The following is a 72,089-nucleotide window of genomic DNA, read 5'->3' on the forward strand; positions in this document are numbered from 1 at the left end:
CATCAAGGAAACTCTGAAAGACATGGTGTAGGTACAGACATCTTAGAAAAGACCCTAAAAGCAAAAATAGAAAAATAAGATTACATCAAACTAAGAAACATCTGTATGAAAAAGGAAATAGTCAACAAAGTGGGAACTGACAGAATGAGAGAAAATATTGCATTTTATGAAACTGATAAAGGATTCATATCTAGAATATATAATGAGTTCCAGAAACTCAACAAGAAAACAAACAACTCAGTTAAGAAATAAGAAAAAGACATGAACAGGCAATTTTCAAAAGATGAAGTACAAATGGTCAACAGACCGATGAAAAAATTTTCAGGATCACTAGCCATCAGAGAAATGCAAATCAAAACCACAATGAAGTTTCACCTCATCCAATTAGAATGGCTATCATCCAAAACTCAAAAAACAATAAATGCTGGCAAGAATGTTGGGGAAGGGCACTCTAATCCACTGTTCATGGGAATGTAAAATAGAAAAAGTATAGAAATGAAATGGTCACTTTGAGGTTTGACTGTAAATTTCAGCCTTTGTCTACACTCCTTTGGAACTGCAGTCTTCCTATTTTTTACTTCCTTACTATCATGACTAGGAGTGAATTTAGCATGTGAAATAGAGTGTATTAAAATTATGCCTTGCAAAAACTGATGAAGAAAGGGTAGGAAGGGAGGTAATTTGCCAGGGTGCAGGGGAGTAAAAGAAGTGTGGTTGTCTTCTTGGAACTATATTTATGCAATGCATAAAATCTATTTTCTCTCTATTAATAAAATTAGTTCTCATTATTTTCCCTGCTGCTTAATGTCTCAGTTTCAGGTCAACAGAGAGCAATAAAAAAAAATAACCAGCAAACTAAGCAAAAATAAATATGTCTTGGTGTCTAATGAATTAGACTATATTTTCAACAGATGGCATTGTGAATCCTAATACTTGCTGGTTAGCTTCTGTGTCCTATTTTAAAGGGTAAGACAGAAAAAGGAAGCTCTCTGTGATTATTTCTACATTTCCCAATAGCATCAGCAGGAGTGTGAAAAAATTCTTTCTTTCAGTCTGTTCGACTTTGACTTGATTAGTCTATTATTCCATATAAAGAGCCTGGGGAAAAAACATACCTCAAGTGGTGTCTGTCATGTCTCAGACTGGAAAAGGGTAACTCAACTGTTGCACACAGAGGTAGTTTTGCCCTTTGTGTTAATTAACAGTTGGAAGATTGCAACATATAAAAAAAGAGGGTGACAGAAAATAAATGCATGTTCACCTGCAGCCAGCGTTGTCTTAAATTGTCTTATTTTGAACCTGCTGTGGTATTGTTAGAAAAGGAACAATCTGATTTCAAAATGTAAGAGAGAATGCATGAATTGGGAATATAGTGCCTATAAATGTATGAAGATCTTTCCAGGTGCCACCTAACCATTCTTTACTCTGTCTATTCTTTTTTCATCTGTAGTCTCAGCTTTACTGTATAATTACACAGTTTATTTTTTTTAAATAAAATAGTTACTACCTTGAGTTTTAAAAACCACAAAGCACTGCAAAATATAGTTTTAAAATTATTACTGCTATTGATATCTGTGTCTAGAATTAGACTACAGTCTTTGATATCCTAAAGATTAGTGGAATGATGATACCAAGCCATTTATGTGCTGTACACTGAGACTTAATGCTATAACAAGTACTCAAACAGTATATTTCACTTTGTGTTTCTTTGGGGGTGCAAACTGTTGAAATCTTTACTTAATGTATACTAAACTGATCTTCTGTAAAAAAAAAAAAAAAGAAGAAGAAGAAATTATCAATTCCCAACTTGACTCTCACTGGGATTAAACATGACAATAGATCTGATCTGATTTCATCATCAATTAAAAAATCATCTATTATTTTTCACTATATGTTTCTGTGTGGGAGCAAACTGTTGAAATCTTTACTTAATGTATGCTAAACTGATCTGTATATAAAGAGAATCGAAAATGAATCCTCATGTGAATGGAAGGGGAGAGAGAGTGGGAAAGGGGAGGGTTGCGGGTGGGAGGGACGGTATGGAGGGGAAGCCATTGTAATCCATAAGCTGTACTTTGGAAATTTATATTCATTAAATAAAAGTTTAAAAAAATGCAAAAAGCATCATTTAATATTCAAATGACATTCATTGAGCACCTCTCCTATGGCAGGACTGTACTTGACTTCTCTAAGTAGAGTTTCCAGATTTAACCACAACAAACAAAAACCAAACTGAAGCCAAAACACAAAATACCCAGCTATAGCTGAATTTCAGATTAATATGGAACTATCTTTTTTAGAATAAGTATGTCCCAAATATTGTGCAGACATATTAATAATAAAATATGTTTTGTGTTTACCTGAAATTGATATTTAACTAAATATCCTCTATTCTATTTGGCAATCATATTTAAAAGATGGAAAGACCCTGATCACTGATTCAGGAAGTTTCTGTAGTAAGAACATCAATATGCAACTTACACTAATCAGAGTTGCAGTAGAGTAGAGCAAAATGTGTTATGAGCACCACGGAAGGTGTAAGCTTACTTGGTTAGCACAGTGCTTTTTCTTTTGCTCATGAGAAAGTGCCTGTAGGCTGTTTAAACATTTAGCTATGTGTTGAGGTCCTTCAATTCTGAGACTGGTTGATCTTTTCTCCCCTAAATCTACTCTTTCCAAAGTCATAGTCTCAAAAATGACACAGAATTGGAAATAAGTAAATAACTGACTTCATCTAATCTGTCTAAGCCTATCTGAATTTTCCCTTGGTAGGTGTATTTTCTCTTGGGAAGGTTTTGAGACACATAGCACAAAAAGCAAAAATGTTTAACTGATTTAGAAGTTGCATCCATTCATATACTATACTTCTTATCTACGAGAAATAGATGCTACCATTGAATTACACGTCTGTTTCCTGTCAGCATTTACATGCCCCAGCTGTTTTCTTATCCACATGCTGAATATATTCTGTACTCACGATTGCCAGATTATTGCCCCTCAGATAGACAAGTGGAGCTAGAAACCTGTTGTTTGACTTGTGTACTTTCTTTTTCTAGTCCTACAAGATATAGAACTCTAAATCCAAAGAAGAAAATAGAGAAGTTCCACTTTTGCCCTAACTTGAAGATCTGTCAGCATTAACATTTCCTTTCATTAGGCATAACTGGGATGCTTCGGATATATACCCATATATGTTGGCTCTTCTTACATTTTTCTAGTTTTCTCTATGGAATTTGTTTGTAATTCACTCCAAAGTAGCCCCTCTTTAACCAGACCATATAGATGCCTGAAGAAAAACACATGACCAGCAACTACAGATGTGGGGTCACAGTCATCTGGTACGACCCTGAGTTTCAGAAAGGTAGGCTCAGTAAGAATAGTTGCCCGCACTGCTAACTTTCCAGTCATCTACAATTTTATTCCCAAAGACAGCAGAGGAAAAGTACTGAGATTTCAGTCACTCTGGCATGTAGCAGGATTTTAATGAGTTAGACAGGAAAATAACAGATGGTATATTGAGAGTAAATATGTGAAAATACCCTTGGAACTAAACAGAAGGCTGGCACTCCCAGGGGAGCCAAGCAAAAACAGAAGACTCCCCCACTAACTCTAAAGCTCTTCTAATCTTTGTCTCACTTCTCAAGGAATAGACCATGTCTACAGACTCAAGCATCTTAAATACTCTCACCTCATCATTCCCAAATTGTGATCCTCATGGAGGTCCCCCCTCTGATCTCTATCCCATCTCATCTCCTTATTTCTGTTTAGATTCACTTCCTATGTTCCTTCTCTTTCATTTTAGCTATTTTTAAAATAGTTTTTCATTTCAGTGGCAGAGAAACAGAGGAAAAGAGACAGAGAGAGAGCACTTCATCCACTGGTTCATTCACCAAACACCTCAAATGGCCAGGCCAGCAGCAGAAGACAGGAATGAAATCCAGGTCTCCCATGAAGTGAGAGAACACCATTTGAGCCACTGCTGCTGCCTCTCAGGGTCTACATTAGCAGAAAGCTGGCTAGATTCAGGAGCAGAGCCAAGAATAGAACCCAGGCATTCATGGGCTGTCTTAACCACTAGACCATTCACTCAGTCACTCCTAGCTACTTCTTTAGGCTCTTTGAAGGTACATTCCTTTCTCACTTCCTTGTCTCTGGATCTTCCTATTAGTACTATTTCATCAAAGCTGAGGCTTTGCTCTATTTCATCACTTTCATTTCATTTCTCTTTTTCTTATTTCATTATAATTGAGCAGTTTCCCCACCACCACCTGCTCCTCAATTTGGAAAGCCTTCTGGTATTGTTTTAATGTTGAGATCTTTCCATTTAGATTTACCAAGATTTCCACTTCCCCTATTAAAGGCTGCTGCCAATGCTGTCAACATTTAATATGCATTTGGCATAATGATTTTGGTATAACAATTACCCAAAGTAACATGGAAACATATGAACCATTATATTTTAAGTCACTTGAGCATTGCTTTTTCTTCCACACAGTTCTACATTTCCCTAGAGAGTAAAAATCTATAGCTTCTATTGGATTGGGTTTTAACAGTCTGCAAATAAAATTGTGGAGTATGAGGTTGTATTATAGTTTCCCAGATACATGGAATGAATAGCATATATAGATGTGTATTTATATACACAGTCATGTGCTGTATAACATTTTGATCAACAACCAAGTGCATATATGAGGATGGTCTCATAAGATTATAGTGCCTGAAGAGGTCTTAGTCATCTTAGTTGCTGAGAGTTCTCTATGAGACTCACACAGTGACCAAGTGTGAGTGATTCATTTCTCAGACTATATCCCTGTCATTAAGTGATGCCTGACTGTGTATATACAGGAAGGTTGAAAGGGGTTGATTGTTAGAAACTGCCTTATACGACTTTGGGAACTGGCAACTCCAAAATCTGTGAGGTGGGTTAGGAGGATGGAAACTCAGGTAAGAACTGATGTTACAGGACAAGAGTTGTAGTGCAGCAGGTTAAGCCACCTGTGATGCTGGAATTCCCAATCAGAGCGCCTGTTCGAGTCCCAGCTGCTCCACTTCTCATCTAGCTCCCTGATAATGCACCTGGAAAGGCAGTGGGAATGACCCATAAATGACCCAAGTAATTGGGTCCCTGCCACCCACTGGGAGACCTGGATGAAGTTCCTGGTTTCTGGGTTCAGCCTGGTCCAGCCCTGGATATTGCAGCCATTTGGGGAATAAACCAGCAGGCAGAAGATCTCTTTCTCTGTCTCTCCCTTTCCCTCTGTCACTCTGTCTTTCAAATAAATAAAATAAACATTATGGGAAAAAAGGAGAACTGATGTCACAGCCTTGAGTTCAAATTCTTTAGGGAAGTACACTAGACACTCATCATCATTTCTACGTGACACACTTGAGAAAAATTACTTCAGATTTGAGAATCCTCTATCTTTGCCCTCAAGGGCTTGAATTAATTGAATATGACCTGCTGAGTGAAGTAAGCCAGTCCCAAAGGGACAAATACCATATGTTCTCCCTGATCGGTGACAACTGACTGAACACCAAAAAGGAAACCTCCTTAAGTGAAATGGACACTATGAGAAATGGTGACTTGATCAGCATAGCCCTGACTGTTAATGGACAACTTAATACATTATCCCTCATAGTATTTTTTTTTTGTCTGTTCTACTTAATATGACTGGTTTAATTCTGTAATTATCACACAGTTATTCTTAAGTGTTGAAAATTAACTGAAATGTGATCCCTGTTAAACATAAGAGTGGGAATAAGAGAGGGAAGAGATGTATAATTTGGGGCATGCTCGGGCTGACTTGCCCCAATTGGTAGAGTTGGAAACATACCAGGGGATTCCAATTCAATCCCATCAAGGTGGCATGTGCCAATGCCATCTCACTACTCCAAGTGATCAATTTCAGTTCACAATTGATCATAATGAAAGGACTAAGAGTCAAAGGGAGCACATAAACAAGTCTAGTATCTGCTAACACCAACCGATAGAATAAATAAAGGGGAGAGTGATCCAACATGGGAAGTGAGATACTCAGCAGACTCATAGAATGGCGGATGTCCTAAATAGCACTCTGGCCTCAGAATCAGCCCTAAAGGCACTCGGATCTGGCTGAAAAGCCCATGAGAGTATTTCAGGCATGGAAAGCCAAGACACTCTGGCAAAAAGATCTCTGTGAGTGAGATCCCAGTGGAAAGAACAGGTCTTCAAAGAGGGAGGTGCCTTTCTCTGAAGGGAGGAGAGAACCTCCACTTTGACTATGACCTTGTCTAAACAAGATAAGAGTCGGAGAACTCAAGGGGCTTCCATAGCCTTGGAAACTCATAACTGGTGCATAGGGAGATTACTGAGGCCATAAACAGGAGTGTCAATTGGTAAAGTCAACAACAGGAGTCACTGTGCACTTACTCCTCATGTAGGATCTCTGTCCTTAACGTGCTGTACACTGAGGCTTAATGCTATAACGAGTACTCAAACAGTATATTTCACTTTGTGTTTCTATGGGGGTGCAAATGACTGAAATCTTTACTTAATGTACACTAAACTGATCTTCTGTAAAAAAAAAAAAAAAAAAAAAAAAAAAAAAAAAAGAAAGAAATTATCAATTCCCAACTTGACTCTCACTGGGATTAAACATGACAATAGGTCTGATCTGATTTCATCATCATTTAAAAAAAATCATCTATTATTTTTCACTTTATGTTTCTGTGTGGGAGCAAACTGTTGAAATCCTTACTTAAGGTATACTAAGCTGATCTTCTGTATATTAAGATAATCGAAAATGAATCTTGATGTGAATGGAAGGGGAGAGGGAGTGGTAAAGGGGAGGGTTGTGGGTGGGAGGGACGGTATGGGGGGGGAAGCCATTGTAACACATGAGTCGTACTTTGGAAATTTATATTCATTAAATAAAAGATTAAAAAAAAAATTGAATATGACCCACTTATATTATGGAGGGTTCTATGATTTACATGAAGCTAACTGACTGGAAATAATAACATCTAAAAATATTTTTAAGTAACATTTGAACTAATATTTGTTCAAACAACTGGCTCATAGGCTAGCCAAGTTGACACATAACAATAACCTCACAGTGATGTTTCTCAATCTGTCAGCTGAGAAAGGACCAATATAATGAATAGAATGTCTTCAAATGTAAATACAGTCAGCCCTCCATTTCTGTAAGTTCCATGTGCATTGATTCAATGAGTTAGTGTAAAGTACTGAGAAAAAATAACTGAATCTATACTGAACATGCACAGAAGAATTTTTTCTTGTCATTATTCCATAAATAATATAATACACCAACTACATGCATGGCATTGACATTTTATTAGGTATTACAACTGATACACAAATGATTTGAAGATTACAATATGATATTATAGTGTGTTCACAAATATATACCATTGTATATAAGGTACTTGAGCATTCACACATTTTAGTATCCATAGAGAGTCCAGGAATCAAGAGCCCATCAGTACCAGGGGATAAGGAACAGCTAAAATGGAAAATTCTATGTTGCATTTTTAAAGATTTATTTATTTATTTGAAAGTCAGAGTTACAGAGAGGCAGAGGCAGAGGCAGAGAGAGAGATCTTCCACCTGCTAATTCACTCCCCAAATGGCTGCAATGGCCAGAGCTGGGCCGATTTGAAGCTAGCAGCCGGGAGCTTCCTCTGGGTCTCCGGTGTGGATGTGGGGGTCCAAACACTTGGGCCATCCTCTACTACTTTCCTAGGCCATAGTAGAGAGCTGGATAGAAAGTGGAGCAGCTGGGTCTCAAATTAGTGCCCATATGAGATCCTGGCACCGCTGGTGGCAGCTTCACCCACCACGTCTCAGTGCTAGCTCTGTAGTATATTTTTATAACAAAATTTTTTACTTAAATTACAGAACAAATGTAATCAGTAGATTCAGAAGTATTCAATGAGACCAATGCTCACTCATAATTTTTTTTTTTTTTTGACAGGCAGAGTGAACAGTGAGAGAGAGAGAGACAGAGAGAAAGGTCTTCCTTTTGCCATTGGTTCACCCTCCAATGGCTGCCACAGCCGGCGCATCGTGCTGATCCGAAGCCAGGAGCCAGGTGCTTCTCCTGGTCTCCCATGGGGTGCAGGGACCAAGCACTTGGCCCATCCTCCACTGCACTCCCGGGCCACAGCAGAGAGCTGGCCTGGAAGAGCGCCCCAACTGGGACTAGAACCCAGTGTGCCAGCGCCACAAGGCGGAGGATTAGCCTATTGAGCCATGGCGCCGGACTCATAATTTTTTTTAAATTAGCACAAAATATAAGGATTATGTATCGCAAGTCTATAAAGATCCCTTAAAACAAAACAATACATTAAGCCAAAACACATGGTCTATTCTGAAAAACAACTATTAAAATTATAAAAGTAATAGCCAAGGAGATTCCAAGATGGTGAAATAGCAACATGGAAGTCTGCTTTAGGATAGGTGAAAATAAAAAAAAAATTTTAATGATTTTTTCCTAAATTTTTTTAAAAAACTGGAGAAAGTGCATTCTCAGGGGAGAATTGGAAAAAAAAACTGCAGTGGAGATACTGTGGAAGGAGGAGAGAAGCTGTGGATCTCTGTGGAAGGTGCAGACATGCAGCAACGACCACAGATTCAACAACCCCAGCAGACTTAAGCCAGAGAAGCACCAGCTTTGGAGAGCAAGGTGAGATCAGACTGCAGCAACCCATGCCACTGGTGACATAACTGGAGGGAGAGCCTAGGGCACTACAGTGTCTTTGGGTCTGGCCCAAAGACCTGAGGGGAACAGAATGCCCAAAACTCAGAGAAAAAGAAAAGGGGCATGTTTGTCTCCATTCCCCCAACAATGGAAGCCAGAAACTTGCTGAGAGATGGTGGGAGCCATTTGGAGCATAATAGGCAGCAGCTGTGCACCCAGCACACAACCAGCAACTGGTGGGGACATACACCATCTGGTCAGCAGAGGCAACAGCAGCAGCTCAGGTGTGCACCCAGCAACAGGCAGGGAGAAGGAACCATTAGGACATTAGTACAGGGTACAGAAATTTGTACATGCCCAGCACAATTGTGAAACAAGTAGGACTGCAGCTAGCGGGTATTGTGGATGTGTGTGACCCACAGATTTTTACAAGAGGGAAAAAATCCACATTCCCCAATGACTCTGAGTCAGGCTGGGAATACTGACAGGGGCTTGGGCACCCACATATGTATGTGAGTTGTCCCCAGCTTCTCATATATCACAGGCTCCAGGGCTCCAGGGTTCACACTGCCTCGTCGGAGCATATACAAGCAGCTGGCTCTGGGAAAGTGCCAGCCTCTCTGTGCATGGGAGAGGCTAGCAGGGTGGACTGGATCCTCTGAACTCCATGACTTTGGGAGCCCCGAGTGCTCGTACTGTGGGAACTGTGATTGCATGAAGGCCACACAGTGCTGCTGGGACTGTATGCAATCACTGTGTGCAGCTGCACACACTAAGAGCTCCCTGATTGCCTGGGTTGAGTCATTGCAGTGGGATCCATGCTCACACTGAGGAGTGCACAGATCCTTTGTGCAGTTCATGCAGAAGCACAGATGAGTATTGCATCCACTGAGGACTAACACCCAGACACTGATCACCTTGGAAGAGAGGAGATCACTCTTTTTTTTTTTAATTAAGATTTATTCATTTATTTATTTGAATGGCAGAGTTACAGAGAAGCAGAGAGAGAGAGAGAGTATTAAGCAACCTTAAAATAGCTCTTTATGTACCTTTCTCTGAAGGGAGGAGAGAACCTCCACTTTGACTATGACCTTGTCTAAACAAGATAAGAGTCGGTGAACTCAAAAGGCTTCCATAGCCCTGGAAACTCATGACTGGTGCATAGGGAGATTACTGATGCCATAAACAGGAGTGTCAATTTGTAAAGTCAACAACAGGAGTCACTGTGCACTTACTCCTCTGTAGGATCTCTGTCCTTAATGTGCTGTACATTGAGACTTAATGCTATAATGAGTACTCAAACAGTATATTTCGCTTTGTGTTTCTATGGGGGTGCAAACTGTTGAAATCTTTACTTAATGTATACTAAACTGATCTTCTGTAAAAAAAAAAAAAAAAGAAGAAGAAGAAATTAGCAATTCCCAACTTGACTCTCACTGGGATTAAACATGACAATAGGTCTGATCTGATTTCATCATCATTTAAAAAATCATCTATTATTTTTCACTTTATGTTTGTGTGGGAGCAAACTGTTGAAATCTTTACTTAATGTATGCTAAACTGATCTTCTGTATATAAAGAGAATCGAAAATGAATCCTCATGTGAATGGAAGGGGAGAGGGAGTGGGAAAGGGGAGGGATGCGGGTGGGAGAGACGATATGGGGGGGAAGCCATTGTAATCCATAAGCTGTACTTTGGAAATTTATATTCATTAAATAAAAGTTAAAAAAAATAGCTCTTTATACAGATTAATGCCGGCGCCGCGGCTCACTAGGCTAATCCTCTGCCTACGGCGCCGGCACACCGGGTTCTAGTCCCGGTCGGGGCGCCGGATTCTGTCCCGGTTGCTCCTCTTCCAGGCCAGCTCTCTGCTGTGGCCAGGGAGTGCAGTGGAGGATGGCCCAAGTGCTTGGGCCCTGCACCCCATGGGAGACCAGGAGAAGCACCTGGCTCCTGGTTTTGGATCAGCGCAGCTCACCGGCTGTAGCGGCCATTTGGGGAGTGAACCAATGGAAGGAAGACCTTTCTCTCTGTTTCTCTCTCACTGTCTAACTCTGCCTGTCAAAAAAAAAAAATCTGTATATATGAAATACCTGAAACATGTATAATTTAAAGAAAATTTTTTTAAAAGTTTAGCCAAAAAAAATTAAACATCTGAAAAGAAAAACAAACAATACAGTTAAGAAATGGAAAAATAATTGAACTGGCATTCTTTAAAAGAGGAAATCAAATGGCCAACAGACACATGAAGAAATGTTCAGGATGAATAACTATCAGGAAAATGCAAATCAAAACCACAATAAGCTTTCACCTCAGCCCAGTTAGAATGGCTCTCATACAGAAATTAACTAACAATAAATGCTGGCGAGGATGTGGGGAAAAAGGTGCCCTAATCCACTATTAGTGGGAATGTAAACTCATGCAGCCACTGTGGAATACACTATTCAGATACCTCAGAAATCTGAATATAGACCTACCATATGACCCAGCCACCCCACTCCTGGGAATTTAACCAAGGGAAATGAAATCAGCAAATACAAGAGTGACCTGTGGGGCTGGTGCTGTGCTGTAGAGGGTGAAGCCACCTGCAGTGTTGACATCCCATGTGGGCGCCTATTCGAGTCTCAGCTGCTCCACTTCCAATCCAGTTCTCTGATATGGCCTGAGAAAGCAGTGGAAGATGGCCCAAGTCCTTGTTCCCCTGCACCTATGTGGGGGACCCAGAAGAAGCTCCAAGCTCCTGGCTTTGGATCGGACCAGTTCCGGCTGTTGCATCCATTTGTGGAGTGAACCAGAAGATGGAATGCCTATCTCTCTCTCTCTCTCTCTCTCTCTCTCTCTCTCTCTCCACCTCTGCTTCGCTGTAACTCTGCCTTTCAAATAAATAAATAAATCTTAATTAAAAAAAAAAAAAAGAGTGATCTGTATCCCATGTTTATTACAGCTCAATTCACAGTAGCTAGAATATGGAATCAACCCAAACGTCCATCCACTGAAGCCTGGATAAAGAAATTATGGTATAAATACACTATGGAATACTACACAGTGGTTAAAAAAAATGAAATCTTGTTGTTTGCAACAAATTGGATGCAACAGAAAACCGTATACTTAATGAAATAAGCCACTCCCAAAGTCCTGATCTGTGGTAACAAATAGAGTACCTAAAAGTTTTTTTAGGTACCTAAAAATAGAGTACCTAAAAAAGTTTCACTCTGTAGGAGTGAAATTGACATTTTAAGATGAACTGTTTTTTAACAGCCCTTGTCTCTTGTGTTGAGGAACAGTGGTTTTTTTTTTTTTTCTTCATACTATTTGTTGAATTCTTTCCTTAGTGTAGGCTTAATTTTATGAATATAAAGTTAACTGAAGGGGCCGGCGCTATGGCACGGTGGGTTAGTCCTCTGCCTGCGGCGCTGACGTCCCACATGGGCACTGGTTCTAGTCCCAGCTGCCCCTCTTCCAATCCAACTCTCTACTATAGCCTGAGAAAGCAGTAGGAGATGGTCCAAGTGCTTGGGCCCCTGCACCTGCTTTGGAGACCGGGAAGAAGCACCTGGCTCCTGGCTTCGGATTGGCACAGCTCCAGCCATTGCAGCCATCTGGGGAGTGAACCATCAGATGGAAGACTTCTTTCTCTCTCTCTCTCTCTGCCCCTCCTCTCTCTGTGTAACTCTGACTTTCAAGTAAAATAAATAAATCTTTTTAAAAAAAGTTAACTGAATATAAAGCTTTGTAAAAAATAAGAATGGGAGCAGGATAGGGAGGAAGAAGAAGAATGGGAGTGTGGATGGAAAGGAGGGTAGAGTGGAAAGTATCACTATGTTCTTGAATCTTCATATATGAAATACATAAAATTTGTAGACCTTAAATAAAAAACTAATAGCCAAATTTTTATTTTAAAAATTCAACAGTATTTTAAAATATTCAAATACATTAAGAATTTCATAAGTTAATTTTAAATTAATATATGACATATATCTCTATCAAAATGTAAACAAATACTGATTTCACTTTTAAGAGATAATCTTCAATCTGTATGCACATGATTATTTCTCCACACAGTAGGAAAAATGACAATCATCAAACATTTTTTCCAAACCAAGTGGAAGTATAAATTGAAACAATCTTTCTAGATTGATACATCTATAAAAATTTAAATATACTCTCTTTTATCTGAAGATTTTAAAAAACTGATCTATAGAAAGCAGAAAAGGTAGCCTATTAAAAAAGAAATGAAAAAAAGTCTTTGATACATGTTAACAGAAAAAAAGCAATTTACAAAAATTACATATATAATGATATTTTTATAAAACAAAAAAGAGTATACATGTATTCAAATGCTTCATTATCTGAAGGAACAGGCAGAGTGATCATTTCTGAGTGCTGCAGATATGGTCTTCTACTGTTTAATACTCTTTTACCAGGAGATATTATTTTCAAAAAATTAAGCAATAAACATATACTTTGTGTTCTTATAAAATATTTGTCTGACATGCATGCTTTTTTTTACTTGTTATTTTATTTTTGTATTATATAAGAGAAAGGTGTGTGGTATGTAGTATATACCACAATGTACTCAAAATCATCCTTCTCCTTTGCCAAACTAACTCAAGTCCTTCCCGGAGTCTTTATGTAGATGTTTCCATAGGTTGAATCTCACACACCCACACACATCCACACACAAACACACAACCATTCACACACACACAACCATACACACACATACACACACACACACACCACATTAAGTTTCTTGGTTCCTAATCCAATTTAATTGACTCTTTGAGTCAACATTGCTTCAAATATAAATTTTTGCACATACACACACTTACATTATGACTGTTTCTGGATTATGCTTTGTACTGTAGTTTCTTACTTATATGTATTATCTTCCTGGTGACTATAAACAACCAAAAAATAAAACTAATGCATCCTTTTTTTGGTATCTCCCAGAAACAATTAGCAAAAGAAATTACCTGTTTACTGACTAAACATTGTGAGGATTGCACTAATCTAACCTAAATTTTTTTTTTTTTTTTGACAGGCAGAGTGGACAGTGAGAGAGAGAGAGACAGAGAGAAAGGTCTTCCTTTGCCGTTGGTTCACCCTCCAATGGCCGCCGCAGCCGGCGCGCTGCGGCCGGCACACTGCGCTGATCTGATGGCAGGAGCCAGGAGCCAGGTGCTTTTCCTGGTCTCCCGTGGGGTGCAGGGCCCAAGCACCTGGGCCATCCTCCACTGCACTCCCTGGCCACAGCAGAGAGCTGGCCTGGAAGAGGGGCAACCGGGACAGAATCTGGCGCCCCAACCGGGACTAGAACCCGGTGTGCCGGCGCCGCTAGGCGGAGGATTAGCCTAGTGAGCCGCGGCGCCGGCCCTAACCTAAATTTTTTTTATGGGGCCAGTGCTGTGGCACAGTAGGTTAAAGCCCTGGCCTGAAGCGCCAGCATCCCATATGGGCACCGGTTCTAGTCCCGGCTGCTCCTCTTCCCATCCAGCTCTCTGCTATGGCCTGGGAAAGCAACAGATAATGGCCCAAGTTCTTGGGTCACTGTGCCCACATGGGAGACCCGGAGGAAGCTCCTGGCTCCTGGCTTTGGATGGGCGCAGCTCCAGCCGTTGTGGCTATCTGGGGAGTGAACCAGCAGATGGAAGACATCTCTCTCTGTCTCTACCTCTCTGTAACTCTTCCAAATAAATAAAATAAATCTTTAAAAATAAATAATAAACTTTTTTCACTTGAAAATAATTAGTTTTGAAAAATAGTAATATTATTTTAAATATAGATAAGTATGCATACAAGTACAAATAATGACAGCACTTTCAGCTATAACTGAGAAGAATATATTAAATTAATGGATAATAGATCTATAAAGACTTATAATGTGGAAATATTTATAATATGGGATACTTTCATCGACAATTTTGCTCTTCCACAAAATATACTTTGAAGCCTCTGTTAGAAACAGAGTGAGATTGGATGAAACAGGGTTTAACCCAAAACATCATTTCCCTTGTTCTAATGAAGCTTATGTGTTAGAATAGAATGCACTTATGTATTTAAGATGAATTAATTATAATAGCTAACATTTATTGAGCAAATACTATGTCAACTGTTTTGTGGTCACTTCTGCAATCCAAGTGAAAACCACATTATGTAATTTTGGCTTGAAAACCAAAACTCCCAACTAATAGCTCCATTTCTTTACAACTATATTAAATGCAGTTTAACACTGTTTTTAGCAATGTTCTGATTATATGTCTTGAAATTTTCATGGACCATAACACATCCACACTAGAACTGTGATCAAATTATTATATCCAAAATAAAATAATACATAAAAAATGCTCAGAAAACTTTTCTCTTAAAATATCTTTATAGTCATGTCTGGGGGATAAAGTTCTCCATTTAGCTAATGTTCTGTTTGTAATTAGCACAGCATTCCCTTTTATGTCTAAAAAGAGAATTACAATAATCGGTTTAATAGAGTGCATTGATCTAACTTTTGTATTTTATTTGGATGAAAACAGAGTAGCAGAAAAAGTATATTTTTAAAAAATGGTTTCTGATGAAAGCTTAATATATATAGTAATTGAGGTTTTACAAAGGTAAGCACCCCACTGCTCAAACTGAAACATTATCCCTTTGATTAGCGATTGCTTCTTATCCAGGGGCACATATTCCTCTTTAATATAATTGCTATGAGTATTTCTTGTCAGTACCCAGGTGTGTCCCTCAAACCTCCTGTAGGCAAACAATTACATATTTCATAGTACAGTTCTAAACGCAAATCTCCCATTTCAGATACTCACCTTTAGAAAAGCTGTTTCTTTTGTCTAATATTTTCTTGGATTCCAGTGTAGTGCTTCAGAAATATCGTAAGCTTCACAGGAAAAGTATTATCCTATGAAGCTATAGACAATATATGGTTTTAGTTTTATATACATAAGAATGGTGAAAAATAACTTGGAATAAAATTAACAGTTTTAATAAAATATCACTTAGATACCTTCTAATTATTTTCCTTCCAGTGATTTGTTACTAATGTTTCCTAGCCAGGAGGACTGTACATTTCTGATGTGCTTAGAAGCAATGTGCCATGTGTAGATTTGAGAATTAGATTGATTTGAAGACCATGTAACTTCAATACAAGTAGGTTGTTTCCCAGGGTTACATTCTTGATGACTCTAATAAACGTACCCAGATATTTTCATAGGATTTAAATCTTTGATATAAAAAGTAATGGATGAACATACCAATTTGTTGATTTCCTATTAGGCCTTGGATAAAAGACATCCTGAATAATTAATGGTAAAAGCATTAATTTTTTTCATGTTTGATACATTTTGTAAATAAATTGAGTAATAATCACAAACATCAAAACAGGAAGAGCACATAATTAGAAGCTATGTGTAGGGGCTAGTGCTGTGGTGTAGCAAGTAAAGCTACCGCCTGCAGTGCTGACATCTCATATGGGCGCCAGTTCGAGTCCTGGCTGCTCCACCTCCCATCCAGCTCTCTGCTAATGTACCTGGCAAAGCAGTAAAAGATGGCCCAAGTCCTTGGGCGCCTGCACCTGCACGGGAGACCGGGAAGAAGCTCCAGGCTCCTGGGTTCAGATCAGCATGCTTCAGACATTGCAGCCATTTGCAGAGTAAACCAGCAGATGGAAGGCTCTTCCTCTCTTTCTCTCTCTATCTCTCTCTCTCTAACTCTGCCTTTCAAATAAATAAATAAATCTTTAAAAAAAAGAAGCTATGTGAAACCCAAATAGTTCTGAAAGAGTCTGAAATAAGAGTATATTAAGGGGAATATGTTTTTTAAACAATAAACTTACCATAAATTGGCCCTTTGGTGTTAAATATATATCTGGATATATTAACTATTCATAATAATTAGCAATGGAATATTTAAAATATCTGTTGATCTTCCTATTATATGCAATATTGTCGTTCTTCGTGTAGTTTAAGGACTTCCAATACACAATATGGAGAATCTTTGTAACAATCCCAATAGTATTCCATTGGCAGAATCTTGCTACTCCGATGTGGTCCTCAAGCCATCAGCACTAACATTGCTGGGAACTTGTTAAAAAACAGAATTCAGGCTCCATACAAAACTATTTGATTAGAATCTGCATTTCAACAAGAACCCCAGATGATTTGATTGTGTATCAAAATTTGAGAGCTGTGACATAAAAAGTTAGAATTTATGTTGCAAATTATGAAGCTCAATGATATCCCTTATAAATAGATCAATGGTAAAAGTGTAGAAAATCTACATTATTATTTAAAAGGAAAGAATATGAAAAATAGGATTTTAGAGAATAGCAGGAAAATAAATGACTGGTTACTATCACTACTAAAATCTGGACATTGCTGGAAATCAGGTGGCCACATGGCCCAACCACCAGTGTCAGTCCCACCCTCATCCTAATGGGATTTGCTGCTCCTACTTCCCTGTCCACCCCTACCCAAAGTTTTAAAAAGACCTGCTCCTGAACACGCGTCTCTCTCTCAGCTTGCTCGCTGTCTCTTCCTCTCTGTCTCCTGAGCTGTGTATCTGTCTCTCTCTCTCACTTACGCTCTCCTTTTCCCTCTTTTCCTTCTTCACCCCTTCCCTCCAGTCTTTCAGGTTTCCCCCAATAAACTCTTTCCCTTAAAAAAATAAATTAAAAAAAATCTGGACAAGAAAATTTTGAGGAGGCTGGAGCTGTGGTGTAGCAAGTACAGCCACCTCCTGCAGTGCCAGCATCCCATATGGGGACCGGTTTGAGACCTGGCTGCTCCACTTCCGATCCAGCATTCAGCCATGGCCTGGGAAATCAATGGAAGACGGCCCAAGATGGCCCTGCACCTGCATGGAAGACCTGGAAGAAGCTCCTGGCTCCTGGCTTTGGATCTGCACAGCTCTAGCCATTGCGGCCATCTGGAGAGTGAACCTGTGGATAGAAGACTTCTTTCTCTGTGCCTCGGCATCTCTGTAACCGCTTTTCAAATAAGTAAATTAATCTTTAAAAAAAAATAAAGAAAATTTCAAAATAACCATGATTATTATGAGGATTTAGCCATTAAATGCCAATGACGCCATGCCAGGAATTTACTGCTGATATCAATTCTTATTAGTCTATTCCTGAGTTGTATCGGTGGGTAAACAATTGTATCTCCTTAGTTTAACTACAGTACATCCTCATTATTTGAAGATTCCACATTGACAAATTTTCCTACGTGCTAAACTTTAATGTGTCTCCTAAATCAATACTCTCAGTGCTTTTCTGATCATTAGTGGACTTGTCCAGAGAAGGGGAAAATTTGGAACTCCTGAACCACATGTTCCCAGCTAAGATCAACAAGCTTCCTGTGCCTCTCAGAGATGGCCTGACAGTAGAGGGCAGTATAGAGCAGTGCAAGAAGCTCCAGCTCCTTGATCAATCTGACCAAGTTTGAACCCCAACTCTGCACTGAAGAGTGAGGCCAATTCAGGCAAGTCACAACACTTTTGAAAAGAATTTACTTTCTCTCAAATAGCAAAAGTATGAGAAATATTTTTTAAAATAAAATCTGTCAGGATAAATTGCTTTCGGGATTTAAGATAATACTATCCATGTAAAATATCTATTTATATTTGAGCAGTAGGAGCAAAATTCAGCATTTACTAATTCAGTATCGGCAGCAATTTCGTGGAACATAACTATAGGGAATAAGAAGAATCAACTTTATATAAGTACATATATACAGTTGTCTGTTACATTTATAATTCTTTTTATGAATATCTTATTTCATTTTACAAATTTTCATAACTGTATCAACAGATTGAATAAAATACATATAACATTATCCTATATAAAATTATGTTCCACAAAAACACTATATCATTTTTATTTATGAGTTTTATTTATTTGAAAGCCAGAGAGAAAGACAGAAAGGTCTCCTACCTGGTGGTGGTTCATTCCCAAATGCACATAACAGTTGGGAATGGACAAGCAAAACCTTGGAGTCCGGAACTAAATCTGTGTCTCCTACATTGGTGGCAGGAACCCAACCATTGAGACATCCTCTGCTGTTTCCCAGGGTATGTATTAATAGGAAGTTGGAGGAGCAGAGCCAGAATTCACTCAGGCACTCAGATATGGGGTGCAAGCACCCAAGCTGCAGCTCAACTGGAAGGTCAAATGCCTGCCCATGAATCTTTTTCAAAGAACCTTTCTTACATTGAAAGTCAAAGGTGTTTTTTCAGTTGTTTTTTACTAATATTTTTATTAGTTTAACTATTTCTTCTTCCTCTTTCTTTCCCTAAAAATGATAGGCATATACATTGTCTTGACTTCTAAAGGAAAGCATCTCAAATTGTGCTTCTCTAATTGTCAATTTGTAAGAACTTTTCTCAAAGAACTATATATAGACTTAATAAACACCTAAATCATAGGAGTACTTTTTTAAAGTTGTTTATAACCAACTTCCAAAAACACTGAATGTCAAATGCACTATAATTCAAAAAGAAGCTATTTGTCACTATAGATTTGTGGAAGAAGAAAGGCTTTTTAGTTTATGTGAAAAATGACTTCAGATTTGATTGAATGGCAAGTTTTAATTTAAATTTTCTATTTTCTTTTTCATTCTCTTTCACCATATAAAAAAATCCCAAGGAGCTGGTGCTGTGGCATAGTGGGTAAAGCCACTACCTGCAGTGCCAGCATCCCATATGGGCACCAGTTCGAGTCCCTGGCTGCTCCACTTCCAATCCAGCTCTCTGCTATGGCCTGGGAAAGCAGAAGATGGCCCAAGTCTTTGGGCCCCTATACCCACATGGGAGACCCGGAAGAAGCTCCTGGCTCCTGGCTTCAGATCGGTGCAACTCCAGCCATTATGGCCAATTGAGGAGTGAACCAGCAGATGGAAGACCCCTCTCTCTCTCTGTCTCTCCTTCTCTCTGTGTGTAACTCTCTCAAATAAATAAATAAATCTTTTTTTAAAAATCCCAAAATATGCTTAACATTAAAAAAACAAGCTCTAACACAGTGAAATGTTACAAACATACTAAAGTATATAATCAGAAACATTTAAAATTGAGAAAATGTTTATTAAAAATAGGTAATTTGGGGAAAAATCTAATGATTAGATACTTCTACACAGTCATAATTCTAAAATGCATGAATTTAAGCAATCATTTTGCAAGAGATTTTTTTCATATGACTAAACATTAAGCAAAGTAAGTGAGTTTTTAATCTTAGAAATCTAGAAAATAAATAGACAAAGTTCTACAACATGGATTATTATGCTATATACAGTTGTTGTTGCTCTTACATTACATCATAAGATCAAACTTTTTAAAATGGTTATTCAAACATGGCACAAAACACTGAAATTTTTTCTTTTATATAGTGTTTTATTTCTTAAAGCAGTATGGAAAACACAGACCAAAGAAAGTCTGTGAAGTTCACCAAAGCTACAAGTTGAAGTAGTGGCAGAATAAGGAATATAATTTAGATATCATAATACCTCATTGTTGTACCCAATAAGATTCTTTATTTTATTCATCTCATAAAATATGAAACTGTTTTATAAACATTTTACGCTTTATCTCCAGTAAGCTATTAAACTATTATATCCTTGTGGATCGAGAATATGTTTGTTCATTTATGTATCTACATGAAAAATCATTGATTCTATTAAAGATAGAGGAAGAAAAAGAAAAGAGGAATCAAGTAAATATAAGAACTTTCATACATACAAAATTTTTAAATGCATTAAGAACACTAAATATGTCACCAATTATCACTTTGAATTTTTCTTTACATTGTTCCAATAATTACAACTGGATTCTCCATGCTTAAATTTAACTTAAAATTATATTTCTAAATATAAACAAACAGTCCAGTTAAGAAATCAGCAAAGGACTTAAACAGACATTTTTCAAAGAAATCCAAATGGCCAACAGACACATGAACAAATGTTCAGGATCACTACCCATCAGGGAAATGCAAATCAAAACCACAATGAGGTTTCACCTCACCCCCCCCCCCCCCCCTTAGAATGGCTTTCATGCAAAAATCAGCAAACAATAAATGCTGGTGAGGATGTGGGGGAAAAGGTATCCTAATCCACTGTTGGTGGGAATAAAAACTGGAACAGCCAGAATGGAGATACCTCAGAAATCTGAATATAGACCTAACATTTGACTCAGCCATCCCAATCCTGGGAATTTACCCAAGGGAAATGAAATCAGCATATGAAAGAGTTATCTGTACCCTCATGTTTACTGGAGGTCAACTCACAGTAGCTAAGATATAGAATCAACTCAAATGCCCATCAACTGAAGGATGGATACATTATGGGATATGTACACCATGGAACACTACACAGTGTAAAATAAATAAATTCCTGTCATTTGCAACAAAGTGGATAAAACTGGAAAACATCATCCTTAGTGAAATAAGCCAATACCAAAAGGATGAATACCATATGTTCTCCCTGATCCGTGAGATCTAATAGAGCACCTAAAAGGAAATCTACAGAAGTGAAACCAACACTTTGAGATGCAATGACTGAATATTCCTTGTCTCGACTGTTGAGGAACAGGTTTTTTTTCATACAATTTGTTAAACTCTTTACTTAGTATAATCATATGTGTATAAAGTTAATTGAAAATAGAGCTTAGTAAAAAATAAGAATGGGAATAGGAGAGGGAGGAGAAAGAGGGGTGGGAGGGCGAGTAGGATGGGAAGAATCACTACATTCCTAAAGTTTTATTTATGAAATGCATTAAGTTTGTATTCCTTAGATAAAAGATTTCTGGGGGGGGAAAAAAGTCCTGGGGCCAGTGCTGTGGCACAGCAGGTAAAGCCACCATCTATAGTTCCAGTATCCCGTATGGGTACCAGTTCCAGTCCTGGCTGCTCCACTTCCAATCCAGCTCTCTGCTATGGCCTGAGAAAGCAGTGGAAGATGGCCCAAGTCCTTGGGCCTCTGCACCTATGTAGGAGACCTGGAAGAAGCTCCTGGCTCCTGGCTTTGGATAGGCCCAGCTCTGGCCATTGTGGCCATTTGGGAAGTGAACCAGTATGTGGAAGACTCTCTCTCTCTCTCTCCCTGTCTCTACCTTTCTCTGTAACTCTGTCTTTCAAATAAATAAAATAAGTCTTTAAAAAAAAAAAAAACAGTCATACTATTAATTCCAGCAATTTCATTGTTTTAAATAAGTAAGTTGAGAGGGAGAGAAACTAATTATGTATGGAGTCCAATGTTAATCTGAAAAGTACACCTTTGTTTAAATCATACGTATGCTCTTCACACTGCCTGAGATAATCTCCAGTACCATCCACTTTTAAATATCAAAATACCATCTAGATGAGGTGCATTTGAGTTCTTCCTCCTTGGAGTTCCTTCTAATCAACCTAATCCAACCTAATCCAAAGTGAGTCCCCTCTCAGAATGCCCCTCTTACTGCTCCTCAGTTGTATCAGATTCGCTACATTTTAAGTACACATTTTATGACACTGTTGGGCTGTAAATGTCCCTGAACTAAAAATGATGTAACTCAAACTCCCATTGAGATATGTCCAAAATATTCTAGCACATTTATATGAATAATATATTAATATAATATTCAAAGTTTGTTAGGAATAGATGATGTTTGCTTTAGGAGCCATAAATGGTATCTGATACCATGTTCTTTAATTAAGACCTTAGGTTTAAAATATTGGAATGTTAGTATTTATTAAGTGATAAATAGAAAATTCAATCTCAATTTTTGACCTATCCGCTACAGTTTAACATATGGTAGACAATAAATTTTCATCTTCTTTGCCCTGTATCTCCTTATTTTATTTCTTATTAATCTATCTATCAGTATGATCTAACATATCTGTTTCATTCAAAAAAGTGTTGCATTTTCTACACATTAATTAAAGGTACAATGTGTTTGAAATACTCTGAATGTCTTAGAACATCACAAAACTGAGAAGCAGAATCTTAACTACATAATCATTGTCTTTATAAAAGCTGCATAATTTGGGAGCTTAATTATGTGAATCTAGAAGAAACAGTCCTGGAGGATACTGGATTTCCCAGCTGGATCACCATTTCAGGAAAGAACCATCCCCTCAATGGTTTGAGTGTTATTGGAAGATGGCCCAAGCTGTCAGTACTCTTTTTTTAAAAAAATACATTTATCTCTTCTTTTTTAAAAGATTTTTATTTATTTATTTGAGAGGTAGAGTTACAGACAGTGAGAGGGAGAGACAGAGAGAAAGGTCTTCCTTCCGTTTGTTCACTCCCCAGATGGCCTCAACGACCAGAGCTGCACCAATCCGAAGCCAGGAGCCAGGTGCTTCTTCCCGATCTCCCATGTGGGTGCAGGGGCCCAAATATTTGGGCCATCTTCTACTGCTTTCCCAGGCCATAGCAGAGAGCTGGTTTGGAAGAGGAGCAGCCAGGACTAGAACCGGCACACATATGGGATGCAGGTGCTGCAGGCGGAGGATTAACATACTGCGTCACGGAGCCAGCCCCAGCTGTCAGTACTCTTAAAATGTCTTCAGCTGAATAATACTACTTCACCGAAGTCATGCCTCCATTCAGGGCAACCTACACCCAGTTATTGATCAACAAGGAGTATAAAGGACCAGCACGCTCACTACTTAGGAAAATAATAAAAGTTCATCACAGCTCCACAGCCCTTGGTAGGTTTGGCTAAATCCTTCATTGGAATTATTCCCTCATAAACACCTTGCTGGAAAATTTCCATCTCAGAGTCTGCTTATCACAGATCCCAAGCTGTAGCAAATACTACAGTACTCTTAGCAGAAGACAGAATTTCCAAGGAGATGAAATTGTGATTCTTGGCTGTTTCTTTAAACCTTGGAACTATTGTCAATATGGGATGGATAATTTATTGGTTTGGGGCTGTCCTGAGCATTGTAGCATGTTCAGCAATATTCCTGCCTCTACCACTAGATGTCAACAGTATGTGTGCACTCATGAGCACACATACAACACACAGTTTGTCAAAAATGTTTTGACATTGCCAAAAGTTCCATGGGAGGCAAAAATCTCCCACTGAGAACCAATGCCCTAGAGCTAATTTTGGCAATACGAGAATAGGAAACAGTGGAAAGAAGCTAGCATAACCGAGATGCCAGGAGGTAGTAACTGAAAATACATCAGAAAATGAGGCACTTAAAATGAGGTATCAGGAATGATTGACATCCTCTTTCCCTCTCCATCTGGCAGCCCCATAGCTCATCCCCATGCCATCTTCACCATAGGGTAGCAATTAAAAGCCAAGATTCTAAAATTCTGAGAAATAGGGGTCAATAGGTATTGTTCTTTAAATGCACTATGTACTGGCTTTAATAATGCTTCATGCAGAAAGGATGCACTATCCATAGGGTTCTTAATGGTCTGTAGTACTTGATGAGGAGCAAAATTCTCCAATTTCAGAGAGAAGCTGTAGATTTCAGTTGTTTTTCTTCCTCCAAATTCTTGAAATGCCAGTTTTCTTAAAGGATTTCCTAATCTTTTTTAAATGCCCTGAGTATCCATTTAACAGTCACTTCCTTCACATAAAAATTTCTTCAATTACAGGGGAAGCCATGACAGGGAAATGCTAGAGAACTTCCTGAAATCTTGAGGAAATGTATATACATATAAAAGTGAAGTTGGGAGAAAAAAAAAAAAAAAGAGTATCAGAGGCATATGGGAATTAGCATACAAAGAATATCTGTAAGTCAGGATATATTCATGTAACTTTCCAACATCAAGTATTCCAATTAAATCTACCACTGTTATTATCATGTGTTGTTTTTATCCACATAGTTTTTGCTCTCTTTTTCTATTGTTTCTATTGAGGATAACCAACATACCAAAAAGCTGTATTTAATATACACATCTTGATGAGCTTAAAAACAAGTAAATACTCTCAAACTATCTCCATAAATAATACCATAAACTACCATCTCTAAAAAGTTCCACCCGCCCTGTGTATATGCATGCGTGTGCATGTGTGTAATATATTAATTAAGTTCACTTCCTCTTAACACATTTTAAGTATATAATACAGTTTTTTAATTATGTGCACCATTACTATACAGACCTCAAGCTTTTATTCATCTTGCATATGCCCAACTCTGTACTCTTTAACACCTTCACAATTCCCCTTTTCCAGAGCCCCTTGCAACCACCAGAATATTCTCTGCTTCTGGGAGTTTATTTTAGATTCCTGACACAAGCAAGGTCATGTAATATTTATTCTACTGTGTTTGTTTTATCTTACTTAATATAATATTCTCCAGCTCCACCCATGTTGTAGCAAATGGCAGTCTCCTTTTTTAAGGCTTAATACTAATCAATTTTATGTATGTGCCATATTTTCCTTATTCATTTGTCTACGGTCAGTTATGTGCTCTGCTATTATAAATACTGTTGCAATAACATAGGGGTGCAGTCTTTTTCTAACACCCTGATTTCAACTGTTTTGGGTATATATCCAAAAAGTGAGATTGGTGGCTCATATGATAGCTCTATTTTTAATTTTTGAAGGAACTTACATTGTTTCACACAGTACCTATACCAATATACATTGCCACCAGAAGTGTTCAGAGTTCCTTGTTCTCCACACCCTTTCGTTGTGAATACCAGGTATGAGGTAACATCTTGTGATCTTCATTTCCATTTCTACATGCATTATTTTAAAAAGAAGTTCAAAAAGGAGGTGCTCTTATTTATATATATGACATAAAAAGAATTCTATATAAACCAGCTGCATAAGAAATGGCTTCCTCAACACTATCTTTAACCATTGTCTGTATTTTTGGATTTACAATTTTATAATTTTCTGTTAGCCAATTCATTGTTACATGCTTGTTAATTGTGTCTCGTATTACAATGTTTAACATTAGAAACATTGTAAGATAAGAAGCAGAGAGAACATCCATGAAATAAACACAATTTTTAATTTTATCAGACAATTTCTCCCCATGAAGATTTTATAACTTTCTCATCTCTAATCAAGTTCCCTGCCATAGGAGCACGTTCTAATTAGAGCCGTCTGCTCCTAGCAGGGTATTTATCCCAGACCAATGTGTGGTGAAACATTCTAATCCATTTTAAGCGTGTAATTTGTTTCTGCACTCAAATTCTAGTCAAGGAGCAACTGGATGTCACTGGAGACTTTTCTTATACAATAAGGGCAAGGAAAGTTAAAACAGGAATTCAATGAGTGGAAACCCAAAATCTGTAATTAGGAAATATTAATCTAGGACATGCAGTGATAAAAATGAATAACCACCTGCTCATGACATGCTTATTAAAATAGGTGAATCTAGGAAAACTACTGCCATCTTATTTGTTCATAAGTTTTATGCCTCCCTTTTCCTAAGATCAAAAGGCATGGTTTCATTAATTTATCCAATCATATATTCATTCATATTAAAAACTGACTATTTCTGAGCAAGGCACTATGTTTTGTGCTAGGGAATATCAACAGTTTAAGTCATTGATCTTTGCAAAAGTTGATAAACAGTGTAATATATTTCTAGAGCTTTTAAAAGTCTTTTTCCCTTGCTGTCTTGAGAAAGAAATAAATAATATATGGAAGAGTCTATTTTCGTTCTTATCAAAAATATGGAGCATAAGTATAAGTATTATATCAATCCTCCCACAATTTGTATATTATTTTGTAATCTGAAGAATTTCAGATACTTTGTAAAGCTGGTACATTTATGACATGGTTGCATTCAAGGAAGAGCTCAGAGTGAATAACAGGGCAACAATACAAGAAAAAAGACAATGTTTAAAATGTTCATAATTGGAAATTATTTTAAAGAAAAATGTAAAATACTATTTCAAATTTTAATGACTGACCCCTAGGAAAATACACACACACACACACACACACTTCCTTCTTTCATGGTCTGTATTTCTACTGAATTTTATTACTTCTACTTTGTCACAATTAAACCCAAAACCCTTAGTGACTTTGTGCTTGTCACCTCTACTCTGTTGTTTCAATTCCACTTCCCCAAACTTCTGTGATTGGGTAAAAAGCACATTAAGAGACAAAAAAAACAAAACAAAACAAAACAAAACAAAAAAACTGTATCTACAAAACACAGAGATGCTTCCAACTGGCTCAGATAACATTACTTATTTTAAAAAGTACCACCATCAGGACCAGCACTGAGGTGCAGCCAGTAAAGCTGCTATCTGCAGTGCCAGGGTTCCATATGGGCACTGGTTTGAGTCTCCACCTGCTCTCCACTTCCAATCAAGCTCCCTGCTAATGTGCCGAGGAAAGCAGTGGAAGATGGTCCAAGTGCCTAGGCCCCTGCATCACACATGGGAGACCCAAAAGAAGCTCCTGGCTCCTGGCTTTGGACTTGTTCAGCTCTGGAAAGTGACCAGTGGATATAAGATTTTTTTCAAATAAATAAATAAATCTTTAAAAAAAAAAAAAGTACCATCATGAGCAACATATACACACAAGAGGTCTTTGGCTTGAAATGAGCATCAATAGTTTCAGATATCAAAATGAATGAATCTACAGACACCTGGACACCAATGTACATACAAATACATAAAATAGAATTTATTTCAGCAGAGCATCAGAACACAATGCTAATCAAAAAGACATCATATACATTGCAATTATTCTTTGTTCAGGGAAGAACCAAGATTAAGCTCTGGTGTACATTTGGAAAAAAAAAATCCTAGACCCAGAAACAGAGCAGCTGATTGCTACAGGTAACATCACCAAGTGGTTCAGCTACAATGGAGCCTTGGCTATAAACTGCTAAGCCAACTATGATCCCAAAGAGGTATAATCTGCTCATTTCAAGTGGAAGTTTATAGTAGAAACAAATTTCAGAATTGAAATGATGACATAAGCGATTTCCATATTAAGAATGGATGACAAGCAAAAAAGAAAGTTATTCTTAAACATGTCATCATAGAAGCTTATCCATGATCATTGCTTAGTAATACCTTGTCAGCCTTATTTCACTCTTTCATTACAAGAGCATATATTAAGAGATTTATTCTGCAAATAGTTGACTCTGAGCTTATTTCAAATCAGCAAGACATAGAAGACAGTTATCAATATTGCTGTGGTGATGCTGCAAAATGATACAAGTGCATGCAAAATGAATGACCTTATTAGACACAGTTTACCAAAGGTACATTTATGTTTGTTGATACCTGAGTGGCTGCTAAGCATAAACATAAATATCAATCAAGACTAGTTTCTCAAAAGACCATACAAATTAAGATGGTGTACAATAACCACAATGAGAAAAATTTTGTACAGTTTGCAGATAAGGTTATGTGTAAATTCTGAAGACAATCTACATATACATCATATACATATACATATACATCATATATTTGCATATACATCACATATTTATAATTAATATAAACCCTATCTTTTTAGTGCCTGAAGTTGATACAACATCTCCTTAAGTGAGATACTTGAACTGAGCTGGTGGGAATTGACGGTTCATACTTCTGAATATTCAATAAGATATTTTAGCGTATTTCTTCTGGCTGAAATTTGGCAGCCTCTATCACAAGTATACAATAATATTAATAAGCTGTTTAACAAAGGTTTTGAAAAACTTTGGCATATTCTCACTTTAAAAGTAACTTTTAAGATTATATATAATATATTATGTATTTGAGATTTCTGACAGAAAGAAAATAAATATTTAATTTCTAAACTAAATTGGTTTTCTAGAAAGTCTGCCTTTGGCAAGATCCTTATTGTTTAGCAGAGCAACACAACTTTTTTTTCCTTTTAACTGGAACCCTTGGTTACCCTTATACCAAGAAAAAATGTTACTCCTTCTATTGAGAGCAATTTTGTCACAGGAATATTATTATTGTTATTATAAATCCTTTCCAGCCTTCCCATGTTTACTTGCTTCATTTGTTTCTTCTGTCTTAGAATATGCCATAGCTGAAGAAGCACAATCATAGGCCTAGTTATATCAAATTATTCTTCTGCTTAGTCTAGTGTAGACTATTAGTCATGAATGAAAACATTCATTGACCTCAAATTACATGACTAAAACTGTGTTAGCTGAACAAGATTTTTTTTACCCAAAGAGAAAAAAAATCACTTTCAACAAATATCCTACAATTTGGTTGGGTGAAAGCAGCCAAGCACATTGGAGTACAAGATTCACTCCCCAGTTCTGGCTCCAGCCTTCAGCTTCCCATCAGTGCATACACTGGGAGGCAGCAAGCAATGGTTCAAGTTAGCTAAGCTCCTGTCACCCACATGGGAAACCTAGGTTATGTTCTCAGCTCCTACTTTCAGCTGGGTCAAGTCCCACACATTGAGGGTATTTGAGGAGTGAACTAGAAAATGTGCTCTATCACTTTCTCTCTCCCTTTCTCTCTACTTCCCTCTCTCTCTCTCAAATATTTTTAAAAAATTCATCCATAGCCATGAAGCAATTAGGAAACAAAACAGGACACAGAAATGTGCTCTTCTAGGGCTGGCATTATGGCTTAGTGGGTAAAGCCTCCACCTGTGATGCCAGCATTCCATATAGGCACTGGCTTGTATCCTAGCTACTTGACTTTCAGCTGGCTGCTAATGGAAAGCAAGGGAAGATGACCCAAGTGTTTAGAGCCCTGCCACCCATTAGGGAGACTCAGAAGAAGCTCTTGCTTCCTGGTTGCGGCCTGGCCCAGCCCTGGCCATTGCAGTCATCTGGGAGTGAACCAGTGAACAGAATGTGTCTTTGTCTGTCCCCCTCTCTCTCTCACTTCTGTATCCCTGATGTTCAAATAACATAAACATTAAAGAAAAAAAGAAGAAGAAATAAATGAGCTCTGCTTAGAACTGCTTATACCAGAAGCATCAGAGAAGCTTTGCAGAAAGATTAGAACTTACCAGGCCAGAGAGGTTTCATCCATCTTTTGATGGATATATAGACAGAGAAAAGATGGATTGACATAGAGACCAGCTTAAAAGCACAGAAGTATATGAGTTTCAACATAGCTTAGTCTTTCAAGAATTTCAATATTTTCTTGGTAACTATAAAAGCAGAGAAAAACACTCCAAACTGATTCCTTCTGAGAACAGCCCTTATATTATTTTGCTCTCTGTTTGTGCCTATTTTATATCCTAAGTCATCCTATACCAGATAGGACAACATCCTAATACACAAATGCTAGCTACACTTATTTAAAAATATAAATAATGGGGGCTGGCGTTGTGGCATTTCTGGTAAAACTAGCGTCTGCAGTGCCGGCATCCTAAAAGCACCAGTTCAAGTCCCAGCTACTCCACTTCCAATCCAGCTCCCTGCTAAAGTGCCTAAAAAAGCAGCAGAAGATGGTCCAAATACTGGGGCCCCTGCACCCACGTGGGAGACTTGGAAGAACCTCCTGACTCCTGGCTTTGGATTGGCCCAGCTCCAGCCATTGTGGCCACTGGGGAATGAACCAGCATATGGAAGATTTCTCTCTCTCTCATTCTCTCTATAATTCTGTCTTTTGGATAAAATAAATAAATCATATATATGTGTGTATATATATATACACATATGTATGTGTCTATATCTTTATCTTTTGGATAAAATAAATAAATCTCATACATATATATATATATGTGTATATATATATATATAAAATGAATCAAATGCCATGATTACCAATTGTTTTTTAAATATCAGTTTGATAAGCTCCACAAGGGAAAAATTCATGCCTGTGTTAATTCCTTCCTGCATCTATCTCCTCTCCCACAAACCCTGGCCTATAATAGGTACCATGCTGAATCCTCTATAAATGCTAAATGTGTAAATAGATGAATTATAGAAGGAGTTTCAGGTAAATAAAACTAAAGTGACTGTGTAGAAAGAAAACAAATACTACTTTCATTAAGATATGCTTACATTCTAGAAGATAATATGAAAAGGGTGTGTAGAGGAAAGTGAACTATTGCAAAACAGAATTTTTGCTTAATGCTGAGGATTAAAAACCTTGCCGCAGCTCACTAGGCTAATCCTCCGCCTGCGGTGCTGGCACCCCAGGTTCTAGTCCCAGTCGGGGTGCCGGTTCTATCCCGGTTGCTCCTCTTCCAGTCCAGCTCTCTGCTGTGGCCCAGGAAGGCAGTGCAAGATGGCCCAAGTGCCTGGGCCCTGCACCCGCATGGGAGACGAGGAGGAAGCACCTGGCTCCTGGTTTCAGATCGGCGCACCACGCCAGCCATAGAGGCCATTTTGGGGGTGAACCAATGGAAGGAAGACCTTTCTCTCTGTCTCTCTTTCTCACTGTCTAACTCTGCCTGTCAAAAAAAAAAGAAAAGAAAAAACTTTCTATTGTTTCTGGTTGACTAAATTTGCATTGTATACCTTTAAATGATGAATGATCAGATAATTTGTTAGATTTGGGAATTTGGGGTTTAAATTTAGTCTGTGATAACTGATTTCAAAATTTATAAAGCACTAACCTCTACTTGTTTGTGTATTAGTAACAAAAAGAAGTTTCCAAAATTCTCTAAATTTAGTCTCATTTTAGAAGAGTTCATATCATTTTCTACTTGATTAACACAGTAAGTAGTTAATAAAGCACCTACTGCATGCGAAGTTTAGTTAGACATTGTGGCATATCCAAATAAATAATGATATTCATTATCCTGGAGGAGACAATACAGAGACAGGAGAGGCAAACATTAAAGAATTCATTTAGAAGACAGTATGACACATACATCCAAGTAAATGAAATAACATTGTAGAATTTTAGGGAATCAGAATCACTACAACTGACACAGGCTTTGATGAGTTCATTGGAGAAAAAATTGTAACTTCAAAAAATGATGTGATTTACCATGAGGAAGAAGAGATGAGAGTGCTTTCAGGAACATGCATTCAAAACATGAGAATGGAAGGGCCATTATATGTCTAGAGGAAAGTAGAGATGCACTTTGCTACGGAAGACTATTCCTATAGGGTGGGGAAGGTGATGGGGAAATTGCATTTTATTCAGCAGGTAAACAGCCTTAAGTGACAGTCTAGGCTTTTAAGACAATTCTATAAGCTGTGGTAGATGATATGGTGAAAAGGAGTCATTTTAAGGCTATTTAGTTGATGTGCACACTAGTTGGTAAGATAAATTTGAGGTGGAATGTAGTAAAGGCAGGAAACCCGCTTAAAAGTTCTTGAAATAAATCAAGCAGAAGGTAATAAGAGCCACAACTACAGTGGTAGCAACAGGACTGGAAAAGGATAAGAATGACCTTTCAAAAGAGAATCAATGGTACTTTTTGACTGATTGAACTGGAAGGGAGGTGCTAAAGTTCATTTTAAACTAAGAAGACTGCAAGAATGATCACAGAAGTAAGGGAAGTTCACCACAAAGAGGATTGGACCAGCTGACCTCTCAAACCTCATCCAAAATAAGTTCCACTCCTATGTGTGAACAAGCTGTTTCCCTCTCACTACACCCTACCTATCCAATTATGTCCATCTATTAATGTCTTTATCACATCTTACCCTCCTTGGAAAGCAAGATGACTACCCCTTGCCACAAAGTCTTCTTTGAGTTCCCAATCCATTCTTTCTCTTGCATATAAATCGGATGTTTAATTGCATCATCCGTTTACATGCTATGGCAATGCATTTTTGACTGAGTCTTACCTCCCTCAAGAGTTTTTAATCTTTCTGTATCACAAAACTTAGCATTGAATTAAATACTGACTCATCTAAAATACAGCCAAAGATAACAAATATAAATAAATGTATCTCTTTTAGTAAACTAGAAATTTCGATACTCAAAGAATGTAGAGAAGCCTATTGGTATGATATTTCCAAAAATTTAAATAATATCTTTGAAAATTTTAAGCTGAAAGCATTGCTAGACATCGAGCATTATCTGATTATCTGCTAAAATAAATCGAGAAGCCCCTATAAAGTGCAGCAATGAAGAACTAAAAAGCTTATCATAAAGCCATAATGAAACTAAACATGTCCTATATGGCAAAAAGAGAAAAAATTCAATGGCATCTTTGTGCTACTGAGAGAATTGTACAAAGACTTTCTGCTTTTTATTTTGCTCTTTGGCCCTATGTAAAAGTTGCCACAGAAATTGCTTTGTGCTCAGCAAAACCCAATTCCAGTGACTGGAATCACTGAAGGTCGAAAGGTAAAAACCACCTGCTGTGTCAAATTTTACAACTCAGAAATTTCTTCTGTACTCAGCATTTATGTGTTGGTTTCTTTTGTGAAACATGCATTTCACTTTCAAAAAAAAAAAGATCTATTTTTGATTAACTTGCACTGTCATTTGGATTTGAGCACAGAACTAAGGGATCTGAAAAAGTGAAAGTTAAAAAAAATTATATGCAGATAAATAAACTTACAATCCCAAAATAGCAACATATATGCTAACCTTGACTTTTTATTTTATAAATACATTTAAAAAGCAGATATTGCATGGAGGAAATATAGAAACGATGATATATATGACATGACCTATAAGACAACATATAATTTAAATAAGCAAACAAGAACATTATGAAAATTGCATTACATAAACTTTATTAAAAAAAAACATAATCAGTATTGGAAAACATCAGAAGGAAAATAAACAAAATTTAAAATTCATCTCCCAGCAAAGGGAAATCCAGGACCAGAAGGGTTCACTGCTGAATTCTACCAGACATTTAAAAAAGAACTACCTGCACTTCTTCTCAAGTTATTCAAAATAATTGAAAGGGAGGATATCCTCCCAAGTTTTTTCTATGAAGCCAGCAAGACCTTAATTCATAAACCTGAAAAAGATACAACAGGGGAAGAGAATTACAGACCAGTTTCCTTGATGAACATAGATGCAAAAAGCCTCAACAAAATTTTAGCCAACTGAATACAACTACACATCAGAAAGAAAATTCACCCAGACCAAGTGGGATCTTTCCCTGGTATGCAGGGATGGTTCAATGTTCACAAATCAATCAATGTGATATACCACACTAACAAATTGCAGAAGAAAAAACAAATGATTATCTCATTAGATGCAGAGAAAGCATTTGACGAAATTCAACACCCTTTCATGATGAAAACTCTAAGCAAATTAGGTATAGAAGGAACATTCCTCAATACAATCAAGGCAATTTATGAAAAACCCATGGCCAGCATCACATTGAATGGGGAAAAGTTGGAAGCATTTCTACTGAGATCTAGTACCAGACAGGGATGCCCACTCTCACCATTGCTATTCAATGCAGTACTGGAAGTTTTAGCCAGAGCCATTAGGCAAAAAAAAAAAAAAAAAAAAAAAAAAAAAAAAAAAAAAAAAATCTAAGGGATTCAAATTGGGAAAGAGGAGGTCAAACTATCCTTATTTGCAGATGATGTGATTCTATATGTAGGGGATCCAAAAGGCTTCACTAAGAGACTATTGGAACTCAAAGAAGAGTTTGGTAAAATAGCAGGATATAAAATCAATACAGAAAAATCAACAGCCTCTGTATACACAGACAATGCCATGACTGAGAAAGATCTAAGATCAATCTCATTCACAATAACTACAAAAAAAAATACCTTGGAATAAATTTAACCAAGGATGTCAAAGATATCTATGATGAGAATTACAAAACATTAGGAAAGAAACAGAAGAAGATACAAAAAAATGGAAAAATCTTCCATGTTCATGGATTAGAAGAATCAATTATCATCAAAATGTCCATTCTTCCAAAAGTAATTTACAGATTCAATGAGATACTAGTCAAAATATCAAAGACATTCCTCTCAGGTATAGAAAAAATGATGCTAAAATTCATATGGAAACACAGGAGACCTCAAATACTAAAGCAATCTTACACAACAGAAACAAAGCCAGAGGCATAACAATACCAGATTTCAAGACATAGTACAATGCAGTTCTAATCAAAATAGCCTGGTACTGGTACTAAAACAGATAGATAGACCAATGGAACAGAAGAGAAACACAAGAAATCAATCCAAACTCTATAACCAACTTACATTTGACCAAGGAGCTAAAACCAATCCCTGAAGCAAGGACAGTCTCTTCAACAAATGGTGCTGTGAAAACTGGATTTCCTCAATAGAAGTATGAAGCAAGACCTCTACCTTACACCTTACACAAAAATGCAGTCAAAATGGATTAAAAACCTAAATCTATGAACTGATACCATCAAATTATTAAAGAACATTGAGGAAACCCTGCATGACATTGGTACAGGCAAAGACTTGGAAAAGACCCTAGAGGCACAAGCAATCGAAGACAAAATTAACACATGGGATTACATCAAATTGAGAAGCTTCTGTACTGCAAAAGAAGCACTCAGGAAAGTGAAGAGGCAACCAACAGAATCAGAGAAATTATTTGCAAACTATGCAACTGATAAAAGATTAATAGCCAGAATATATAAAGACATCAAGAAACTCCACAACAAAACAAATGAACCAGTGGAGAAATGGGCAAAAGACTTAAACAGACATTTTTCAAAAGAGGAATTCCAAATGGCCAACATACACATGAAAAAATGTCCAGGATCACTAGCCATCATGGAAATGCAAATCAAAACCACAAAAAGGTTTCACCTCACCCCAGTTAGAATGGCTTTCATACAGAAATCAACAAACAACAAATGCTGGCAAGGATGTGGGGGGAAAGGTATCCTAATCCACTGTTGGTGGGAATACAAACTGGTAAAGCTAGTAGACAGTTTGAAGACACCTCATACAGACCTACCATATGACCCCGCCATCCCACTCCTGGGAATTTACCCAAGGGAAATGAAATAAGCAAATAAAAGAGTTATCTGCACCTCCATGTTTATTGCAGGTCAGTTCACAAAAGCTAAGACATGGAATCAACCTAAACGTCCGTCAACTGAAGACTGGATAAAGAAATTATGGGATATGTACTCTATGGACTACTACACAATGGTAAAAAAAATAAATAAACCCGGTCATTTGCAACAAAACAGATGAATCTGGGAAACTATCATACTTAGTGAAATAAGCCAGTCCTAAAGGGACAAATTCCTTATGTTCTCCCTGATCTGTGATAACTAATAGAGTACCTAAAAGGCAACCTGTAGAAGTGAAATTGACCCTTTGAGAAGCAATGACTTGAACAGCCCTTAACTTGACTGTCGAGGAATAGTTTTTGGTTTTTGTTTTCTTTAATGGAGAAGTGGACTGGGAATGGGAAATGGAGGAGGAGGTGGGGTGGGAGTTGGGGTGAGAGGGCAGGTAGGCTGGAAAGAATCACTATCTTCCTAAAGTTGTACTTATGAAATTTGTGCTCACTAAAAAATTCATGAAAAAAATCCATGAGATGTTTTAAAGAACAGAGCAGGAATCTTCCTGAAATTACTTCTCTAAATCTGAAATCACAAATTTTATCAAATTTCAATAGTGAAAACTGAATATCTGATATCATTTTCAAAATATTTTATGTTGATTAGCTCTTTGTTCTCAAATAATATAATGACAAATGGGAATTCCTAAAATAAACACTTATTTTATATATTAAGTCTTAAATGATTAAATATTATTTCCATGTTTAAGTTCCCCAGCTGGCTGGGCCTTTTATATGTCAATTTTGTCCACATATAGTACTCTATGTTTAATTTACCATTCACTGGAGTCTACTAAGAACTAAATAGTCCCAATGAAAATCATGTTGTTAAATCAATTACATGAACTTTCAAAGGGTAGTTGAAGTCTACAGACTCACTTCTGAGAACCAGTGGAAGGTTCTATGAGTTCTCTATAAATTTTTTACTTATTCATACTGCATGTCTAACACTTGCCACATTGTTGGCAATCAAGTTAACTGGTAACAAATTAATTAATTGAGCTTAAATATTTGTGACATATATTTCCCATATCCTTTCAAGTCTTCAATTTATTTCCAGGTTTATCTCTGGTCTGAATAGGTAAAACTGATCTGGATGTCAAGTGACTGAGGTGCTAACTATCATGTTCGTTTTTTAATATTTCACACTAAAGTTAAACCCATTTTATTTGTAAATGTTTTTTAACTGAAAAAAGAAATACAGTAAAATGCCAGATATTTTATTGCAATATCAAATTCTCTCTCTTCATGAAATTTAGTAGCAAATATTTAACACAACTCAAACATAAATTACAAAGGAATTTGGTTGATTTTTTTTCCATGTATAAAAAACTACATTGTGTTTTAGAAGGCTCATCAGTTGGAAATCAGGGGTGTACAGGAAGTAAAGGAGGGCCATGAAATAGACTTCAATATACTTTAAGATCCCTTAATATATAAAATAAAAACAATTAAGTTTGACATCTTTCATTTGAATTGTTTCTATATCTTCCTGGGGTGATAAAATGGTTCACTGCATTTCAGAGCAAATGTGGATGTTTTTGTTTGATTTGGATTTTTTTTAAGATTTATTCATTTATTTGAAAGGCACAGTGACACAGATAGATAGAGAGACAGAGATAAAGACAAATCTCCCTTCTGATGGTTCACTCCCCAGATGGCTGCAATAGCGGAGGTTAGATCAGGTCAAAACTTCATCCAGAGCTCCCATATAGTTTCCAAGAATCCAAGTTCTTGGGTCATCATATACTACTTCCCAATTGCATTAGCAGGAATTTGGATCAGAAGTAAAGCTATCAGTGGGGCTGGTGTTGTGGTGTTGCAGGTAAAGCTGCCGCCATATAGGATGTGGCGCCGGCATCCTATATGGGTGCTGGTTCCAGTCTCAGCTGCTCCATTTGCAATCCAGCTCTCTAGTATGGCCTGGGAAAACAGTGGAAGATGGTCCATGTATTTAGATCCCTGCACCAGTGTGGAAAACCCAGAAGAGGTTCCTGGCTCCTAGCTTGGGATTGGCTCAGCTCCAGTGAATCATCTTCTGGTTCACTCTCTCTGCCTCTGCTTCTCTGTAACTCTGCCTTTCAAATAAGTAAATAAATCTTTAAAAAAAAAAAAAAAAAAAACCAGAAACATAGTTGCTGGGACTCCAGTAAGGCATTCCAATATGAGACGCTGGCATCCCAAGTGGCAGATGCGAAGGGAATCCCAGGGTTGGTCACTTCCCTGCTTCTATGTGTCGCTCCCCGTCTTCGTGGAGGAACGACACAGGACCCTGCGCTGTTCTTTTGTCTGCTCGGCCCTCCCCGGGTTTGCTGCTGGTTCTTCCCGGGTTGGCTACCGACCCTTCCACCTCCGTGGAAGGGCGGTTCCCCCTGCCACATTCCCCACTTCCGCGGGGGAGCGGCACACCACCGGCCGGCTCTCTCGGGGGCTGCACAGGTGTTCCTTCAGATAGATGTTCCCCTTAGATGTTCCTGGTGCATGTTGTCTCTCTCCTCCTTTATAAGTCCTCTTCCACCAATCCCAACTCGGCTGCCCACACGCCCAGTACGCTGCTCTCCTCCAATCAGGAGCAGCTCCTGCAGCTTGTCAAGTTGGTGAGAGGCAGCTGGGTAGAAGCTGTTACCTCCTCTCCCAGCGCCATATTGTGGGAGAGCAGATGCATAGAATAAGTCTTAATTCCAGTAACTTAGTCTAGTCCGAGTTGCTCCCCACACTATGAATACTACATGTGTTTGTAAAAAACCAATCTTGTGGGAAGGGAAAGGACACAATATCCTAGAGAAGCATTCTCTAAAACAAAAATGAAACCAAAAAAACCTAAAATGATGTATTTCATAAAATGAATACTTATCTCTCCTAGTGTATTCCTTTTCTCAGAATTTTTTATAAAGCAATCTCTCACAAAATGGCACTAGAAACACAAACAACTTATTTAATGGAATCAAGACATCTAGAAAAAAGTACATAACCAACATTAAAAATGGCTCCAGTGATGTTTGTTCGAAATGACTAGACAGGCCATTTTGTAGCATCCCCAGAGGTCAAGCCATAAGAGGATTTCCTGAAGAATAATTAAATGTCACCCACTTTATCCAGGATATAAATAGCTTACCATTTCAATCAATCTTATACATAATTTTGTTAACTCAATTTTTTCACTGTTCATGATTATCTCAACTTGATAAATAGAGAAATTGAATGTTTCTGTCCTTGGGTCAAAAATACCAGTAAACAAATGAATACGCCCACTCTCTTGTTGTATTATTAAACCCATCCAATGACTGCACTCCAGATGTAGGTCTTTAGAGACTCCTCTTGTCAATCTGGCAGGAGCCAGGCACTTTTAGAGCTCAACTATTCTGATACAAGAATCTAATGTTAAATTTGAGATAGAATAGACATAACAAGAAATTCACTTTTTAAAGTATATGATACAGTAGTTTTAGTGTAGCCACAAGGTAGTAAAACCATTATAACTATTCACTTCCACGTCACTTTCATAAACTCAAAGAAGAAACAAATTCTCAATAGCAGTCACTCCCTATTCCATCTTCTCCCAGCCCCTGGCAATCACTCATCAAGTGCCTCTATAAATTTGCCTATCTGGAAACCAGAATCAATTTCTTAGTATTCATTTGAAAGGTAGAATTATAGAAAGAGAAGAAAACATACAGAGAAAAAGGGAGAGAGTGAAAGAGATCTCAATCTGCTGGTTCACTCCCTAAGTGGTCACAATAGCCAGGGCTCAACTAGGCCAAAGCCAAGAGCCTAGAGCTTCATCAGGTGTCCTATGTGGATGCCGGGGGCTTAACTACTTGGACCATTTTCCTCTGCTTTCCCAGGCACAGCAGCAGGGAGTTGGACTGGAAGTGGGGCACCCAGGAACTGAAACAGTGACAGCCATATGAGATGCTGATTGCAATCATACGCTTAACCTGATGAGCCACAATGCTAAAAGCTCCAAATTCAATTTTTAAAAAGAAGGTTTTCATTGGTTTACTGGAATATTTGGTGCTGCTCTGTTTTATTATTAAAAATTGGGGTAGGCATTGTGATACAGCAGAGTAAGTCACCACTTAAAGAGACTCACATCCCATATTGGAGTACCTGGTTGGGGTACCAGCTACTCCACACTTCAAGCCAACTTCCTGATAATGCATGTGAGAAGCAACAGATGATGGCCCAAGTATCTGAATTCTTACCACCTATGTGGGAGACCCAGCTTTGGCTAATGCAGACACTTGGGTGGTGAACCAGCAAATAAAAGATAACTATCTTTCTTTCTTTCTCTTTCTTTCTCTCTCTCTCTCTCTCTCTCTCTCTCTCTCTCCCCCCTTTCATATAAATACATAAATCTTAAAAAGAAATCTAACCAGTACAGAAAACAGCACTTCCCCGATTTCTGTCAAAGTATTATTACTTAGGACTTAGTTTCCCAAATTTCATTATTTTAATGAGTTTATTCATGCTAAAAAGGAACCTTTTTGAAAGACTCATACTATTTTCTCATAGGAAACACATTAGACTGATTATGATTTATAGTTAAAACAAATAATTTACATTTGAAAAATATCCTTAAGAAATATATGAAGACTTCTGGAAAACATTCAAATATTAGGTATATTAATATATCTGCTCAATTTTGTGAAAAAGAATCAAATCTAAATTTGATCTTAATAATATGAAGAATGAAAATTCAGTTTTCCAAACTATATTTAATTTAAAAGAAATTTACTTTCTTTGAAAATTCAGTTTTCTAAACTATATTTAATTTAAAATAAATTTACTTTCTTTGTAATAGAATAGTGATGTAGTATTAAAACAAAAACATTCTTAGTAGTAAATTGCTTCATTGATTAACTTTATTGATAAACCATGTTTCTAACATCTTCTGGATTCACTGTTGCAATAATGCACAGAGTTTCAATACAGGAAGCAATAACAATATATTATTTTCCCATAGTCTTAAGGTAGTGTTGTATACACAGAGGGACAACTGTGAGATTTCAATGTGATAAAAACAACCAACCTTGGTAACTACTTGGATATAAAAGATCAGGAAAATTTCATGCTTTCTTGTTTGAATGACTGATAATTCAAGACAAAATTTACCCACAAGAGATGGAGGAGGAATTAAGAGATTAGCAAAAAAGGATGATGAGGGGCTGGGCCAGGCATTGTGGCACTGAGTTAAGCTGCCCACTTGGGATACTCACATCCCATATTAGAGTGACAGTTTGAGTTCTGGCTATTCTGTTTCTTATCTAGCTTCCTAATATGCCTGGGAAGTGGCCAATGATGGCTCAAGTACTTGAGTCCTTGCTACTCATGTAGAAACCCACATGAAGCCTCTCTTTCTCTCTCTCTCTCTCTCTCTCTCTCTCTCTCTCTCTCTCGGCCTCCTTCCTTCCCTCCATCTTTCCCCCTACTTCCACCTCTTCCCTCTCCCCATGCATCTCTGTTACTTTCAAATATATAAATAATTACTTTCAAATAAAAAAGGATAAAGGGTCTTGAGCATATTGACCCAGAGCTATTTAACCCCTGGAGTCTCGAAAAAATATTTAGAAGCAGTCTGTGTAATACTGGTAGATAGAAGAAATTCTGGTTGAAATCACCCCAAGTATTTAATAACAGAACAAAATGGCTAGAGTTAAAACTGACAAGGAAGCTGGAAAAGGGGGGGAGGGGGATGGGAATAGTCAAATGGAGACCTGACAGCTACTGAGCATAATTTAAATATTATATATTGTATTCCTAAATTATAGTACCACATAGTATCCAATACATTTACACAATTATATATCATCAACACACAATTTAAAAAAAAAGTGGAAAACAAATACATGATACCTGAGATTTCAAGTTTTAAATCAGTGGCACTGGTCAATGGAAATAAGTGAAGCAGAATATCCAATATGAGAGACTAAGAATCAAATATCGGTACTGTGTATCTGGATATTTTCGTATCTTAGAGGAAAGCTCAGCATCAATAAAGCTGTCAAGTAGGTTTTTAGATACTTGGGGCTAAAGTTTGTGAGAGACTTCAAGACTGGAAATATTCATTTAGAAGTGATTAGCATATAGAGGGTATTATATGCCATTAAGTTGCTATGAGATCACTTACGGAGTAAGTGTAGGTAAAGAGAAGATAACCTATATATGAGCTCTTGGGCAAGCCAATTTTAAGAGCTGAAAGAACATAGGAGGAATCAGCCAAGAAAACTGAGAGGCCAGGGAAATGAGAGAAACAGCAAACAATTGTGGGTCTTGATATTCTGTATCAACTTGAGTCAAAGAGGGTCAGGTAATCAGCTGTCAACTACTACTGTCAGGGCCCAGTACTGTCATGTAGCAGGTAAAGCCACTGCCTTCAGCATCAGTTCAAATCCCAATTGCTCCTCCTCCAATCCAGCTTCCTCAGCTTCCTGCTGATATACCTGGGAAAGCAGCAGAGGACAGTCCAGGTGCTTGGAACCCTGCATCCACATGGGAGACGCAGAAGAAGCTCCTGGCTCCTGGTTTAGCCTGACCCAGGCCCAGCCATTGCAGACACATGGGGAATGAACCAGACGATGGAAGATTCCTCTCTCTCTCTCTCTCTCTCTCTCTCTCTTTGTAACTCTGCCTTTCAAATAAATAAATAAATATTAAAAAAAAAACATGATCAGAAACAGAGAAACTGAAATAGAGACTAGAAATTTTAAAAAAATGATGCTGTCAGGTAGAATGGAGGATTATCATTAGAATTAATAAAAAGCTTGCTGGCCAAGCTCCGGAGAGTTGTTTCAGTAGAATGGAAAGGGAAAATGCCTAATAGGAGAGCATTTAGGGATGATGTCAAAGTCAACAAAAACAAAGAAAGCCTAAGGAAAAGTTCCAGACTAAAGGTTACTAAAGAAACATGATAGCTAAATGGAACGTATAATTCTAGATTACAGTGAGAAAATTGACAAAATTTTAATGTAAGCTATATACTGGATAATTATGCTGTATAATTTTCTCACTTGCTTTTAGGAAATATGTACAAAAGTGTTAGGTATAAGGAGCACAGTGTCTACAACTCACTCTTAAGTGACTCAGCAAAAACAAAGCATTATTTGTGTGTGGGGATAGAATGGATGGATGGATAGATGGATGGACAGACAGATGGGTAGATAAAAAAGTGACTAGAACAAAATGCGAATCTCCCTGTAAAATATAGGAGTTTCTTGTACTATTCTTTTAACCTTCATCTACAATAGAAAATAGATCAAAAAATTGTTCTAAAAGAAAAGGAGGGAGGCAGTAAAGAGGGAAGGCAAGCAGAAAAAGCACATTGTGGAACTCTTGCAAAATAATTATCTTTCTTATAAAGGAGGCCAATGATGTGAGCTTGTAGCCGGTGGGAAAAGTAATGTCAAGATAAGGGGATTTTTTTTCCTTTCCATAACTGACAAAAATACAGAATATTGGCATGTTGGTGAGAATATTCCAGTAGGAAAAAAATGTTGAATAGAAGAGAAAAAGGGGAAATTGTTGGCATGCTGTCCTTCCATAAGGGGAAATCTGGATGAAAATGGAGATTGGCTTTCCTAGAATAGGAAGCATTCATCTTTGCTAAAGGTGGAAAAGTAAAGTATGGAAATACAATTGCTGTAACATAGAAAACAGGAATGAAGGATGCCTAACCCCACCCAAGGCATGGGGGTTCCTGAAAAAGCACCTCATTGAAACTTAAAAGACTTCAGGGGAGGGGGTGTTTTCAAAGAATAATCAGGTTTCAGAACAAGAGTGTGGAAAAAAAAAACTCAGAGACTATACTAAAGAAATGGCAGAACTTGGTCTAAGGAGATGCAGAGAGGCATGGAAAATCAAATCAAATTATTGGATACTGAGATAGCAAAAGACAAGTGATCTCGAGACTTGACTTCTTGGATTAATGAAATAACAAGGGACACAAGGCACAGTGTGCTCAATTCTGACTGCTTCCTGAAGAAAAATGGGTAGCCGGTTCAAGACAGACACATAGGTCCACCGGTTGACTTTGCTTTCCTGCAGCTGCCTATCTTATGACAACAAGGGCAGAGAGAAGGTCTTTGACTAATGAGTCTTCTTGGGACCTAAAGCACCAAATGAGGCAAAGGCTACTTCTTTCTTAAGCAGGCAGTGTGGCCAGTATAGAAGGGGTCTCATGTGAAGCAAGAAGTCAGAAGCAGCCTCTTGTTTTGTGGATATGAACGTACGGCAGCCACTGTAGTGGCTGGGGGGTGGTTGCCTCTTCTCCAGCAGTGGGGATGGTGGCTATGGGATCATCTCAGTAAATGACATCAGCATCTAGGCTAAAACATGAAAGGAGGCAGTTGTAGATATGTTGGTGTAACCTTGATTTTCTCTGTAGAGTAAGAAACAGTCATTTGGAAAGACAGAGTGAGAATAGATTGGGAGACAAAGAGAAACAAAGAGAGTAATGAGGATTTTTTTTTTTTTTTTTAGATCTCAAGGGAGAATCAAGAGTGTTTAGACAAAGCCACTAAAGGGAACATGAAAGACTGATGGACAAATACATGGAAGAATTATAGAACAGAGCTGAGGGATCCCCTTATGTTGGAATTCACAAATATGACAGTATATATATGGTCCTGGATTTGTTGAACTATACTCTTCAACACAAACTACTACACAAACTACTAAAATTTGTGCATCTGAAAAGCTGAATTATTTGCCATCTCTGAAAACCACAGAAATGTCTCACATTATAGGGATTAACTCAAACTGCTCAGAATAGTTTGTCCAACCTCTGTATGGATAAATATCTTAGTAAAAGTACTTTTGTGAAAGAATAAAAACTGAGCTGTAACTGTAGACTACAGTGTAATTTTGGTGAGTTCACTATCTTTCTTCACTTCAATAACCAACGAGCAAATCTGTTTCACCAGTTGTTATTTTACATAGCCATTAGACAGTATGGCTTGAATTATTCAACAACTCCAAATTCTGAATTCATGTTTTTTAATGTTTATTTAATTATTTATATGAAAGGCAAGGTGACATAGAAAGGAGAGATCAAGAGAAAGACCTTCCATCCACTGGTTCACTCCCCAGATGGCAACAAGAGTCAGATCTGGGCCAAGACAAAGACAGAAATCAGAAATTTCATCCTGGTCTCCTACATGAATGGCAAGGGCCCAAGCACTTAGGCCACATTTCGCTACTATCACAGTCACACTAGCAGGAAGCTGCATCAGAAACATAGTAGCTGAAACTCAAAACTGGCACTCTCATATGGGATGCTGGTGTCCCACAAAAGCCGTTGGCTTAAACCAATGTATCACAATGGTGGCCCTTGAATTCATATTTTTAAATTTCATTTGAAAAGAAGTTAGGGGCCGGCGCTGCTGGTAAAACCGCCACCTGTGGTGCTGACATCCCATATGGATGCTGGTTCAAGTCCCAGCTGCTCCACTTCCCATCCAGCTCTCTGCTATGGCCTGGGAGGGCAGTGGAGGATGGCTCAAGTCCTTGGGCCCCTGCACTCGAATGGGAGACCTGGAGGAGGCTCCTGGCTCCTGGCTTCTGATTGGCACAACTCCGGCCGTTGCGGCCAACTGGGGAGTGAACCAGCGGATGGAAGAGGAACGAACTCCCTCTGTCTCTCCTTCTCTCTCTGTGTAGCTCTTTCAAATAAATAAATTAATTTAAAAAAAAAAAAGAAGTTAGTGTTCATTTTTTGTTACATTATTTTGCATTCTGCTGCACACATTTTTACTTAGGGTTCTTTCTCAACAAATATCTGAACTAATGAGTATTCCTATTCTTTTTTACCAGATTCTTTATATTTCTAAAGTTTTGTTTCATTCTTTTTTAACACAATAAAGCATTTCTCAGAAAACATTTAGATAAAATATCATGCAGTTAGAAAAGTAAAATCTGCATTGCAGATCAAAAACAATGCCATTTTAAGCATAAAAGGTGGTAGCAGGAATACAATTTACAATGTTTTGATTTAATGCCATACAGAATTTTCACAGAATAGAAAGTAGATTGGAATTCATGAAGATATTTTCATCAGTTTGGAAAGAATGTCATTCTTACTCACTGAAATTTAATCAGGCTACTTCAGACTGAGATAGAAATATAAAGCTGATATTAATTTTATTTTTTCCATTTATGCTGAATGTAAAATTCCTTAGAAAATTTTACATTGACTCTACATGGTAAGGATACCTGTTTTTATATACTTATTTTTAAGATGAATATGTGATTCTGAAAAAACATTGGAATGCAAATAATGCCTTAAAGTGATATATTATTCTTCCCATGAAAGAGAAACTGAACTTGAAAAGTGCTAGCCAGAAGCATAAGTTATATTAAATTTTAGTGGAAAAAAATCATGGAAATATATTCATCAAACATTAATAAATTATGATGTACAAATTAGTTTTATGATCTTAGACTATTTTATTTTCAATATATTATATCCTTGGAATATAATTCTATAATGTTTCTATAGTTAAATTTCAGATTTAAGCATAATATTTTAATATACTATTTTACCATCTCTGTTCCCTTTTATGGTCATCCTTTACCACTAAAAAATGCATGGATATTTTACTACTTCTGTCTCCTTCTCCCCTCTCTCCTCTTCCTCTTTCAAATAAAATAAACAAATCTTTTAAATATTTTAATCTGAAGGGCCATCACTGTGGCGCAGTGGGTTAACGCCCTGGCCTGAAGCACCGGCATCCCATATGGGCACCTGTTTGAGACCCAGGTGCTCCACTTCCAATCCAGCTCTCTGCTATGGCCTGGGAAAGCAGTAGAAGATGGCCCAAGTCCCTGGGCCCTTGCATCCGCATGGGAGACCTGGAAGAAGCTCTTGGCTCCTGGCTTCAGATTGGCACAGCTCCGGCCATTGTGGCCAATTGGGCAGTGAACCATCTGATGGAAGACCTCTCTCTCTCTCTCTCTCTCTCTCTCTGCCTCTCCTCTCTCTGTATAACTCTGATTTTCAAATAAATAAATAAACAAATCTCTTTTTTTTTTTTTTGACAGGCAGAATGGACAGTGAGAGAGAGAGAGACAGAGAGAAAGGTCTTCCTTTGCCGCTGGTTCACCCTCCATTGGCCGCCGCGGCTGGCGCGCTGCGGCCGGCGCACCGTGCTGATCCCATGGCAGGAGCCAGGTACTTATCCTGGTCTCCCATGGGGTGCAGGGCCCAAGCACTTGGGCCATCCTCCACTGGACTCCCTGGCCACAGCAGAGAGCTGGCCTGGAAGAGGGGCAACCGGGACAGAATCCGGCGCCCTGACCGGGACTAGAACCCAGTGTGCCGGTGCCGCAAGGCGGAGGATTAGCCTAGTGAGCTGCAGCACCAGCCAATAAATAAATCTTTAAAAAATTAATCTGAGACAGCATCTGTAATAAAAAGGCAAAATTGTTGTTCTAAGTTTCTTAAATATAAAATGGATAATGGTATAGTGTTTTGTTTTGTTTTTGTTTTGTTTTTTTTGTTTTTTTGTTTTTGACAGGCAGAGTGGACAGTGAGAGAGAGAGAGACAGAGAGAAAGGTCTTCCTTATACCGTTGGTTCACCCTCCAATGGCTGCTGCGGCCAGCATGCTGTGGCCGGCACACCGCGCTGATCCAATGGCAGGAGCCTGGTACTTATCCTGGTCTCCCAATGGTATAGTTTTACTTGAACCAAATTTATTAATTTAAGAAGAAATAAACTCTAGAGCAGTAAATTTGAAAGTAACATAGTAAATAAGCTAAAATTAGATATAAAACAGAATACTAAAAGATAACCAATCAATACTAAGGAGAAAACAAGGGAAGTGAAGAACCAGGAAAATGGCACACATAGAAAACAAATAGCAAGACAGTAAATTTATATTCAATCATATCAACAATTATAATAAGTTTAAATTACATAGTATTTTAATTAAAAGTCAGAGATCGACCTCTAGTTTCTAATCTAACACATAAGAAGCATGGAAGTCATTACTTTTTCCCACCAACTGAAAAACCAAAAGAACACTAAGTTGTACTTACATAAGAGAAATAAGTTATATTGCATTCTCCAGTAACTAAAAAGACAATGCAATGTACATTTCAAATACATTTCAAAAAAAGGACAAAGGATTTTCAGTGTTTTCACCAAAAAAAAGAATGTTGAGGTGATAGATATGCTTACTTTGATTTGAAAATTATACAATATGGGGTTGTGTCACAGGGGTAGGCTGCCACCTGAGTTGCCGGCATCCTCATGAACGCAGGTTTGGGTCCCAACCACTCTATTTCCACATCAGCTCCTTGCTAATGACCTGGGAAAGCAGCAGATCCAGGTGACAGCCCATGGAACCCATGTGGGACATACAAATGAAGCTCCTGTTCCTGACTTTGGCCTGGCCCAGTCCTGGCTGTTGCAGTCATTTGAGGAGTGAACCACTGAATGGAAGATATATCTCTCTCTCTCTCTTCATTTACATATATATGTAAATATATATATCCCTCTCTTTAACGCTGCCTTTAAATACATACTTGAAAATTAATTACACAATGTATACATGTATTGAAATATATACAAAAAGAGAAATAGATACATCTCCTCATAAAAAATTTTCAAATAAATCTCGTTTTAAAAGACATAAAAAAAAACTTACGCTGAAAATCAAAAACTCAGATCTGTCAGAGAATTCAAGTCACAGTGCAAACTGCTGCCCCAGAAACTGGGTAGCCGGACTAGTAGATATAGAGATTTACCATGTACCACAGCAAAAAGCTCTGTGGGACCAGTATTGGAGTAGGAAGATTAGAACTGCAATTTAAAAATCACTAAAGCCTCAAATTTGAGGAATTATCAGAGTTAAAACCTTCCAAGGATATTCAGTATTAGGAAGACCTCAAAACTTTTGTGAATTTTATTTCCAACATACCCATAAGGTTCTCCTAGTGAATATTACTACATGACCTCTCCCTCTATACCTTACCATCACAGCACTAATAGACTATTTACTTGTATGCTGAGGTTTCAAAAAATATATATAATGTATACTAAAAGAAAGAAAATACAATTTAAAAAGATAGTGTAAGCCGGCGCCGAGGCTCACTAGACTAATCCTCCGTCTTGCGGCTCTGGCGCACCGGGTTCTAGTCCTGGTCGGGGCGCCGGATTCTGTCCCGGTTGCCCCTCTTCCAGGCCAGCTCTCTGCTGTGGCCAGGGAGTGCAGTGGAGGATGGCCCAAGTGCTTGGGCCCTGCACCTGCATGGGAAACCAGGAGGAAGCACCTGGCTCCTGGCTTCAGATGGGAGACCAAGAGAAGCACCTGGCTCCTGGCTTCGGATCAGCACGATGCGCCGGCCGTGGCAGCCACTGGAGGGTGAACCAACAGTATAAGGAAGACCTTTCTCTCTGTCTCTCTCTCTCTCACTGTCCACTCTGCCTGTCAAAAAAAAAAAAAAAAAAAAAAAAAAAAAAAAAAAAAAAGATAGTGTAAGTATCAAAGCCAGGCTCCAAGACAGAGGGCTATTAGAAACTCAGAAATTATCAGACTGATAAAAAAAAAAAATAAAAAAAAAAAAAACTCAACTACATGTTGGCTATATAAACTAATTTTAAATATAATCATATATAGGTTAAAAATAAATGGAGGGGAGTGTTTGGCACAGCAGTTAAGACACCTCTTGGGATGCCTGCAACCCATAAAAAAAGTGCATAGGTTTGTGTCCCATCTCCATTTCCAAATCAAGCATCCTGATAACATACACCCTAGAAGATAGCAAATGGTGGCTCAAGTATGTCAGTTCCTGCCACCCACATGGGCTATTCATATGGAGTTCCTGGTTCCTGACTTCAGACTAGCCCAATCCAAGTTATTGCAGCTTTTTCTTAGTACGAACCAGTAAACAGAAGGTCTTTCTCTGTGTCTCTATCTCTCTGCCTTTCAAATAAAAATAAAATAGATTATTTTTAATGAATAAATAGGGACCAGCACTGTGGAGTAGTAGGTAAAGCATCCACCTGCAGTGCCAGCATCACATATGGACACCGGTTTGAGACCCGGCTGCTCCACTTCCAATCCAGCTCTCTGCTATAGCCTGGGAAAGCAGTAGAAGATGGTCCAAATCCTTGGGCCCCTGCACCCACATGGGAGACCTTGGAGTTGAATGCTCAAAAAAGCCCATGTTATTGATTTATCATAATATCAAAACACTATGTAAAATGCTTCAATTTAAAAAAAAAACTTACCATTTTCAGAAGAAATAAAGCAGTTTTATTTTCCCTAATTCACAATTAAGTTATAACATCAACAAGTACTATTCAGGATTGTTAACATTACTCAGTTACAAAGTCAGAGGATTTGATGAGGTATACAATTTTTTCCCTCAAGGCTAAAAATGTAATTATGAAAACGTCCTGAACAGAAAAACAGTATTGTCAGCTGTTTCCAGGAAAGTTAAAAAATCATTTAAAGGTAAAGAGATTACAGATCAAAGAGATACAAAATTAAGTCGAAACCACCAGTGTAAAGAGAGCAAATTATAAACAAGAATCAAACATTCAAACATTATATTCTAATAAAAGAATATGGCTTTCATTTTTCTAAAAGAATGGAATTAAAATATTTAATTCATTTCTCTGATTAGTTCACTCAGATGTTTAAAGATGAGTAGATATTTGATGATTATTAAACTTTCAGTGGTGTTCAAGAAATGAAACCTGAATGTTCCTCAGTCTGTCAAACTGACAGCGTGAGAGCAGCATGATCCTACACTCAACAACCAAGGGACTCCTTTCATAAATTCACATAAACTGCAAGGGATGCTTAATTTTTTTTTTCATTTCTTACCCCAAAAGCTATCTCACACCAAGTCTTCTCTATAAAATGATGTTAATGCCTGCCTTTACAGAAGTGCTGGGAAGATCAAATAAGAGAGGATGAATAATATATGTAAAAGAACTCTGTACACTGCACAGCCCTACACAAAAGGCATTATCACAAAGTACCTTCCTTACATTTAGAAAGCTCTTTTCAAAGCACTCCCCTCTGCAAATTCAATTCACAATCACTAACTGAGGCACTCTATTAGATGCTAGGGATTTAAGACACAAAATCCCTTTCCCAAGGAGCTCACATACTGGACCCTGGAAGAACCAGATAATCTGGCCTGTGCTGAGGAAAATGCTGTGAAAACTTAACGGAGAAAAGGTTGTTACAAAGGAACTGGCATCCAAGCTGGAAAAATGAGTAGATGGTTCTTGTTCTCAGGACTCTGGACTTGCGCAAGCTTCCCTAAATACTTAATGAGTAACCGGAAATTATCTCATTTGATCTGTTATCCATCATGTCTGAGAAAAGAGACAATGTTATTTTTCACATGAGGAAAGTAAGGCTTCGAAAAGATAAACTTCATTCTGAGTAAATGAATTAACCTTCAGGACAATGCCTAAATGGTAAAACTGATCTTCAGACTCACCACTATGCAAGATACCATTTGCACGGACTGAAAAGGATGGAAGGTGAGTGAAGTCTTACGGGAGATACACTATTTCACATCAGACACATATGGAGAGTTTTCCAAAAGTTCATAGAAAACACATATTATGAAAAAACATGTATGGAATTCAAATTTTTTGCAACAAAATAAACTTAACCTTTTAATTCCGTTTTCCCTAGACTTTTCAAAGACCCTTCATATTCTGAAACAAATGATGATTCCAGAAAATAAAGTGCCTATCAAATATGCTTCAAAAAATTTTACTGCCCTTGCTCCTACAACACACACACACACACACACACACACAATGCAACAGCAGCTTGTACAGTGAGACATTTCAGAAACTGCTGCTCTGCTCATCAAGAAAAATTTTCTTGACCATTCGGAAGGATCTCCAGAGCTGATTTAACCATACTCTTCTTGTCAATAAACAAAGGTCATGGAACTGCTTTCCATGGGCAATGGATCAAAATAACTGTACCACTTGTGGAGGACAGAGGAGGGAATTAGGTTGCTAATCAAAAAGAAAACAGTAAATCCCAGAAAATAATCTTAGTATTCAACAACAAAGAAATGTTTTAAGTAAATTATTCTCACTTGTAAGATTCAATGTTCATATATTCTATAGCCATTAAAAGCCATAAAAGAATAATTTACCAATGTTTATGACATAATGGGAAATTTGAAAAGATGGGCAACAAAACTAATCTCAACTTATTTAAATATATATATTTTACATCATTTAAATACATTAAAATTCAAATTGAATTTTTCAGGATGCTTCAGTATTTACTACAGTGAATATTCCTGCTATATTAATAATGAAAAATATGGAATGAACAAATAACTTCCTTGTTAAAAATTGGATGGGGCCAGCACTGTGGCACAGCAAGTGAAAGCCCCAGCCTACAGAGCTGGCATCCCATATGGGCACCAGTTTGACTCCTGGCCGCTCCACTTCCAATCCAGCTCCCTGCTAATGCACCTGAGAAAGAAGCAGAGGATGGCCCGAGTGCTTGGGCCCCTGCACCCACGTGAGAGACCAGGAAGAAGCTCCCAGCTTCTAGCTTTGGATTGGCTCAGATCCAGCTGTTGCAGCCATTTGAGGAGTGAACCAGTGAATGGAAGACCTCTCTCTCTCTGTGTCTTTACCTCTCTCTGTAACTCTTCAAATAAAATCTTAAAAAAAAAAAAAAAAAACCTAGAAACGTAAAAATCGGAAATATGTATTAACGTCTGCTTCCTCTCAAATCTCCATAAAATATGATAAACTGTTGTTTTCCTTTCTTTTTTAATTTGTATTAACATAAAGAGAACAGATTTCATGTATTTCATAGATACAGTTCTAAGAAGATAATCATATTTCCTCCCCTTCTGCTTCCTTCAATCACCATCCTTTCTTCCTATTTTTGTTTAACTTTTGCAAAGACATAATTTGAATTCATGCTATAATCACAGGCTTAATTCACCACTAACCATAATATTCAACCAGTAAAAAGTAGGAAGACCACAGTTCCACAGGAGTATAAATAAAGGCTAAAAAACAACAATCACATCACAAGATGGCCATTTCATTCCCATACATTTTTTGTACTCTATATTAACTGCGACATGTCAAAGAAAATATGCTATTTGACTTGCTGGGACTCACTTATTTAATTAAGCATAATGGTTTTCAGTTGCATCTATGCTGTTGCAAAAGATAGGATTTCATTCTGTTTTACAGATGAGTCGTATTCCACAGTGTATACACATATCACATTTTCCTTATCCAGTCATCAGTTAATGGACATCTGGATTGATTCCCTATCTTAACTATTGTGAATTGAGCTGCAATAAACATGGGCATAAAAACAACACTTTCATATGCTGATTTCATCTCCTTTGGGTAAATTCCCAAGAGTGGGATGGCTGGGTCATATGGTAGATCTATTTTCAGATTTATGAATAATCTCATACTGTTTTCCATACTGGTTTACATTATCCCACCAACAGTGGGTTAGGGTACCTTTTCCCCCAAATCCTCTCAAGCATTTATTGTTTTCTAGTTTTTGGGTGATAACCATCTAACTGCAGTGAGAAGAAACATCTCTTTGGTTTGTATTTCCATTTCATTGATTGCAAGTGATCCTGTGTGGGGAGCAACTGAGACTAGACTAAATTACTGGAACTAGGACTAATTCTATGCATCTGATCTCCCACAATATGGTGCTGGGGAGGAGCAAACAACTATGCAGCTGCCTCATCAGTTTGATAAGCTGCAGGAGCTGATCCTGCTCCTGATTGGAGGAGAGCAGCGTGCTCAGTGTGTGGGCAGCAGAGTTGGGATTGGTGGAAGAGGACTATAAAGGAGGAGAGAGACAACATGCACCAGGAACATCTGAAGGAACACCTGAGGAACATCTGAGCAGCCCCTGAGAGAGCCAGCCAGCGGTGTGCCACTCCTCCGCAGAAGCGGGGAAAGCGGTGGGGGGTGCCGCCCCTCCACGGAGGTGGAGGGGTCGGCAGCTAACCCGGGACAGCATCGTTCCTCCGCGAGTGAGGGACCGGCAGCTAACCCCGGAAGAGCCGGGCAGAAAGAACAGCGCAGGGTCTAGTGTCGTTCCTCCGCGAATGGGGGAGCGACAATCCTGCGCATTTTTTTCATGTGTCTGTTGGACATTTGAATTTCTTCCTTCGAAAAATGCCTGTGCATGCCCTTTGCGATTTCATAACTGAGTTGTCTGCTTTGATATTGTTGAGTTTCTTCAGCTCTTTCTAGATCCTCGATAGTAATGCTTTATCAGAAGCATAGTTTGCTAATATTTTCTCCCAGTCTGTTGATTGCCTCTTCACTTGGCTGAGTATTTTCTTTGCTGCTCAGAAGCATCTTAACTTGATGTTATACAAATTGTCTATTTTTTATTTTTTACACTTTTTTAAAGATTTGTTTATTTATTTGAAAGTCAGAGTTACACAGAGAGAGAAGGAGATACAGAGAGAGGTCTTCCATCCACTGGTTAACTCCCCAGTTGGCCACAACAGCCGGAGCTGCGCTGATCCAAAGCCAGGAGACAGAAGCTTCCTTTAGGTCTCCCACATGGGTGCAGGGGCCCAAGGACTCAGACCATCTTCCACTGCTTTCTCATGCCATAGAAGAGAGTAGAATAGGAAGCAGAGCAGCCAGGACTTGAACCGGCATCCATATGGGATGTCAGCACTGCAGTCAGCGGTTTTACCCGCTATGCCACAGCACCGGCTCCTATTTTTTTATTTTATTGCCTGTGTTTCTGGGGTTTTTTAAAGTCTTTCCCTATGCCAATATCTTGCTGAGTTTACCAATGTTGTGCTTTAGTAATCTGATGGTAAAAACTAGGTCTGGATTGAGATTCTTGATCCATTTTGAGTTTTGTATAAAGTAGAAGGTAGGGGTCTTGTTTCACACTTCTGCACATGGAGATACAATTTTCCTAGCACCATTTGTTGAGGAGACTATCCTTTCTCCAGGGATTTATTTCAGCTCCTTTATCAAAGATTTGCTGGTTTTACATACATGGATTAGTTTCTGGGGTATCTATTCTGTTCCATTGGTCTACACATCTATTTTTGTGCTAGTACCAGGCTGTTGTGATTGCAACTGCTCTGTAGTATTTCTTGAAATCTGGTATTGTTATCCCTCCGGCTTTGTTTTCGTTGTTTAAGATTGTCTTAGCTATTCGGTTCTCTTGTGTTTCTGTATGAATTTTAGCATCATTATTTCCAGATCTGAGAATATCTGTGGTATTTTGATTGAAATCAGTAAATTGCTTTGAATAGTATGGACATTTTGATTATATTAATTCTTCTAATCCATGAACATTGAAGGTTTTTCCATTTTTGAGAGGTTTTCTTCTAATTTGTTTTAACGTTTTGTAATTTTCATTGTAGACATCTTTCACCACCTTCGTTAAATTGATGCCAAGGTATTTAAATTTTTTGTAGCTTTTATGAATGGACTGATCTTACAAGTTCTTTCTCAGTCATGGTATTGTCTGTGTATACAAAGGCTATTGATCTTTGTGTGTTGATTTTATATTCTACAACTTTATCAAATTCTCTTATGAGAGCTCTCTGCCAATGTGCCTAAGAAAGAAGTGGAATATGGCCCAAGTGCACAAGCCACTGTACCCACATAGGAGACCTGAAGAAGCTCCTGGCTCCTGGCTTCAGCCTGGCCCAGCCCTGGCCATTGTGGCCATCTGGGGAGTGAACCAGTGCATGGAAGTGCTCTCTCTCTCCTCCCCTCCTTCTCTCTCTTTCTCCCTCTCCTCTCTCTGTAACTCTGCCTTTCAAACAAATTTTTTTAAAAAATTTTAAAAAGGAGAGAATATATATTGTTTAGAGAACTAAAAACATATACAAAAGACAACTTTAAAAATTGAGATTTCCAGCCTGAAATTCACTTCCATTTGGCAACAGAGTAAACATACACAATGAAGAAGACCCACAATTTAATAATCACTCTGGGCTACTTTTTACTCATGTGGTATTAACCTTTTTAAAAGGGAGCAAACAAAGAAAATTTAGGGAAGAGAGCAAAATGGAAAATGAGTAACTATCTTCCTTCTTCCTTCATCCTTCAGGAGCTCCAGAATTTGTATAAAAAATATTTTCACTACACTATCAATATTACAGTTTGTGGCAGATAAGTCAAAATATATTTTTTATTTTGTCATAATCAATAAAAACTAAAGGTTAAATATTAAAATGGCCTTTCCATTGCATAAAAATGTAATTTCACCAGCTCGATGCATGTTATCACTTTAAATATGCTGTTGCAAAATAAAAGCTTTGTGTTTTCTGTTGTTGATTCTCAACTTAAGAGAGGCACAAATAAATTGGTCCCTTCTTTTATTTCACAAGAAGTCATTATTTCTTTTTCATTGCCATCTGCTCTGATTACTACTACTACTTTTACCCCAAAAGATGGTATAACAAAAAAAAATGGTATAACAACATAAACATTGTATAATTAACCAAATCTTCTCTTGTTGCTGAAGTGTGAAAAACAGTTGGGTGGGCAGATTTGTTTAAAAACAAAGTAAAAATTATATAAAGGATTCTTGGAGTGGATGTTTAGCACATTGGATAAGACACTGCTTGAGGGGCTGGCATTGTGTTGCACCAGGTTAAGACGCTGCTTGTGATGCCAGAATTCTATAGCAGAGTGCCAGATTGTGTTCCGGCTGTTGTGATCCAGCTTCCAGCTAATACACCTGGGCAAGCAGCGGAGGATGGCCCAAGAACTTGTGCCCCTGATACCATGTGGAAGACCAGTATAGAGTTCTTGGCTCCTGGCTTCAACTTAGATAGACCTGGTGGTTACAGCATTTGAGGAGTGAACCAGTAGAAAGAAGATCTCTGCATCTCTCCCTCTGTTTGTGTAGCTCAAATAAATAAATCTTAACATAAAAAAAGACACCACTTGGGATGCTTATTTTGAAATATCACAGTACCTGAGTTTGAATCACCATTTCTAATTCCAGCTTCCTGCTAATGTACAAGCAAGTGATAATTCAAGTACTTGGATCCCTGCCATCCACGTGGGAAACCTGGATTGAGCTGCTGGTCCTAGCTTTGGATTGGCCTAGTCACAAATGTTGTAGGCATTTGGGGAATGAAATAGGAGACAGAAGATCTCTGTTTGTCAGCAAATAAATGGAAGATTGATCTCTGTTCCCCTGGCTCTCCGCCTTTCAAATAAACAAAGAACAAATTTTAAAATCTAATAAGGATTCTTCAACGTAAGTATTATAAATTATCTAAATCAATACAATATATATGAATTTAATATGGTTTTCAAAAGTAATTGATAGAATTAAATATATATCTGTATTTATCCAAAGAAAACCTCGCATGTACCTGTGAATGTGCAGCATAGCCCAACATTCATTTTGAATTATTTGTCAGTTAGTAAATGTTACTTATCTGAAGCAGTCATTGTCAGACTAAACTGCTCATTCAAGGACCTTGATACACTCTTACACTTATAAGTTCCTTGACTCTTTCCCACAGGCTTGCATTCAGCAGGGTGTTGGCTGATTCTGGGAATCTGCAGGTCTATAGTTTTCCAGGTGATTGTGATACATAGCAAGGAAATGAATGAATGAAGCTTTAATAGCTGAAGCATTTACATGGGTAAACTCTGTGCTAAACTTGGGGGAGGGGAGTTTGATACAACATTCATCCTTATGTAGCTCATTATGTAGCACAATGGTTCCGGATCAGGAAAGAATTTGCCTCCCAAGGGACATGTGGTAATATCTTCAGACATTTCTGACTATCACTATTGCAGGATTGGAAGGTGACAGGAGAGGCGGTGGGACTTGCATCCAGGATGTAGGGGACAGGAATGTTGCTAAACATTCTACACTGCACAGAACAGTCCTTCACGACAAACAATTACTGAGCCCAGAATTTCACCAGAATCAAGAATGAATGAGAAACCCTGATTATAATAGAAGAAATAAGAAACATATATTAAAATATACATAAATTTTAATATAAAGGTTTAAATATTATCACAAAGATATAGATAAATTTTATATAATAATTCAAAGTATGGTAAGTTAAAGCCAGCAAATAAAGGACTCTAAGCCCTGGCATAAAGTTGGTGCTTTTAACTACAGCCTTACCACTCACAAAATAATCATTTAACACCAGCTGAATACCTGTAAGTACTTGTAGTCGTGCTAATTAAAGCCTCTGCCCCCATGATGGTCATATTCTAGAAGGAAGAATTGAAATGGCTAATTTTTAAAAAGAAAATTTATTAAAGAGTTCAACCAATGGTATTAAGTAGGACAAAAAAATACTAAAAGGGATAAAGTATTTAGTTGTTCATCCACAGTCAGGACAAGGGCTAATGAAGTCACTGTTTCTCATAGTGTCTATTTCACTTCAACCTTTAATTAACACACAATTAATCTTAGGTGTTTAAATTTAACTGAAAAGTGATCCCTGTTAAATATAAGAGTGGGAATAAGAGAGGGAGATGTACAGTTTGGCACATGCTCAATCGGACTTGCCCCAAATGGTAGAGTTAGAAACATGTCAGGGTATTCCAATTCAATCCCATCAAGGTGACATGTACCCGGCCGGCGCCGTGGCTCAGTAGGCTAATCCTCTGCCTTGCGGCGCCGGCGCACCGGGTTCTAGTCCCGGTCGGGCGCCTGATTCTGTCCCGGTTGCCCCTCTTCCAGGACAGCTCTCTGCTGTGGCCAGGGAGTACACCCCATGGGAGACCAGTACAAGTACCTGGCTCCTGCCATCGGATCAGCGCAGTGTGCTGGCCGCAGCGCACCAGCCGCGGCAGCCATTGGAGAGTGAACCAATGGCAAAAGGAAGACCTTTCTCTCTGTCTCTCTCTCTCACTGTCCACTCTGCCTGTCAAAAAAAAAAAAAAAAAGTGACATGTACCAATGCCATCTCACTAGTCCAAACAATCAGTTTCAGTTCACAACTGATCATAATGAAAGGATTAAGAGTCAAAGGGATCACATAAACAAGACTAGTGTCTGCAAATGCTAACTGATAGAATTAAAAAGGAGAGAACAATCCAACATGGGAAGCGGGATACACAGCAGACTCATAGAATGGCAGATGTCCTAAATAGCACTCTGGCCTCAGAATCAGCCCTTAAGGCATTTGAATCTGGCCAAAAAGCCCATGAGAGTATTTTAGGCATGGAAAGCCAAGACACTCTGGCAAAAAAAAAAAAAAAAAAAAAAAAAAATGACCTAAATGAAAGATCTCTGTGAGTGGAAAGAACGGACCATCAAAGGAGGTGCATTTCTCTGAAGCAAGGAGAGAACTTCCACTTTGACTATGACCTTGTCTAAATAAGATCAGAGTTGTCGAACTCAAAAGGCCTCCATAGCCTTGGCAACTCATGACAAGAGCCTAGGGTGATTACTGATGCCATAAACAAGAGTGTCAATTTGTTAAGTCAACAACAGGAGTCACTGTGCACTCACTCCTCATATAGGATCTCTGTCCTTAATGAGTTGTACAATGTGAATTAATGCTATAGCTAGTACTCAAACAGTACTTTACACTTTATGTTCTGTGAGGGTGCAAACTGTTGAAATCTTTACTTAATTTATACTAAATTGATTTTCTGTATATAAAGATAATTGACAATAAATCTTGATGTAAATGGAATGGGAGAGGGAATGGAAGATGGGAGAGTTGCGGATGGGAGGGAAGTTATGGGGGGGGGGAAGCCACTGTAATCCAAAAGCTGTACTTTGGAAATTTATATTTATTAAATAAAAGTTTAAAAAAATGGAATAAGGCATACAAAGCAAGGCACTTGTCAGAAAAAAATGGGGAAAAAAAGAAAATTTATTCTATTATTTTGAAAGGCAGAGTTATAGAGAGAGACAGACAGAGAGAGACATCCTCCAACCACTGGCTCACTCCTCAAATGGCCCCAACAGCCAGGGCTGGTTCAAGCTGAAGCCTGGAACCTGGAATTGCATCCAGGTCTCCCATGTGGGTGGCAGTGGCCTAGGTATTTGGGCCATTTCCTGCTTCTTTCTCAGGCACATTAGAAGAGAGTTGGATCAGAAGCAGAGCAACCAGGACTCGATCCAGCACTCCAATACGGAATGCCAGCATCACAGGCAGCAAATTAATCCATTGTGCCATGGTGCTGGTACTGAGCATGGCTAAATTTTTAAAAAATGGAAAAATAAAGTGCTGGTAAGCATGTATATTAATTTGAACCCTCATATATTCCAGTGAGTTTGGAAATTAATACAACTACTTTGGAAAACTGGTTGTTAGCACTACTGAAGCTGATTTGCATATTCTTTGATTTTAACACCTCCACCACTAGATGTTCCACAAAATATCTGTATAAGGAAGTTCACAATATCACTATGTGTAACAGTCAAAAACTAGATACAATAAAATTTTCCATTAGTAAAAAAATGGATTTTTAATTGGGATTTACTTACGCATTAGAATAATATAATCAATTAAGGTGAATGCATTACTGCTATAAAACGGACAAATCTCACAAATGCAATTCTGAGTGAAAGACATCAGACACACAATTTATTTATACCACATTTCCATTTATATAAAGACTCTTAATAGGCAAAATTAATTTATTATGGTATAATTAATTTATTATGGTATTATAAACCAAAATGGCTGTTATTTGTTTGAAGGATGATGAGTGGAATGTTCCCAGAAGTCATCTGTAATATTCTATTTCTTGATCTCATTGGCAGATCTTGTAACCTTTAGAATCTCTGTGTTTTTCTGAGTACTCTATTTCGATGGAAACAAACACACACACATTTACAGGGCCTGTGTTGTGGCACAGTGGGTTGAGCTGCCTTCTTCTACACTAGCATACCATATGAGTGCTGGTTCCATATGAATTTTAGAATTGTTTCTTCTAGATTATGAAGACTGCTTTTGATTTTTTCCCAACCATTTAAAAATACAAAAACCATTCTTAACTTAAAGGCCACAAAAGACAAAGAAAGATAAATTTGATCCATAAATAATAGTTTGCAATCTCTGCTACATAGAATTGCCTAAGAAGGCTTTCCCAATGAAGTAACTTTATGTACAGCCCTAAAAAAAATTGAGACAGTCAGCCAACGTGTTTATCTGGGGGAAGCATTTTCTCTTGAGAAGGAAGAGCAACTGTTAACGCCTGAGGTACGAGTATGCTGGGTGTGTTCAAGGAGTAGCCTACATGGCTAAAACAAAGTGAACAAAAGGACACCACTAGGAGAAGAAATCAGAAAAGTAACAATCCACAATCACAGAGAGCCTCAGAGTTGTTTTTTAAAAGTAACTCTGGCAGAAATAAGAAACATGAAATGGGGGAAAGAAAGAAATCTTGGAAGCAACGATGCAAGTCAGAAGTCATAAGAGTCTTCCAGAGAAGGAAGACACGAAGCCAAACTTGCACAAGAATGGCATGGAGAGGATGAAAAAGCAGAGAGGCATTCAAGCGCTGATGTGTTTTTTCTAGCTTTATTTATTTATTTAACTTCCTTGAAAAGGAGAGAAAGAGATGGAGATGCGGGGTGGGAGTAGAGGGAGAGACTCCCATCTGCTGATTCCCTCTTCAAATGCCCAAAACAGCCTGGACTGGGCCAGGCTCATATCAGGAGCTGGGAACTCATATCAGGAAGCTGGAACCAGGAACATAGCCAGAACTCAAACCCAAGCTACCCAGGCATCCCAAGAGACATTTTAACCACTGTACCAAATATCTACCCTCAAGAGTTTTTAAGTGGCAACTCTAACACTGCACACCCACGCATCAAATTTATTTATTTTGAATAAAATAAAATCAAGCTAAAATAAAAAGCATCTTTCTGAGGCCAGCGCCATGGCTCGCTTCGTTAATCCTCCACCTGCGGCGCCGGCAACCCATATGGGCACCGGGTTCTAGTCCTGGTTGCTCCTCTTCCAGTCCAGCTCTCTGCTGTGGCCTGAGAGGGCAGTGGAGGATGGCCCAAGTGCTTGGACCCCTGTACCCACATGGGAGACCAGGAAGAAGCCCCTGGCTCCTGGCTTCAGATCAGTGCAGCACCGGCCGTGGTGGCCATTTGGGGAGTGAACCAACGGAAGACCTTTCTGTCTGTCTCTCTCTCTCACTGTCTATAACTCTACCTGTCAAAAAAAATTAAAAAAAAAAAACTTTCTTTCCTTTTGATTTTAAATGAGAAACTCTACACAAAACAGGCTTATTTATAATGATAACCTTATATAAATAGATTATCCAAGTAAATGACAATGGCAACTGATAATAGTAGTCACTTCTGAAATGTGACAGAACTTCAGGCTCATTGAAGCATCTGCTCCCAGGTGAAATACTGTCTTAAAACTCCAACATGAAATGGGAGATAGCACATAGTGTTATATTTCAAAGAAGGACTTGTCCGTTGCGTTTTTTACTTAGCAACAACTCAGCTTTTTACAGAACTTCAGCTAACAGAACAAGGACATAAGCCTCAGCCATTTTAGGTTCTTTTTACCCCTGCCTTCTTTCAAGAGACCAGTTTAGTCTCACACCCTATTGTTCCCCACTCCACCCCCCTGCATTCCTCCCCAGGTTTGGAAGCCAGAGGGCCAAACTTGAAAAACCAGTATGGAGGCACTGTGGCACACCGGTTCAAGTCCCAGTTGCTCCTCTTCTAAGCCAGCTCTCTGCTATGGTCAGGGAAAGCAGTAGAAGATGGCCCAACTCCTTGGGCCCCTGCACCCATGTGGGAGACCCAGAAGAGGCTCCTGGCTCCTGGCTTCAGATCAGTTAAACTCTGGCCATTGTGGTCATTTGGGGAGTGAACCAGCAGATGGAAGACCTCTCTTTCTCTGGCTCTACCTCTCTCTGTAACTCTTTCAAATACATAAAATAAATCTTAAAAAAAAAAAAAAAGAAACCTGTATGGAGAAACTTATCTCTGCCTACTGACTCCCATCCCCACACCTAGCCTACCTAAGATATAAAACCCCAGCCTTCTGGGCTCTAGACCCTCTGTGTGCACACTGGCAGTTGGTCAACCTCTGCAAGTTTATTTTCTTTGAACAAATTCAGGCTGGCTGCAAGTTCGTATTCTGTTCTGAACCCTTTTTCTTACATCAGCTATGCAATGTTTGTTCTCTTATGTATTACTGCCTTTTTTACAATAGTTACTAGACACTGAAAATGTCTGATACAGCAAAACCTAACAGACACTTGCTGGTTATAATGGGATAAAGAGTGATGTGAAAAAGAAAGATGATTTCTGAAGGTTTTCATAAAATTTCTTGTCATTCTTTCACATATTTTGTATAGAAGACTTATCTTATGTAATGTGTTCTGCCCTTTAAATCTATAGACTAGAAACATAAGAATTTTAACAACACAATGTTTATAAGGTATACCAAACAAGATCTTTTACCCAATTTATTATATACCTTTGCTTCAAGGTCAGTAAAAAGGAAGCCAGGGGACAGGCATCGTGGTGTAGTGACTGATATTGCTGCCTGCAATGCCAGCATCCCATATGGATGCTGATTCTAGTCCCACTGCTCCATTTCCAACCTAGTTTCCTGCTAAAATGCCTAGGAAAGCAGAGGAAGATGCTGCAGGTGCTTGGGCCCCTGTCTCCACATGAGAGACCCAAATGGAGTTCCAGACTCCTGGCTTTAGCCTGGCCCAGCCACAGCCATTGTGACAATTTAGGGAATGAACCAGTGAATGAAAGATCTCTCTCCATCTCCCTCTCTCTCTCTTTTGTTGTAACATTTTTGCTTTTCAAGTAAATAAAACTAAAATCTTTCTTAAAACAAAAGGAAAAATCTTTTAGAGCACTATGACAGATAAAAATTAAAAAATAAAAAAGCTGAGTGTAGGTATACACAATTAATTCAACTTTTAATTCTATTAGCACTTACTGAACGCCTCCCAGGTGTCAGGCACTGTGAGGTTCCAAATTACATGGATAAATAAGAGAGTCTCTACAAGAACTAACCATTCTCTAGAAAAGAAATAAACACAAAAAATTAAAAATGGTAACGTTTGAAAAATGAAAAGCACAGAAGTAGGAATGATTAAGTCATAGAAACTTAGCATTATGCCAATTCACTTACAACTAAACTAATGACCCAACAGGTAAGTTTGTATATCACATAGCTGTGAAATAAGTGGTGGAATCAATCCAAGTGGCTTTCCCCTACATAACATTTTAACTTTTTCATATTCTTATCTCATATGCAACAAATATTCATGTGATTTCTATCATGAGAAAGGCACTGTAATATTAGGTTAAGGAAAAGTATTATAATATTTCATCTAGTCACACTTTCAAGCAGTTAGATACCACTGTTTAGCCCATTAACTGTAGATTCAAGCTGATTTCAAATTTCAGCATCTCCCTATTTCTTACCAAGAAAAACAATGTAACTACTCCATGGCTGTCAAGTCCAACATGGAGTCCCTAGAATGGTTCAAATGAAATTATATACTGCCCATCACATAGTAAATGCTCAATAAATAATAGTAATAATTATTACTGTAACAGTGCTTTATTTTTTTAATGTAGAATCTTTTCTACTTTGGTATGATTGTGTTAGCTACATGTAAAAAAGCAGGAGTCACCAAAATAACAACTTAAGGACAAGAAGTATCATCAAGTGACAATGATAAATACTGGTGACTAGACAAAAAGAGCTTATCACCCCAAAAGTATTTTACAGCACTGAATAAAAAGTGTCAACAACAAACACATATCTACAGTGAATTCTAGATGAGTTGCATGTCACTTGAGTCAAGGAATATCAGTCCCATTGATATTCAAACTTATTTTTTCAAAGACACTTCCTAAAATATCGCTGATGTTATGGTTTTGACACTGTTTAAAAAATTGCTAAAACAGGCATATTTGCAATTTCCTCTTGTGATTAAGATTAACTATTTTTATTTTCATTATATTGTTTATGATAATGGATTCTCTACATAAGCTTACACATGCCTGTTGTCTTTTAACCCTCTGTTCTCACTTTCTTGTAAGAGATTATTCTTTGGAATGCACATTTCTTATCTATGATCACAAAAAAAGATTAATATGTACATTGATATATATATAAAATTTAAATATTTTTGCCAAAATTTAAATTTAAATTAAAAAGAAGTATGTTCAAGTTTCATACTAGTGTTTGGAAATGCATTGTAAATAGATACAGGCAAGACACATTGTCAAATAAGTATCATCAGATAAATGTTGAAAAGATTAAATGCTTCTAATGTAAATTTTTAAATATATTTAGAATATAGCTGGTTAGACTGATCACACTGAAAAACTTAATTAGCAGCAAAAGGTTTTTGTATGCTACAAAGCTGTGATGAATATTTCAAATTTAGTAATGAAAACTGTCTAAAATAGAGTTTCTTAAAACCGCTTACTGCTGCTATTAAATATAAAGGAAGTTACGTTACCCACCTAAGTGAGGTATGGATGAAAACTGAAAGACAAGTAAATATTTAATATATATAATATATATTTTCTATAACCTTTTTATTAAGTTAAATGAGAGAAAGATAAACTGATGCCAACAAATACAATACAGAATCTTCTTGCAGCTATATCAGAATATAATTATACTAGACCTAAATAAATATCCATTTTCACAGCTTTCATTCATTCTCCCATACAATGTTCCTAAGAATTTAAGATTTCTATGTTTAGGATATATACTACAACTTCTTTTTCTCATTTTTAAATTTCGTTTGTTTGCCTTTTTTTTTTTTTTCAGTGTATGTCTCTCTACACACATGAGTGTTTTGATGGTGAATAAAACACAGCCAGAAGCAGTAAACTATTTTTGGAGAATTCATTTTTAATTTAAATATGGGCTTTATAGACAAAAATAAGAAGCTCTGATTGCAGCTAATTTCAACAAATTAAAAAGAGCCTACAGGGGAAACTGACTGGTAACGATGAAATGCAATCAAGTGTGAAACAATATTGATCTTCAAACACAAAGCTGAACAGATAATAAAATACAGTTTGAAAAGCCCATTCATTTTTATTATGAAGATATAGCAGATGCTGGTTTAAGTACTAGAATAAAACAAAAAGCTCATTGATTATTACAGCCGATACTGACAACATTGTATATACATAACTCTCCATAGTTTGTTATAGCTTGTTCATGTCCTCAGGCAGGGTATGAACCCAGAGTCGGCACTAAGCCACTTTTATTTGAACAGAATCTAACACATTAAATATTTAGGTTTCAGTGAGTAAGGAAAAGGGAAGCAAGCAGATTCTGGGAACGTGTGCATGGGGCATCTGTGGGACTATAAGCTCAGCATGTGTACAAATCCCTCTACTCTTGCCGGTACAACTAAATTCTCTTATCTTCGGTTAAGAAGAAAGTTTATGAATTAGGTCAAAACAATGACTTGAAAATGCTGTTATAACTCCTACACAAAGGGATTATTTTTAGGATTGGTGCTTTTTAAAGATTGATTAATTAATTGATTTTAAAGGTAGAGTATCAGAGAGAGGAAGAGACAAAAACAAGATTTTCCATCACCTAGTTCACTCTCCAAAAGGCCACAATAGCCAGAGCTGCACCAAGCCAAAGCAAGGATCCACGAACTTTACCCAGGTCTTGGATTAGTGGATTAGAGGCTGTTTATTATAGATGATGTTGTCAGATCTCTACAGATAATTATGGTTTAGAAGCAGGACTAGCTCATTTAAATACTGGAAGCATAAAGTGTTCTAGAATGAATGGGAAGGAGAGAGGAGTGATTGCAAGAGAAACCACTCAATTTATTGTTCTTAGAGAACATAAATATTTTCATTCCTTCATTCACACATTTGTTCAATAAAACTGTGTGGTGCTCTAGGGGAGACATAATCAGGTTCAGAACTGTGAGGCTAGGGTTGGCGCTGTGGTGTAGCAGGTTATGGTGCTGCCTGCAATATTAGCATCTCATATATTGAAACTTTGTGTCCTGGCTGTTCCACCTCTAATCCAGCACCCTTGGTAATGGCCTGGAAAATGCAGCAGAAGATGGCCCACATAGTTGGACTCCTGCCACCCACGTGGTAGACCCAGATGAAGTTCTTGGCTCCTGGCTTCAGCTGGCCTGGCCCCGGCTACTCTGGCTATCTGAGGAATGAACCAGTGGATGAAAGAACTCTCTGTGTGTCTGTCTCTCCTCTAACTCTGGCTTTCAAATAAATAAATAAATCTTAAAAAAAAAAAAAAAAAACTGTAAGGACATAAATCTATCAGAACCTGAGCCACCATTGGTAAAAGGCCATTCTCCTATCTTTTCAAACTATTCTGTTCTTTTCAGTTTCCTCTTACAATCTTCCATCAAAGTTCTGAACATTATGTGGGCAAAATATCTTAAATTTGTTGAATAAGTGAACCTTTTGTGAAATGTGCTCTCTATCTAAATACATTTTCAATGCTATGTGTCATACAGCTACCATTCTGTTGAGGGGAGAGAGAGTACACAGTTTTAAAAACTAGATGATTTCAGAAACATAAACAGCTGAGACCAAATAAAAATGCAATATGAAGGGAGAGAACTTAGCACAGATTACTGAAGCAGATATCATGGATTCCCTTTCAAACAATGACCAGAAAGTTATCCTGTCCAAAACCCAGGTGAACAGCTGTCTACATAGAAGAAATAAGTGCAAATACCCTGAGGTCAGAACACCAGAGCAGAGGGCCAGCACTGTGGCATAGAAGGTTGAAGCATCTGCCTGCAGCACCAGCATCCCATACGGGCACCAGTTCATGTCCCAGCTGCTCTACTTATGATCCAGCTCCCTGCTGATGGCGTAGGAAAGCAGTGGAAATGTCCCAAATGCTTGAGCCTCTGTACCTGTGTAGGAGACCCAAAAGAAGCTCCTGGCTTCTTGCTTTGGATTGGTGCAGCTCTAGCTGCTGCAGCCATTTGGAGAGTGAACTAATGGATGGAAGATATCTCTCTTTCTTTCTCTCTCTCTCTCTCTTCCCCTCTCACTCTCTCACTCTCCCTCTTCCTCTCCCTCTCCCTCTGTCTATAATTATGCTTCTCAATAAATAAACCTTAAAAAAAAACACCAGAGCAAGCATAATATATTCAAATAACAGAAAGAAGACTAGTGTGGCCAGAAAACAGTAAGCTACTAGATAGTAGAAACACTACAATAGTAGATTAGGTTGAAGACAGAGACAAGAACTACAAAAGTAGAACATACAAGTCACAGCAGGAAGCTTAGATTTAAAGTATTGTGGAAAGTACCTGAAAGCAAGAGATGCCAAAATAATTAACATTTTTAAATTATTATACTCAAAGTTCGTGTGGTAGTTTATATACATTTGCACTGTACATAAATCATATGTCTACCAGTTTATAAAAATAGATTCATACTCTATTAATGGACTTTTTTCCAGAAAGGAAATATTCTTAGCTTTTATTTTCTTATAAATATACCTGAGCTTCTTTGGCCAATAGTCCTCTCAAATATCTATGTTCTTATAACATGTTATTTCTTTACTATGTCAATTTAGTTATTATTGTAACAAATTCATAACTTAAATAATTATCCATTTTTGTGCTTCCTTATGGATTGAAAGAACATGTGTGCAGATTAGATGCATGAACACTCAGCACACAACTGGAATGCCAAAAACAAATTTAATTGGATAAATTAATAAAATTATTTAAGCTTAACATAATATGGATGTTTCTCATTTCATTAAAGTTTCTCTGCTCTATATTTTTGTATAGTCTCAACATCTTACTGACTAATTAAGGTGTTCCAAGCTTTTTAATTACACTAAAATGTTCCTATTTGCTTAAATCTTTAACTTACGTTTACTGCTTAGGTCTCTAGGCTGCACTCTTATTTCAGTGAAAGTAATATTGAAATCTGAGTATTTAAAATTCCATGCTAATCCATTATGGGTTAGACCATGTCCCTCAAAAAAAAATATGCTGAAGGTATAAACCACAGTATGTCAGAATGTCAAATGAGGATTTGGGAACGGGATCGCTGCAGATATAGGTAGGATGAAGTAAAACTGGAGTAATGTAGGCCCCAAATCCAACATAACCAATGCCAATATTTTTACAAAAGAAGCATTATGTTAAAAGACAAGCAGTTTTGAATTAATGCTTCAAGCCAAGAACCAGAAGAGAAGCCTGCCGCAGATACTCCTCTGGCACCTTCAGACGAAGTATGGTCTTGTTGACAACTTGACATTAGATTTCAAGCTCTCAGACTGGAATAATAAATTTCTCTTGTTCTAAGCCACAAGGTTAGTGGTACTCTGTGAAAGCTGCCCTAAGAAACTAATATACAGAAAACAGTCAATGCTAAAGTATACTTAGATTATCTAAGCAAAAACTGCACAGACTATTCAAACTCATATCCCAGTGACATCATTGTGATGTTACTCTTGTTAAAGTTTAAGTCAATGAGAAAGGAAATAAGGGGTAGTATGCAAGATTAACTACAAAGTAGCCTGTTAAATTTTAATTTCAGGGATCAATGTACTAGTGCAGGGGGTTAAACTGCTGCCTGCAATGCTGGCATCTTATATGGGCACCGGTTAGAGTCTCACTCGCTCTACATCCAATTCAGCTCCCTGCCAATGTGCCTAGGAAAGCAGTGGAAGATGTCACAAATACTTGGAACCCTGCATCCATGTGGGAGACTTGGATAAAACTCCTGGCCACTGGATTCATCCTGGCCCAGGCAGGATGGAAGAGCTCTCTTTGTCTCTCCTTCTTTCTTGGTAACTCTGCCTTTCATTTAAAAATAAATAAATCTTTAAAAATTTTTAATTTCAGGAAATCATACATTACTTAGAAATACATTTTAAAAAATAGTTATGTGATCTGATATTCAAATTTAACTGAGTATCCAAATCTTTTTATTGGCTAAATTTACCAAGCTTAGGGGGTGGCACTGTGGCATAGTGGGCTAAGCCTCCACCTCCTGCGCTAGCATCCCATATGAGGGCCAGTTCGTGCCCCAGATGCTCCTTTTCCAATCCAGCTCTCTGATATGGCCTGGCAGTACAGTAGAAGATGGCCCAAGTGCTTGGGCCCCTGCACCAGTGTGTGAGACTTGGAAAAAGCTCCTGGCTCCTGGCTTTAGTTCCACCCAGCACCAGCCATTGCAGCCATTCGGGGAATGAACCAGCTGATGGAAGACCTTTTTCTCTTTCTCTCCCTCTCTCGTCTGTAACACTATCTCTCATAAATAAATAAATAAATATTTTTTAAAAATCTAGCAAGCTCAGAAGAGGACCAGGAGGAGGTAAACATCTCCAAGTGGCAGAGTAAGGAAGGTCAGTTGTCTTCACCTGTTCTAAGGACTTACTTGAGTTGGCCAACAAAATAGAAGCAAAAACATGCTAATCCTTTCTCAGGTCTAGTGATACATGTTTGGAAAAGGTTAAAAGAAAAAAAGACATCTGAGAGAATCAAAGAAGAGAAAGAAAGAAAGAAAGAAAGAAAGAAAGAAAGAAAGAAAGAAAGAAAGAAAGAAAGGAAGGAAGGAAGGAAGGAAGGAAGGAAGGAAGGAAGGAAGGAAGGAAGGAAGGAAGGAAGGAAGGAAGGAAGGAAGGAAGGAAGGAAGGAAGGAGAAATGGAGGGAGGGAGGGAGGGAGGGAGGGAGGGAAAACAAAACACTGATTGCTACAAAAGACTGTTATAGGTAGCTTATACTTAATTGGAAATGGAAGATAAAGAAAAAGGAATCTTCCCATTGCCATTACATGTCCTTTCTGACATTATTAACTATTAATCCAGTAGAAATACTATTTTGACACATTAGAGATTGTAACTAAGAAAGTGGTATAAGAGAGATACAAGGGGAATTCCAAGACAGCTGAATAGAGAAAAGATATGCTCATTTTGACTAGGGGAAGATAGCAGAAGAAAAGTGGACGAAGTGCATTCCCAGGGGAGAGTTAGAAGTTTGCAATGGATATTCTACAAAAAGAAGAGGGGCACCATGGAGCAGCAGAGACCACCCACAATATCTGCAGCCGAGGGCTGGAGGAGAAGCCAGCGTCTGAGAGTGAGGTGAGGGCAGACTGCAGCAGCCCCTTCCACGGGGGATACTGCCTGAAGGAGAGTCTTGTAGACCACACCGACTTTGAGTCTGGTCTGCAGCTCTAGTCGAGTGCAGAGTACCCACCTAATCAAGTGAAGGAGAAGCACATTTCTTTTTCCTCTTCCTCCCACCAGGCTACACAGTGACGAATGGGGAGAAGGTGCCATATTGAAACCACTAGAGGCTTTCAGAGCTCTCTCACTTGTACTTCCAAAGGATTTTTTTTTACTTTTATTTAATGAATATAAATTTCCAAAGTACAGCTTTTAGATTACAGTGGCTTTTTCTCCCCTATAACCTCCCTCCCACCCGCAACCCTCCCATCTCCTGCTCCCTCTTCCATCCCATTCACATCAAGATTCATTTTCCATTATCTTTATATACAGAAGATCCATTTAGTATATACTAAGTAAAGATTTCAACAGTTTGCACCCACACAGAAACACAAAGTGTAAAGTACTGTTTGAGTACTAGTTATACCATTATTTCACTTAGTACAACACATTAAGGACAGAGATCCTACATGAGGAGTAAGTGCACAGTGACTCCTGTTGTTGACTTAACAAATTGACACTCTTTTTTTTATGGCTTCAGTAATCACCCTAGGCTCTTGTCATGAGTTGCCAAGGCTATGGAGGCCTTTTGAGTTTGCTGACTCTGATCATATTTAGACAAGGTCATAGTCAAAGTGGAAGTTCTCTCCTCCCTTCAGAGAAAGGTACCTCCTTCTTTGATGACCTACTGGGATCTCACTCGTGGAGATCTTTCATTTAGGTTTGTTTTTTTTTTTTTTTTTTTTTTTTTTTTTTTTGCCAGAGTGTCTTGGCTTTCCATGCCTAAAATACTCTCATGGGGTTTTGGCCAGATTCGAATGCCTTAAGGGCTGATTCTGAGGCCAGAGTGCTGTTGAGGACATCTGCCATTCTATGAGTCTGCTGTGTATCCCGCTTCCCATGTTGGATTGTTCTCTCCTTTTTTTATTCTATCAGTTAGCATTTGCAGACACTAGTCTTGTTTATGTGATCACTTTGACTCTTAGTCCTATCATTATGATAAACTGTGAACTGAAACTGATCACTTGGACTAGTGAGATGGCATTGTTATATGCCACCTTGATGGGATTGAATTGGAATCCCCTGGCATGCATGTTTCTAACTTTACCATTTGGGGCAAGTCCGATTGAGCATGTCCCAAACTGTACATCTCTTCCCTCTCTTATTCCCACTCTTATATTTAACAAGGATCACTTTTCAGTTAAGTTTCAACACTTAAGAATAATTGTGTATTGATTTCAGACTTCCAAAGGATTTTACCAGAGGGAAAAATCCACATTCTCCACTGACTTTGAGTCCGGCTGGGAAGGTTAGCAGATGACCAGGCATCCACTTAAGACTATGAGGTACTCCCATCCCCTAAACCTATCACAGGTTCCAGGTCTCAAACTGCCAAGGCAG

This window comes from Oryctolagus cuniculus, chromosome 2 (assembly GCF_964237555.1).
Source record: "Oryctolagus cuniculus chromosome 2, mOryCun1.1, whole genome shotgun sequence".
In the NCBI taxonomy this organism is placed as follows: domain Eukaryota; kingdom Metazoa; phylum Chordata; class Mammalia; order Lagomorpha; family Leporidae; genus Oryctolagus; species Oryctolagus cuniculus.